This window comes from Lycium barbarum, chromosome 6 (genome assembly GCF_019175385.1).
Source record: "Lycium barbarum isolate Lr01 chromosome 6, ASM1917538v2, whole genome shotgun sequence".
Taxonomy (NCBI): Eukaryota; Viridiplantae; Streptophyta; class Magnoliopsida; order Solanales; family Solanaceae; genus Lycium; species Lycium barbarum.
Genome location: NC_083342.1, coordinates 113100597 through 113171341, shown reverse-complemented (window position 1 = coordinate 113171341; position 70745 = coordinate 113100597). Strand labels below are relative to the sequence as shown.

General features: G+C 34.6%; 6 protein-coding genes, 2 long non-coding RNA genes and 1 pseudogene across 17 annotated transcripts in view; 6 read left to right on the top strand and 3 right to left on the bottom strand.

Moving 5' to 3' along the window:
* LOC132645594 (remorin-like) overlaps positions 1-226 on the top strand; it is a 3185-nt gene extending 2959 nt beyond the window's left edge. For both annotated transcript variants that reach the window (XM_060362663.1, XM_060362662.1), the window contains one exon: positions 1-226. This exon is cut by the window's left edge and continues 140 nt beyond it. In XM_060362663.1, coding sequence (XP_060218646.1) covers positions 1-61 — 61 coding nt within the window. In that variant the 3' untranslated portion in view covers positions 62-226.
* A 2152-nt stretch (positions 227-2378) lies between these two features.
* LOC132645595 (remorin-like) lies at positions 2379-6618 on the top strand. Of its 2 annotated transcripts, XM_060362665.1 has the most exons (6): positions 2379-2592; positions 2635-2732; positions 5064-5111; positions 5365-5452; positions 5958-6039; positions 6253-6618. In XM_060362665.1, exons 2-6 carry the CDS (start codon positions 2675-2677, stop codon positions 6451-6453), a joined length of 477 nt encoding a protein of 158 aa, XP_060218648.1. In that variant the 5' UTR covers positions 2379-2592; positions 2635-2674; the 3' UTR covers positions 6454-6618. The 2 variants fall into 2 exon arrangements, with proteins under 2 accessions (XP_060218648.1, XP_060218647.1); XM_060362664.1 differs by having other exon boundaries at positions 2379-2732.
* Positions 2739-4830, top strand: LOC132645596 (uncharacterized). Its single transcript, XR_009584138.1, has 2 exons — positions 2739-4172; positions 4281-4830. It is a non-coding gene; the product is annotated as an uncharacterized LOC132645596 (long non-coding RNA).
* On the bottom strand, positions 6251-9806 carry LOC132645593 (transcription factor MYB17-like). Its single transcript, XM_060362661.1, has 3 exons — positions 9105-9806; positions 7874-8003; positions 6251-7731 (listed from the first exon to the last, which is right to left on the bottom strand). The coding sequence occupies exons 1-3, from the start codon at positions 9235-9237 to the stop codon at positions 7041-7043; spliced, it is 954 nt and encodes a 317-aa protein (XP_060218644.1). The 5' UTR covers positions 9238-9806; the 3' UTR covers positions 6251-7040.
* A 9031-nt stretch (positions 9807-18837) lies between these two features.
* On the top strand, positions 18838-21284 carry LOC132599994 (uncharacterized). Of its 2 annotated transcripts, none has more exons than XR_009567096.1 (4): positions 18838-18939; positions 19218-19392; positions 19762-19837; positions 20931-21284. It is a non-coding gene; the product is annotated as an uncharacterized LOC132599994 (long non-coding RNA). The 2 variants fall into 2 exon arrangements; XR_009567095.1 differs by having other exon boundaries at positions 18862-19011.
* A 1351-nt stretch (positions 21285-22635) lies between these two features.
* On the bottom strand, positions 22636-47447 carry LOC132644408 (DEAD-box ATP-dependent RNA helicase 8-like; annotated as a pseudogene).
* Positions 47448-48312: 865 nt separating this feature from the next.
* LOC132645591 (acetyl-coenzyme A carboxylase carboxyl transferase subunit alpha, chloroplastic-like) lies at positions 48313-53889 on the bottom strand. Of its 5 annotated transcripts, none has more exons than XM_060362656.1 (11): positions 53654-53889; positions 52459-52865; positions 52156-52230; positions 51744-51851; positions 51495-51655; positions 51043-51157; positions 50797-50951; positions 50444-50495; positions 50306-50374; positions 50034-50111; positions 48313-49676 (listed from the first exon to the last, which is right to left on the bottom strand). In XM_060362656.1, exons 2-11 carry the CDS (start codon positions 52813-52815, stop codon positions 48663-48665), a joined length of 2184 nt encoding a protein of 727 aa, XP_060218639.1. In that variant the 5' UTR covers positions 52816-52865; positions 53654-53889; the 3' UTR covers positions 48313-48662. The 5 variants fall into 5 exon arrangements, with proteins under 5 accessions (XP_060218639.1, XP_060218637.1, XP_060218636.1 ...); XM_060362654.1 differs by having other exon boundaries at positions 52459-52904; positions 53635-53888; XM_060362653.1 differs by having other exon boundaries at positions 52459-52904; positions 53654-53888.
* Positions 53890-54429: 540 nt separating this feature from the next.
* Positions 54430-61724, top strand: LOC132645592 (uncharacterized). 2 transcript variants are annotated; one of them, XM_060362659.1, is made up of 14 exons: positions 54431-54573; positions 55306-55365; positions 55455-55656; positions 56058-56132; positions 56251-56352; positions 56475-56503; positions 56723-56836; positions 57928-58042; positions 58374-58564; positions 58672-58785; positions 59388-59468; positions 59594-59826; positions 60612-60651; positions 60948-61724. In XM_060362659.1, exons 2-14 carry the CDS (start codon positions 55312-55314, stop codon positions 61521-61523), a joined length of 1926 nt encoding a protein of 641 aa, XP_060218642.1. In that variant the 5' UTR covers positions 54431-54573; positions 55306-55311; the 3' UTR covers positions 61524-61724. The 2 variants fall into 2 exon arrangements, with proteins under 2 accessions (XP_060218643.1, XP_060218642.1); XM_060362660.1 differs by lacking the exon at positions 56723-56836 and having other exon boundaries at positions 54430-54573.
* A 5090-nt stretch (positions 61725-66814) lies between these two features.
* On the top strand, positions 66815-69368 carry LOC132599993 (LIM domain-containing protein PLIM2b-like). 2 transcript variants are annotated; one of them, XM_060313133.1, is made up of 5 exons: positions 66815-67172; positions 67836-67935; positions 68037-68062; positions 68213-68302; positions 68843-69368. In XM_060313133.1, exons 1-5 carry the CDS (start codon positions 67038-67040, stop codon positions 69134-69136), a joined length of 645 nt encoding a protein of 214 aa, XP_060169116.1. In that variant the 5' UTR covers positions 66815-67037; the 3' UTR covers positions 69137-69368. The 2 variants fall into 2 exon arrangements, with proteins under 2 accessions (XP_060169116.1, XP_060169115.1); XM_060313132.1 differs by having other exon boundaries at positions 66817-67172; positions 68034-68062.
* The last annotated feature ends 1377 nt before the right edge of the window (positions 69369-70745 follow it).

Below are 70745 nucleotides of genomic sequence, written 5' to 3'. Positions count from 1 at the left end.
TGCCAAGTATCGTGCCACGGGGCAAGCTCCTAAGAAGTTGATTGGTTGTCTTGGATGTTAAAGCTATGAAATGTTTCATTCTCCTTGTGAATTTTCGTTCTTGTTGCTCTTTGTTGGATGTTTCAAACGTGTTAAGTTTTCCTAGTTTGTGTAAGAACAGCACTCATGAAGGTTTGATTGTTACGATAATTATAATTCCACTGCAGAAAGTTTCTACTAGTACTTACACACTGCCTCTGAGATTGTGCATAAAAAGCTTGAAGCTCCAATGAGTTGAAATGTTGTCAAGAATCCCTTGGTGTTCCCAATTTTCTGGCACTAATAAACTTCAGAAGTTTCTACTAGTTTTTGTTTGCTTGCTATTCAGGTTGAAACCAAAAAAATAAACTGTAATATGCAAGCACGATCAACTTACCCTCTGTTTGGATGGTTGTTTTCCGTAGTTCATTAATGTACAATATAGTATGGTACAATATGGTATTGTATTGTACTGCATTAATGAACATAATGTTTAGATAGACTGTATTGTTTATTATGGTCTAATACCATTTGTATTATTTGGTTTGACTGTATGGTACTGTATAATAAATTGTAAATTTACTAAAATGCTCTTAACTCTTAAGTAGAAATTAGTTTATATATATAACTCAGGTAAAGAATAAAATAGAAACTTTAAAAAATAAGTAAGCATTGGGTGAGAGTCGTGGAGGGGTGGGTGGTGTGAGGTGGGTGGTTGTGGGATAAGGGTGGGGGTGAGTGGTTATGGGGGTGGGGGTGAGGGTGGGTGGTGGTGAGGGGTAGTGGGTGGGGGTGAGTTGTTGTGGGGTGGGGTTGGGCGGTGGTGGGGGTGGGTAGCAGAGGAGTGGGGTAGTTGGGGTGGGGGTGCGTAGTAGGGCGAGGGTGGGGTGGGATATAATGGAGAAATAAGATACGTAACTACCGAAAAATCACCAAATTCGTGGTTATAAAAATTGGAACTTTTTATGGTTATATAGCCATGGAATGAACCACAGATTTACAACACCATACCACATAATTTTAAGAACAATGGAAACAAATATGATTTTATAGAAAACTATACATTAATGAATCACGAAAACCACCATCCAAACAGGGGTTATAGAAACGAAAAATAGACCTGAACTCCTGGACATTTCAGCAAAAAATATCACACATGATAGCACTATTGCTAATAATAAGATAAAACCATTGATGGACTGGTCAAGGAGAAGACCAGAAAAAGATAGATATAACTTAGCTATGAAATAGTGCTAAAAACGAAGAAGCAAATGCGAAATGATTTGTTCTGGAAAAAACATTGGGATTGTTGTGTGAGTGATTCACGTATTTGATGTTTATATAACATCTAAGAGAAAAGTATTTTCATAAGCTCTCAATAAGTTCTTCATTTACATTGTGTGCACGTATATCTAGAATTAAGGTCCAAAGAATGGAAAAAAAAACATTTATAGGATAACCGCAATTAATAAGTTAGTACTTGAAAAGCCCAAGGTTGAGAGAGCAAGAGCCAAACATAAACTACAAGAATTGCAAAAGTTAGTTGTTTAATACTCCTTCCGTTCACTTTTACTTGTTCACTTTTGACTGTGCACACTCCTTAAGAAATAATAAATGAAGTGTATAATTTATCAATGTACCCACATTAATTGGTGCATATTTTTATTGGATTTGAAATGATTTGAAGTGAGTATTTAATCCTATGGGTAAAACAAGAAAAAAGAAATTATTTTGTCTTGATATGCTAAAAGTGACAAGTAAAAATGAAAATCTAATTTTAGGATATTAGACAAATAAAAGTAAACTGAGGGAGTAAATGAAGTCGTGCATAGTAACTCTATAACATTAACTCTAGAAGGTATGTGGATTTACATGCATATGATCCAATAAAATGTATTGAATGAATAGTTTTGTTGCTAAAGGATTCAAAGGTTACTTAACTTTTGAAGGATATATGAATATGCTCACCCTAATTAAATTGGGCAATTAGATTCATTGAATTGGTGTGAACATTAAAGTACTACTGATCCACTTCCAATTCATGTAATTCAATTTAAGGTTTTTTAACTTAAGGGGCAAAATAATACTATTAGATTAATAAGTTTTTAATTATATTTTAATTTAGTGTAGAAGTAAAATGATAATCTAACTTTACAAGTAGCAGCTTCTCACTTTTAGTATAATATAATAATTGAAGATAATTTAAGCAGGAAACACAAGCGCTTGTTACGGTTAAAACTTACCAAAGAAAATTGATACTTGACGTGAGTTTTTGCCACTCTCCTATGAAAAGCTACTACTAGTAATACACTTTCGGTGTCATGTAAATAAATAGTGCTTCAAATAAATTGTAGTACTCGTCTGCCGACGCTCTCACATGCCGACACCGTGACACGTACACAACACTGTCTTCACTACTTCTTCTTCATTGTTCCTTTCTTTCTTTTAAGCCTATCCAAAAAAGTTGTACTAGTAGTATATATACAGCAACAGCGAGAATCTCCAGATATTGAACAACTAGTTTCCATTTGCTTTTTCTTGATTCCTTCTTCTTTCCTTCTATATATAAATATTCCTATAATTAACAATGGCAGAAGCCACTGCAGTAGCAACTCAACCTCAAGCAGAACCAGTTGTTGCTTCGAATACTCCTACCATGTCTGCCCCTGCCAAAGCTGATGATTCTAAACCTCTTGCTACTGTTCCTCCACCAAGTAAATTAATCTTTTTGTTCCTCTCTTTTATTTTTGTGTGGATTAGGGGTGTGCATGGATGGCTTGGTTCGAATTTTTTAAACATCAAACCAAATTAATTGCTTTGGGTTTTTAAATTTATATACCAAATCAATAAAATTCAAATTTTTCAATCTCGAATTTTCTTGGGTTATTCATTTTTTTCAGATTTTTTTTCGGAATAGTCTTGATACGAAATATATAACTTTTACTTCAAATATTTCTTTAGTCTTAGTAAGGTACAACTATATAATTAATGTGTTTCTTAAGAAAATAATATAAAATATGAGAAAAGTGATGGCGTTGTATTAAAATATTTAACAAAAGTTAATAAAATCGATTAAAATAAATATTGCTAATTAACAAGTCATAAAGAAAATGATCATAATTTAAAAATATTAAGTCATGCTAAAATAAATACGACAAATAAGTATTAATTACATGACAGAGAAAAAAAATTTAAGTTATGTATTTTCACTCTCTAAATTAATTATGCAAAATTAAAAAATAGATATTCAATATTATTGTCATTCCTAATGTTAAATTGAATTTCTTTTGTTAGTATTAGTATTGAGTTGGTTTTAGTTTGGACTTTATTTGAGTTACTGACATTCATAGGATATAAAACTTATTAACGTTCAAAATTCTAAGTTCAAGCTTGAATAATATGATAATAGATAAAAAATTACGAAAAAATTACGAAATATTTATAAATTACATTACAAATAAATATTTTTATGTATAAAATATTTTAAAAATTGAATACATATAATGTCGGGTTTGTTTGGTTCGGTTTAACCCTTTTAAGTTAAAACCAAACCAAATCAATCATAGTCGAATTTTTTTTTCAAACACCAAATCACTAGTCGGTTTTTTTTCTCGGTTTGACTCGGTTTGGTGCGGTTTGTCGGTTTACTTTGTACACCCCCTAGTGTGAATATGTTCATTGTTCAGCAATATTAGTGTTCTTTCTTATAAAAATTCAGAGGATGAGGTTTTCAAGTTACTTTTCCTTCATAAAGATATGAGTAGTCATTATTCAAACTTATTACTGTTTGTGCCTGTAAATGATGGAGTAAGTAAATAAAATTTTGACTTTTTCAGTACTATCTCTATAGATGTCTTTAAGATTATCATCTTTGGTCTAAACCACTATGTTCTCTGTATTTGGCTATTCAAGTCATTCCTTGATTGCTAAAACTTTGTCTAAACCACTATGTGTATTCTCCCAGTGTTTTTATTTAGCTTGGAGAGGTTTGATAATAAGCACAAGTTTGAAGTTTCTGTTGGATATCTCATGAAGACCACAAAGCATCCATAGATAAACTTTTTACTTCCCGTTATTCCTAATCCTAACAACCGTCGTCCCGTATTTACACCAAACTACATAGTTAATTAATTATGGTTAAGTAATATATTGAGGTCTCGGAAACAGCCATCCTACCTTGGTAGGAGTAAGGTCTGCGTACACTCTACCCTCCCCAGACCCCACGTTGTGGGATTTCACTGGGTTGTTGTTAATATATTGAGGTAAAAATACATTAATAAACCATGACTGAATGATAGAGCTGTAGGTAAATTAAAGACTAAATATGTTATGATTTATTTTTATTAGTATTATTCCTATCTTGCTGGACTCGACTAATTTTGATGCCTTGATATTGCCAACAACTTTTGAATTATTGGAGACCTGGTATACTTTTTTTTTTAAGATCATTAATATCATCAATAGGTCCAACATGTCTCCTTTACTTTTGACAAAAATAAATAAATACATACATCTAGATGATTAGATGCCCGACTTAATTAGTGGATGTCCACTCTGGTTTACCTTTAATAATCAACAGAATTAGTGGCTGGTCACTCTGGTTTACCTTCATCAAGAGAATTAGTGTATGTCCACTCTGGGAATCATTGGTAGATAACGATTGTAGTGAAGTTGGGTAGTGGATACCTACTGTAGAGTCACTCGGTACCGGCACTCTAGGAAGTACCAGGTGAAATAGTCGAGGTCCATGTAAACAGACTCGGACAATTCCTCCATTTAAAAAAAAAAAAATGTTGCGTAATAGTATGACAAGAGTATTGTAATGCTGAAATAGTTGAGGCATTTTAAACAGAGTGTTCTCGTGGCCAATGTAGCACAAACAGATTATTGGTGTTACCTGGTTGATCACGTACTTGAGGTTCTGTATTTTTGTAACTAGCTTCTGATTGAAAGATTCAACAGCAAGCACACTTTTGAGCTGCTTGTATCTTGAGGGAAATGATCTGTGTCTTATGATATATTTTGTCATTTACTTATTTTGGCAGAGCCTGATTCTTCAACAAAGAAAAGTTCAAAGGGATCCCTCGACAGAGGTATGCACCAATACCATTTCTTGAAACTTTTCTAAGTGTAGAGAATGTGCTTATGTTGCATATTGCAATATTATCATTGAAGAGTTTATATTCTCAGTGAAACAACTTATCCATTTCATGCATTAGATGGCTTATGCAACTTCTATTTGGAGCTTTTCCTGTTATATGACAAACTACAGCAAAAGAATGAGCCTATCAGAGTTGGTCACATCTCAGTAGTTAACAAGTTCTCTATTTCATATGTTTTCGCCAGATGTTGCTGTTGCACACCTTGAAACGGAGAAAAGAAATTCTCATATCAAGGCATGGGAAGGAAGTGAAAAAAACAAGGTGGAAAACAAGTAAGATTTCTAGCTTTCTGTGTTATTCAAGAAAATTGTACAGACAAATACTTTGTTCCCTATATGGAGAACTCATCGCTCTTAATTTTGTTTCTTTTCCTAAAAAAGTTCTAATTTTCTGGAAAATGTAGATAAAATATTGTCATATTTCAAGTACTGTACAAATACTTTGTTCCCTATATGGAGAACTCATCACTCTTAATTGAGTTTCTTTTCCTAAAAAAGTTCTAATTTTCTGGAAAATGTAGATAAAATATTGTCACATTTCAAGTTGCAAAACATTCTTTTGCAGATGCTTAATGCGTCTTTCATCTCCTCGTGTTCTTTTCCACCTTCTTTGGGTCAAAGTGTCAACATTTCTATCAATATTCATTTACTAGTGGAAAGAACCTAGGAAAGTTCCGAATTTTGTGCCGGACATTAATATACCATTCATCTGCATTCAAAAAGTTATTTGCCAATTCAATTACCTAAGTCATCTTCACCTTGCCGAATGATTGAATAGGGCCCAAAAGAAGCTCTCTGCAGTTGGAACATGGGAGAACACCAAGAAAGCAAATCTTGAATCTAAACTGAAGAAACTTGAGGTAACCAGGCTCGAAATCTAGTATACATGCTTCTTCAATAATTTTGAACATGGCAATACTTGAAACATGATGTATTGTGGAAAATATTTCATTTTGAACTGCTTTTCAATATTGTTTCATAAAATACCCCGCATCAAAGGGGTAACTTTAGTCTTTAGAAACTGGTTTTTGTCACATTAATTTTTCATGATGATAACTTGTGCAATTTTGCAGGAGCAACTAGAGCAAAAGAAAGCAGAATATGGAGAGAAGATTAAAAATAGAGCGGCCGCAGTTCACAAAGAGGCAGACGAAAAGACAGCTATGGTTGAAGCCAGAAAAGGAGAAGAACTTCTTAAAGCAGAGGAGATGGCTGCCAAGTATCGTGCCACGGAACATGCTCCTAAGAAGTTGATTGGTTGTCTTGGATGTTAAAGCTATGAAATGTTTCATTCTCCTTGTGAATTTTCGTTCTTGTTGCTCTTTGTTGGATGTTTCAAACGTGTTAAGTTTTCCTAGTTTGTGTAAGAACAGCACTCATGAAGGTTTGATTGTTACGATAATTATAATTCCACTGCAGAAAGTTTCTACTAGTACTTACACACTGCCTCTGAGATTGTGCATAAAAAGCTTGAAGCTCCAATGAGTTGAAATGTTGTCAAGAATCCCTTGGTGTTCCCAATTTTCTGGCACTAATAAACTTCAGAAGTTTCTACTAGTTCTTGTTTGCTTGCTATTCAGGTTGAAACAAAAAAAATAAACTGTAATATGCAAGCACGATCAACTTATAGAAACGAAAAATAGACCTGAACTCCTGGACATTTCAGCAAAAATTATCACGCATGATAGCACTATTGCTATGACAAAATATATAGAGATGAAATACAGTCTTTTCCCCTGATGGAGCTGAGATAGCCCTATTGCTATGACATGACATTAATATATGATAGAGTTCTATGTGTTCTTCACACAGCTGGAACCGCTAAAACAACCAGCATCAAAAAATTTCAGAGCCACTGATATCAGAGAAAGCACCCTGCATATTCTGTTTTAGGGCAGATCAATGAGCTTTCACTTAAAAAAGGATGCAAGCTATAGGAATCACTGTGTCCTAGAAAGCTCATGTCATTGTTAGTAGGGAAATCCAAAAGAAGTTGCAGTGCTGATTCAGACGAATCCTCCATGGCGTCGAAGCTAGAGGTGGCTGATCCTTGCAAGAAATCTTCAGTATATGGTTGGCCATTCATCCACTCCATATATTCATTTTGGTTGCTCTCTATAACACTGAGCTCAACCTCAGTCGTAATGCTTGAGGCTGATCCGTACTTTGTACACGAAGATGCTTGAGAGGCTGGACTTTGACAAGCAGTTTTTTCTCCTTTCTTGAATTTCCTGAATGCCTCTCCTATCTCTGAGTTCCAAATGCGCAAAAAATAGTCAGTGTCAGATCTTCCAACTGATGATGGAACCAGGAATTGGGACTCTCTGGAAAGACGAGCCTCAGCTTCGAGCCTAGCACTTTCCCATTGTGCCAAGTGGCGGGCTGAAGGTGATGTAGCTGGTCTTATCAGCAGTCCATTAGTGGAAGAGTAGTGTTCATGAGTCTGAGGATCAATGCCCATGGAAACCAGGCGCTTTTTCAGGTGAGTATTCCACAGATTCTTTATCTCATTGTCTGTCCTTCCAGGTAGTTGTGATGCAATTGCAGCCCATCTAGATGAAACTTAATAATGATTATTCATAGTTATTGAAGTATAAATGATCCTTACAGGGTTTTTCAATTAGGTAAAGGAGCACTAAGAAATATTGGAAATTGAGCAGGTAACTACAGAAGGCAAAATAACATCATGCTAACCTGTTTCCAAGAATGCCATGCAACTGTATGACAAGCTTCTGTTCTTCGGGGCTAAAAGGACCTCGTTTGATGTCTGGCCTTAGATAATTCGTCCATCTAAGACGACAACTTTTCCCACAGCGAAGAAGACCTGTCAATGAAAATTCAAAAATTGGATCTTCATAATTAAGTATGGTAAAAGAATTCTTTACTTTCAATGCCTGTGAGTTCAGTAAGAGAATTATAAGTTTACTACGAAAAGAGGAAAACAGTTAACACGAATCTGACAAAACAAATAGATAATCTATGAGATTATGATACCATACAGACCAATGCTGCCATTGTATTCTAAAGAGCTCTTGTGTTAGCCAGACAACTGTAACTAGGCTGGAAACAGGAACCAGCACACGTCGAGGCTAGTTCACTCAGATAACATTTGGCACCAACATAGACCTTTGACTCATTTTCACACCAAGAGGATATGTGTTGAGCCCAACATTGTTAGTGTCTTTCGGTAAATCACCAAGAGCCCAGTGCCGACATTGAGAAGAGAGACAAAAGAAAAACAGAAATTCTTAACTTTATAGGCACAATTCATGAACTTGAGACATCCAAATGATAACTGTGACAAAGAATAGCAAAGAGGCCCTAAACAAGGGACAATTCCCAATAGTTTTACATCTTCACCGACGTTCCAAGTTGACATGGATGAAGTAAAGAGAAAAAAAGAGTATCTCCAGAAAGAAAATTTTAACTATTTTGCTGATTAGATGTAAAAGTAGAGCAGCACTAAAGTTAAAAGTACCAGTGAAAGGGGTATTTTATGTCATATTGCGAAACAGAAAAATAAGCTCGAGTAAAAGGATTTTTTTTTTTTTTTTGAAAAAAGAACCACCTTTCCATACTAGTATCACATGAAAGTTGGAAGAACATTAATGCTCATGAAAGGGTAAAACTAGTTACTGCTGTAGTATCCCCTGTATCCATTTCCCTTCTTTTTTATCACATCATATAAATGAAATTTATATGACTGGTACTGAAACTACAAAATTCAGTCAAGATATAGAACTAGATGACTGGTAAATGAGTATTACTGTGATTAAACTGCATGAAATATAACATATGGGTGAAAAATTGAAACTAATCCCCTGTTACTCATGAAGTAAGGGGCAAATGGCTAAAAGAACATGGAACATGAGTCTTCAAAAGTGAGTTAAAAAATAGAAAATGGAAGAGTTAAGAGTGGTGAAACCTGCAAGTTTTGGAAGAGAACGCCAGCTACCATGACCATTCTTCTTGATAAATTCAACAAGTTTTTCATCTTCTTCAGTAGTCCATGGTCCTTTCTTCAAACCATTCTTATCACAACATGGTGTTCTCCCCATTCCTCCCTCTCATACACATGCAACTCAGACACACACACACACAACTTGTCCCTCCTTAATGATCAACAAAACGTCAAGTCTTTTAAGTTTAAGCAAAGAAAGATGAGTCTTCCTAGGAGAGTAAATAGTAAACAGAAGAACATTGACCTATCAAATGGTGTAGCACAGTACAGACTTGTAGAGTGTAAGTATCAGTGAGTCCATAGCCGGCTACACATTAAATGCCATGAGATATGATGTGCTTACACAAATACTACTGTTTGTGACTAGCATTTGAAATAAATGTATCCAAAAAGAATAGGAGGAAAAATTGGATGATTGACGTAATAGAACAAGAAAGTTGCATTAAATGCATGCCTCTTCCTACCCCTTTTCAAATTCTTGATGTATTGGCTATTCAATTTGGTCATATACTAGTACGATTAGGCAGAGTAAATTTCCAGGTCAAAGTTAGGAGAGAACAGAGTGAAAGAGAGGATCCCATCTTATAATAACGCAATGTAAGCAATAGCTACAGTTTTGGTTAAAAAATTCAAGCCCTGCGCCATGTGAACTAATCTGATACGGGGCACAGAAGCTAGAGACAGAGCCAAAAAATTTAATTTATGAGTTTTAAATAGATTATTTATATATAAATAAATTTTTCAGTGTAAATACAACGTTTGAGCCTAGACTACTGAGTATGCCGTACTCATAGACGCAATCCTGGCTCCGCTTCTGGGTTCACTAACCGAGAGTTTCGAGAAGCTATGATTGATCCTAAGAATTGGCTTTAGACAAATTTCGTGATCATAAAATTTTTTAAAAAAATAATGGAGTATGCATTGAATTCAGTTCAAATCTGCATAGGAACTGAGAAATCAAAGTCAAGCAATTGTCTGAATAGATAAATTTTATTTTATTAACGTAATAATTTTATTAAAAAAGGAAATTGATGCAAAAGAAGCACCTGCATAGAAGAATACCATAGAGCAGGAAACTTCCAAAAATTTATGATTTTCTACGAACGATATCAATCATCTATACATAAAGAATTTTATGGATGCACCAAAAAGAATAACCGAGAAGAGGTTATTCCTCAACTGTATAAAGTTCATCTTAATGTTAGGTGTGGAATTGGCCAAACAAGTCAATTTTTTTGTTCACATAGTCGTGATGTAAGCGCTTACCTCATAATAGTCGTGATGTAAGCGCTTACCTCATCATAGGAAATTCATTCCTATAAATAGGTAGCTTATGGTTCATTTGTAAGATATCATTAAGATCATTTGCTATACATATCCTAAGAGAGAAAAAATCTAAGAGAAATACTCTTAGTGAAAGGCCTAAGTAAGAGAAGGTCTTTGAGAGAATTTTCTGTGGTAAAAATTCTTGAGTGTAATTGGGATTGGGGTTGTGAGGTTGAGTGTTGTAAACACTTGTAATATTTCTTCTTTAATAAGATCTGCAGCAGCAACGTGGACGTAGCTCTCACATTGAGGGTGAACCACTATAAATCTGTGTGTGCTATTTATTCTTCGCTTACATCACGGCGTAAGTAGGTTCTGTCTAAGGAGGTTGGTATTTAAGTGGTCCAGCTGTGACTCTCCAATCTTTCCTGGGAACCTGCTTACGGAGATCTTCTCTCCCGTAGTCAAGATGGTGACTATCAGAACTGTTCTTGGGCTGGTAGCAAAGGAAAATCTACATCTGCAACAGATGGACGTGAAAACTGCATTTCTTCACGGTGATCTAGACGAGGAAATCTACATGCGACAGCCGGAGGGATTCAAAATCAAAGGAAAGGAGAATCTGGTGTGCAAACTTCAAAAGAGTCTGTACGGACTAAAACAGGCTCCAAGACAGTGGTATTTAAAGTTTGACAGCTTTATGAAGAAAGCTGATTTTTCAAGGTGCGAGGCAGATCATTGCTGTTACTTCAAAAAATTTGAAGACTCGTACATGATACTGCTACTCTATGTCGACGACATGCTAATCGTAGGAGCAAACCTACAGGAGATTGATCGGTTGAAAAAAGGGTTATCGGAAGAGTTTGCAATGAAGGATTTGGGAGCTGCAAAGCAAATCCTTGGGATGAGAATCGACCGAAGCAAGGAGGGCATCAAACTCTCACAAGAAGAATATGTGAGGAAAGTTATCAAAAGGTTTAACATGCATGATGCCAAGCCAGTCAGCACTCCCTTGGCTGGACACTTTCGGTTGTCAAAGGATCAGTCGCCGACAACCGAGGATGAGAAGAAGCAGATGGACAAGATACCTTATGCATCTGCAATCGGTAGTCTTATGTATGCAATGATATGTACAAGGCCAGACATTGCACATGCAGTGGGAGTTGTCAGCCGATTTATGAGCAATCCGGGAAAGCAACACTGGGAGGCTGTGAAGTGGATATTCAGATATCTGAAAGGCAGCTCGAGTTCAGCTCTGTATTTCCGAAAATCAAAAACAGGATTGCAAGGGTATGTTGATGCTGACAACGGTGGTGATATTGATAGCAGAAAGAGCACATCCGAGTATGTTTACACCTTCGGAGGTACTGCAATCTCTTGGGTTTCCAAGTTGCAAAAGATAGTAGCTCTCTCTAGTTGTGAGGCTGAGTACGTTGCTGTGACGGAGGCCACAAAGGAAATGATGTGGCTACAATCTTTTCTGCGGGAATTGGATCAGGACCACGAGGGAAGTGTGCTATATTGTGATAGCCAAAGCGCCATTCATTTGGCAAAGAACCCGGTTTACCATGCTCGAACGAAGCACATACAACTCCGGTACCATTTCATTAGATCAGCTTTGGAAGATGGAGCGCTGGTGCTTGAGAAGATCGCAGGGAGTCAGAATCCAGCAGACATGCTGACAAAGGCAGTGACGATAGACAAACTGAAGCTATGCTCAACTTCAGTTGGCCTGCACGAAGTATGAAAGTAGGAAAGAGCTGCTGCATCGATCAAAGTGTGAAGACAAATTAAAATTAGTCTCCAAGTGGGAGATTTGTTAGGTGTGGAATTGGCCAAACAAGTCAATTCTTTTGTTCACATAGTCGTGATGTAAGCGCTTACCTCATAATAGTCGTGATGTAAGCGCTTACCTCATCATAGGAAATTCATTCCTATAAATAGGTAGCTTATGGTTCATTTGTAAGATATTATTAAGATCATTTGCTATACATATCCCAAGAGAGAAAAAATCTAAGAGAAATACTCTTAGTGAAAGGCCTAAGTAAGAGAAGGTCTTTGAGAGAATTTTCTGTGGTAAAAATTCTTGAGTGTAATTGGGATTGGGGTTGTGAGGTTGAGTGTTGTAAACACTTGTAATATTTCTTCTTTAATAAGATCTGCAGCAGCAACGTGGACGTAGCTCTCACATTGAGGGTGAACCACTATAAATCTGTGTGTGCTATTTATTCTTCGCTTACATCACGGCGTAAGTAGGTTCTGTCTAAGGAGGTTGGTATTTAAGTGGTCCAGCTGTGACCCTCCAATCTTTCCTGGAAACCTGCTTACAAAGGTCGGATTTGGGATTTAAATCCTAACACTTAACACTATCAAAAACTTTCCAATTTCTCTCTCGAAACGACCAAAATAAAAGTTAAGAGGGGTTATATTCCACGTCCCGGATCTTCTCTTTCACCTTCCACCATTCCAACTGAATGTTAACTCTTTCATGGTGCCTGACATAACTCAAGATATTCCAAACCAACATAAATTTTCTACCATAACCTCGAGGCTACCGACAGTTAAAAAGAAGGTGATCACCATCTTAACCCTAGCCCTTACATGTAAAATACCAACTAATGTACGTAACGTTTCTCTTCCTCAAATTCTCAACCGTCAATATTATCCCTCTTGTTGCTTATCAAGTGAAAAATATATTTCTTGATACCTTAGGAGTCTAAATTAGGCTGTGTGGAAATGCGACCTCCTCTTCTACCGTAGGTTCTCATAAAAGGACTTAACAAAAATACTCCATCGTTTCCACCCCACCTCCAAACATCATGGTTATACTACGGTGTTACTTGTTTATGACGCAATTCAACTAGATCTTGAAATTCTATCACATTTAATGTTGTTTATGAATATATTTTAACCTCGCTCGGTATTTCCACCAAATCAAGTGATTGAATCTTAGCCATTAAAATTAAAAAATTTATAATATTATTTAAGAATGAATGAGCAATAAATGTGTACGAAAGATACGTGTCAAGCGTTCATTAATTTGGTTGGTATCTTCAATATACACTAAAAATTAGTGAATATCTGCACCAAATAGGTACCTGTAAACAAATTGATGTAACATAACGAGAGAGACACTATGTGCGACGAACACATGCTTAGACAACATAATAAGCAAAACAACGTAAAATAGCGAAACCCCATGAACAGTGCAAGTGAGCATAGAATTGGGTTGAAATCAGCTTGGGAATTGAGAAATCAAAGACAACCCATTGGACATTTGGACCACAACTAAGCCTTACGTGTTGTATAGGTTGAAAGAGACATCAATTGAATTTTGATCAACTAAGCCATGATTCCAAACAATTTGACTACACAATTAAAATTTGTTTTTCTCATATACTGTTAATAAGTATATTTTTCAAGGCAGATTCAGCTGTTCAAAATCACTAAGTTTACTAAATCTCATACTTATTACTACGCAAGCAACTTCTTAAACTATTATTATAACCTATCAATTGAGTCTTGTACACATCTAGAAATTTCTATTCTCAAATGCACAAGAAAAGGCAGACTATGTTCTATACGTTAATATAACAGCCTTTAAATCTGTCGATCGCCCTTCTCTCATTAGTCTTTTCTTTTTTACTCCCTCCATCTCAAATTATTTATCGTTTTTTTTTTTGTTTTACATGCCCTTTAAGAAATATTAATTATAATGAATATTTGATTAACTTCAGCTTATTTATATGTCTAAGTTATAATCTCTCTCCATTAAATATTTATTCTATATATGTGTCATCTCCATTAATGATAAAATCCGCTAAAGGTAAGATGAAAAAAAATAATTAATTGTGTCATGAACTTCTAAAATGACAAATAATTTGACACAATTATTTTTAGGAACCCACGACAGATAATCTGAGATGGAGAGAGTATATTTTAATCAGATACTCTCTAATTTAACTAAAAATACTTCCGACAAATATGCAATAGCATTTAATTTCATATAGAAAAATGATGTGTGTGTGTGGGGGGTATATATACGGAGATTAAATGCGTAGACAACAAAAGAAGGGTACATGTATATAAATATCACCATGACACCATATAAAACAACAGTGAGATTCAGAGAAAATGAAATGAAGAAGAGGAGTTAATGAAACCTCACACTCGCAGCAATTCATAAATACAAGTAGACTAAAAAAACCCAACACATACATTTACACATGGAAACAAAGGGAAAGCATAATTAATAGAGAAGACGCAAAGAGGGCATTGGTAGGGAGGGTGTGTTACTGTACGGGGAACAGATAGAGAAGAAGCAATAAAGGATGCATCTCTTTCTTGTGATAGGTCAGAATGGGTCCTCCGTTTTCTGGACCTATGCCTACCCCTGCCCTGCTATGCGCTAACGCAACAATAAGCGCAGTCCGATACATAAAGTATTCCATGTTAGCAGGGTTTAGGGAAAGGTCGCTCCTAAGGGATGTGATGTGGACGGTTACCCTAATGCAAGCATTAGTGGATACTCCACAGCTCGAACATGCAACCTCAGTGGCGGAGTTAGAATTTGCGATGAGAAATTCAAAATATGAAGAAGTAAACATACGAAGAAGTCCCAAGGAGGTTCAACTTCTACTATTTATACATAAAAATAATTTTAACTATATATAAACGGTATAATTTTCTGCCGAAGAGGATTCGGATGAACCCCTTAGCCGTATGTGGTTTCGTCCCTATGTAACCTATTTGGAACTGACTTTTTCCTTTCCAAAGTGGAATTCCTTGCCTTCCCCTTTGATCTGTGTCAAACTCCACTTTTGTTGTTGCGGGGTGGAATGATTCATTCAACCTCAGTATGATCTATTGTGCATCCGCTCATGGTCGGGGTCACTAAACTGAAAGCTAACTCTCTTCTCCCTCTTTAGCTTGAGCCCACCTGGACAGACTCTGGCATGACACCCGTCATCCGTCACCATACATAGGTAATAACATCACACTAAAACAATTTTACCGTTGCTCAAAGACTTTCCTACCTATACCTTATTCATATTATTGTATTATCGGAAAATACATATATACTATATGTACCCCTGAAACTTGAGATCAAAATCCTATGAGTTTATCATGCACGCATCCATTATGGACAACTTTTTACACCGTCAGCCTTTTGAGATTAAATCTCTGTAATACTTATATACTCGTCCAACAACTTTTTACACACTCAACCTTCAGGATAAACTTCGGAAATGAATACATAATATATATGCTTATTAAATAAATTTTAGTTTGTCAGTTAACTACTTATTAAAATATATTTTCTCTTTAATATAAATTTTTAAGCTTAAATTATTTTGATGTAGCGTAAATGTTTAATTACTCAAAAGTCTTCTAGCAAATTAATAATCAACTCCACATGCGTTAGTGTTCTAGCACCACGATGGCTCTCTTGTTATCAATAACTTGTAAGTTCTCGTTCAAAATTTCTTTTCCTATGCATTGTTTTCTTGAGATGTCAGCAAGTTTAGTAGGAATCTGGACAATATTCGATGAAGTTCAGAGGAAAAAAAAATGTTTGAAGTCAAAACTGAGAAAAAATATATGGTGGGACTATTCCAACCTAGCATATTGAACAATTGAGGGAAGGTGACCGCACAGATCAATTGTTTGCCTCATACCTTTCTTCCAAGACAGGTCAAAAAGGTGTTGCCGTCAGTGGCAGAGCTAAGGAAAGTTATCTAAATAGGATAAAAATAAATTTTTAGTTATATAAGTTAAACTTATCAAATGTTGTTAATCCAGTCAAACCTCTCTATAATAACAACATTTATTCGAAAATTTAATGGTTGCTATAATAGGTGTTGTTATGTATATATACTGACATTTAATGTTTCATTCAACTGTTATAAATAAAAGTACGCAAACAATTATTTTTAGTGCTTTTTATGTTTCATATAAATGAAAACAATGTACTTTTTAATTTTAAAATCTCAATTGATTTTCATATCTCATTAATTAAAAATTGAAAAGACTAATAAATCATAACTAGTTATACCATACTGATAAAGAAATATTTCAAGTTTGATGTAAGAATTCTACAGTTATAAGTTGTTTCGTAAATTTCAATCTCTTAGTGATAATATAACGCTTAAATTAGGAAGAATATTGTCTAAACTTTCAACAAAAAAGAATTCAATAACTTCCCTCAAAAGCTATCTAAGAAGATAACAATTGACTGTTCTATCTCAACCTAAATAACAATTGGCTCTTAGCAATAACTTTTTTATTTTGTACATATTATAATTTTTACAAAATATTATTACATAATATTTGAGCATCGCTATTATAGAGAGGTAATTTTACAAAGAGTGTATCGCTATAATAAATTATAAGTAAAATGTTATTATAGAGAAGTAAAATATAATATGAAAAATCGATTCCGGAGAAAATTACTTGACGCAGTGCACATATAATTTTTTCTTATGCCATCTGTACAGTCGCCGTCGGTTATCCCCAGCTGCCGCCGGTGGACGACAGGTGAGGGTGGGGGGACCATGGCCCTCTGAGGAAGAGAAGGTCTTATCATAGTCAGTGAAATGAATGCGGTCAAATCCTGATTTTTTACTTTGATTTTCAGTTACTCTACGCCGTCCTATTGTTATTTTATATATTTGACTCGACACCATCATTAATAAATGCCTTCAATATTTTTTTAGTGTTTACTAACTGTCTTACTTGAAGAGTAAATATTTTAACAGCTTTTAAAGAACTTTAACCTGTTATTTATCATGGGCAACACTTTTTATATTAAAGTAACTTTATAAAGTTAATTAAGTAGATAATATCAACATCAACATTTTAAATTTGAAAGGTCCTTATTCTCATACTTTAAACACTAACTTTTTCTTTTGAGAGATGAAGTTTCAATTTAAGAGATTAGTGAGTCACATTGAATTAGGGCTGCATATCGGTCGGTTCGGTTCGGGTTTCAAAATTATCGGTTTAACTTATTGGTTATCGGTTTGTAGACATGTTAAACCGTTAAAGAACCGTTAAAATATCGGTTAATGGGTTATCGGTTAATCGGTTGTTGTATGTTATCGGTTCGGTTATCGGTTTAACCGTTAAGATTTCACACAACAAAAAAATGGCTTGACCACTTTGTACAAGAAAAATCATGCACAGAGAACTACTTCTTGTACCAAGATCTAAGAATAATCTTAAATTGCATTTACTACTACAAGAAATTTAATGATTTGTTAATGCTCTATCATACTCAAAACATTGCTGCATCGTGTGGGCACTAGGCAGCAGCGACAAAGGCAAAACCATCAATGGAGCTTGCATAATTAAATTTGCATAATGACCCAAACTGTTAGGTGATGTGTCAATTATATCTTTGTAAATTGAAGTGCATATTTCATTCAGATTAGGGGCTTGCTTCCTCTTGTTAGAGTACTCTAATGGTTCCTGTTGTAATTGAATGGGTAAGACGTAAGAGAGGCTTAAAGAGAGGCAGAGAGGCTATTTTATGAAATGAAATGAAGTAACCCTAATTGTAGTGTAAGTGACTTAATATATATGAAAGGGTAGAAGTGTAATTAATTAAATTGTTATCGGGTTATCGGGTAACCCGTTAACAAAAATGGTCAACCCGCGACCCGACCCAATAAGCCAATAACCCAAAAACACCACCCGGTACCCGAACCGGTAATCTATTAACCCGAACCATTAACCCAATAACCCAATAATCGGTTCGGGTTATTGGTTTAACCGTTAACATGCACAGCCCTACATTGAATGCGTTTGGTGTGACATACAGCCCGTTTGGCTTAGCTTATAAGTTGTTGAAAAAAGCTTATAAGCTATTTTTAGTTTTTTTGAGTGTTTGATTAGTCAGCTTATAAGTCATTTTGTGCTTAAAATAACTCGGAAAAAATAAGTTGGCTCGTTTGGCTTAGCTTAAAAAAGTAGCTTATAAGCTGAAAACAGCTTATAAGTCAAAATAAAATAAAATTGGCCACAAGCTGAAAATAGCTTGTAAGTCAAAAAAAAAAAAAAAAAAAAGTTGGGCACCCCAACTTATTTTTCTTTTTGACTTATAAGCTGAACAACTTATAAGCTGCTTTTTTTAAATCCATCCAAACAGGCTCATAAGCCTGTTTTCATGAAAAATATTTTCTTGAGAGAAGTTTTCAATATTTGGTTGGTGAAAAAGATAATCTGTAACATTAAAATGAGTAATAACAATATTAGCAAATAGAAGAGTATTTTGATGACGTTTTTGAGTACTGAAAATCATATATATATATATAAAAGCAAGCAAAGGGCCCGCTGACGTGGCATACTCACAAATTTCTCTTTTTTTGGGCAATTTCTCATTAATTTAATTAATAATAAGTTGGAATAGACAACCAAAAAAAAAAACAAAAAAACAGTTTTGTATTTCAATGCCGACTCCAAAAGTCGCTTCCCAAACGCCAAAACCCTTGATAACTACCTCAAAAGGATGACCTGAAATTTCTCTTTATTGGTGTGAACTTACTTTCTTCCATATCTCCGATTCCGATAGTACACAATTGTTATGATTAGTTTGTAATTTTGGGTATAAGTAGCCTTCCTCTGTACAATTTTCTTTTCCTGTCTTCTGTGCATTGTTGTTAAGTTTTCCAAGGGATGAGTATTATATTGCTTTACGCTTTTCAACTGGATACTCAAGTTTTATTATAATATACTTATTGATGCTTCTTCTTCTTCTTCTTAATTAGTTGCTAATGTATGGTACATTTGTTTGATGTATAAAAACTTCAGAGATGGGGTCAACAGGGGCAAGGAACTGCGAGTCGGCAAGCCAGCGGTTTACAGAATTGTGTGTGATGAACAACAATTGTGCTTCTCTTTGCAACACTGAGGGCTTCCCTGATGCCAAATGCAAAGGCCTACAATCGCCATTAATTTTGTCTTAGAAATTGTTAAATCTATCTAGGTAATGCACTGAGTAGTAGTAACTATATACATATATTGAGAATAACGTGCATTCGATTATATATATATATATATATATATATATATATATATAGAGCACTAAGGCTACTATTTTGAGTGCTACTATTATTGAATGTAGCTTTTTAATATTTACTCATTTAAAATTATATTTGATATGTATAGGCCAAAATGACTTTGTAACTAATTTTAGTAACAGAGTTAGGAATGTCGGTGAAGCTTATGCCTAGGAATGTCGGTAACGTTTATGCCCTCCGTTTTAATTTTCACAGCAATTCGTGTCGTTTGAATTTTGACTTTGCTAGAATGTATAATGGAGTATATTTCCTTTTGAACTTTTCTTCTATTGCAGGTCTTTAATGACGGCCGTAAGAGCTGCAAGAAACAAATACCTGCCAAAGATTTTAGCCAAAAAATAAACTTTGTTGGTAATGACTCCCTCTCTTCTTCCTTCTCCCACATATTTTTTCTGATTTTAAAAAGACATGCTACATAGAAGAATCCTCGCCCGTCCTTGTATTTTCACTTTTTTTTTGTTCGTTTTAAGCTTCAAATTTCCTATTTTGTCAACCCGAATTTACACCATGTTATTGATTTTGCCTACTCAACTCCGTCGCTTCTTTCTCTCAAAACATAGAAGTAGGAATCAAAAGAATTGTTTTCTTGAAAAATAGATACCTATGATTTCAAAGGCTTTAACATTAGTTTTCATGTAAGAGCTCTTATAATTCTGTCTTGACAGTACAATATAGGCGAATTTGATAGACATCTCAGAATTAATCATTAGGTGCTTAACTGCTCTTTCCATTTCTTACAATTTATAATTAAATTGATTTGAGTGGAAAGAAAAGAGATGAAAACAAACTCTTCACATGTAATTGAGAGGAGACAGGGAATAAGAGACGTTTTTGATGTCTTGGTCACTAAGCTCTTAATCTTTGGTACAACTTGATTCATCCTTCTATTTTTTGATTTTGTTTTATAGGTTTCGGGCATATGATCGGCCATTTATAGTCTCTCTGCCTGAGTGACTCTTTGAATTTCTTTTGGTTTCTTTGGTTTGTGGGATTTCTGTGGATATCTTTATGTATTTTCTTTTTTCTGTCACTTATGCTTGCTGTACATATAAGAAAGAAAAGAGATCAGGTAAAATTAAGTGTCTGAAATCTCTTTGACATTGCTGACTTTGATTTCAGAGACTCAAAGATTTAAGAAAAAATAAACATAACTCTGATATGGTATGTTCAATGTTTTCTAATTGGTTACTAAGAAAGTTTTGGATCTTGATGAGATCATTAGCTACGTATCATCCCTTCGATGCCAACTTTGATAAATTAGTTAGATGGCGTTTGTTTTAAAATTTGCAAAAACTGACTTTGCAAATTTAGTAGTTGAGTTTTTTCTAGAAATGATTGTTTGATATGTTATTGCTAATAAAAAATTAATCAATTTATGTTTCAAATTATGGGGTTAGACATTTACCAAAATGGTTGAATTTTGTATATGGATGCTTTCATGCAGTTCCTCACAAGGAAGTTAGCTAATCTGAATCCAAGAAGCATTTCAACATGGATGTTTGATCCCTCCAAGGAAGCAAGTTAGTCAAACATATAGGACTATTGACGAGTTTTTGGCTTCGTGAATATAATTGTTCATGAATTCTCTGACAGCCTGAGATGAGGATCGTTGTATCATACTAATAAAAGTAGTTGCAGGGTTTGGATTTCAAAGTTATGAAGGTGGCATAGAGGAAATTTAATTCCTCTAAATACGTTGAAAATATCTAAAGTCACGTTGTACTAAAGAATTTACTATAAACATTATTCCTATATCAATTTGAAACAATAGTTCAATATGGCATAATGACTTATTGCCTCCTTTGCAGTACCTTTATGAGATTTCTACTCATATTTTTCTTCTTTAAAATCCACTCATTTTAATGTGGTGTTTTTGCATCCCCATCCATTTTCGTATGGTGATTTAAAGTATCACCTATCACTTCTTTAAATTATTTTCTTAGTCATTGCTTATACAATCCTTGATTGGTGATGAGACTATCAACAAGACATGTTTAATTATTGTCACTTTATGCATGCATTACTACATTGCGGGATATCTTCGTCTCCTTTTTGTTACATTTTACCTTCTTTAAACTGTTTCAAATGGACAGTAATATGTAAAATGTATTCTTTTTTCCTTAATACTTTATTGTGATATAACTAAGAGCTTATTGTTGTTAACTAAGTAGAACTACTATGATGATATCGCTTGCTGATATTATAGATGCCTTTTCGATTGACACGAGATCTTGAGACTGATAAAAGAAAATGGAGTTTTTTTTTTTTTTTTTTTGATTTGTGTTGTGTTTGTTTATAAATTATTCTACTTTTCATCTTCATGTTATTCGAATAGAAGGAAATTTTAGAAAAATCCAGTTCTATTATCTAATGAAACAAATATACCAAAACACTTGAAACACGTGTTTACTAACGAGGTATCTAAGAGATTTATGTATTCAAGTTACGCTCATACACTGACATATATTCTTTAATTTATCCCTTTTAAAATATGCTAATAAAAAGCGCAGTTCATTTAAAATAATTGATAATACACAACACACACAATGTAAAAATTGATAATAGTATCAATTTATTATAAAATTATTACTGTCGTTCTATCCCGAATATATTTACAATAATATCAACTATTATAAAATTACCAATATCCTTTATACCGCGCGAAGCGCGGGCTATTTCACTAGTGAATAATAATATCTAGTTGTTAGTTACTCGACACAAGTAATATTTAAGTTAGAGAAGTCAATAGGTCTCCCAAAAAGACTCCATTCCCATTCTGACCACAAATTAGTCCTTTGGAAGACAATTCTCTAATAACGAAGCAATAAAAAACAACTTTCTCCTACAAAACTTCCTCAAGCCTGAAGACTTCTGTCATATCAAACACAACCACATAATAACCGACCTTATGTTACGGAGAATAAGATGCATGAAGAGTTCTATGAGTAACACTTTGTGTAGTATAAGATGCTACTAAGTTAATACGTAATGTAGGAGCATCATACAGCACAAAAAATGTTATTATCATAGCGGATCATTTTAATAAGAGTAGCATCATAAGATGCTCTTTAATGTTTGAGCTTTGAAGGCTATGGACTGTTAACAACTGGTTATCGCGATAAGGAGAATGATGGAACTTGTAGCCAAAATTAGTGCTGTGAAAAGGCGAACTTTTACAATAAAAAATTCTCTTTTTTAAGGTATCAGATAAACAGCACAGTATCGACAGGTTTCCCTCGACAAGAAATGAAGAGAAAGCGCTACAATAGGATCAGACTCTTCAAAATCAGCCAAATCGAATACTGCACCCATGAAGAAAGTAACATTGTCGATCGTTCTAAACCCCAACACAACAGCAGAAAAAACTATAAAAGGAAAAGGAAGTGCAGAGCCCTTCAAAAACGGGTTATACAAACTTCAGTAAACACCACGGGCAGTTGGATATTTATTGGATATCTGATCCTCATCTCACCATCAGTTCAGCCAAACCCCTTTCGATCATTTTAAGATGTTTCGAACTTTCAATTATATCCTTAGGCACCACTTCTCCATGACAATGCCCACATACTGAACCCATGTGCACGACGAACACAGACAGAAACAAAGGACAGAAACAAAGGCCAAATACTCTTGACAGTTTCCAACAGACATACAGAGCAAAGGAAACAACTACAAATGCCAATCGACATAATCCAGATGCTCAACGAAGATAGGCAGTTACTGAGGACCGATTGAGTGTCAATATGTACCATTTGATTCTTTACCCATTAGAAGCCCAACATCTAATATGCACTTTGTTGTTTCGCAACCGTGAATCTGCGAAGTCCTTTTAAACTCAGGAGACGTACGCCTTCAGAAAGTGAAAGCTGGCATCTCTGCAAGAAAGCATGTGCTCAAAAAAATTATTCCTTCTCTCCTATCACTCCTTTGTTTTGAAGGTAAAAGTGAAGTGCAATCAGCAAAACAAGCTTGACAAATTACCTCAAAACAAGAAGTTAAGAACTAAACATGATGCTGTCTTTTCCCATTTCAGGAACTTTTGATAAAGAGCATATTCACGTAATCATTCTCAGCCAAGGGCAAAATACAGAGTAGGAGGACAACTTTTTGCATGGAGTAAGCAGATAAGCAACCTTTTATTAAGCAGAAATATTTGTTTGACATATGAAGCTACTCTAAGAATCCTTCCAGATAAACATAGCTGATAGCACAACCAACACATGACTGACAGGAAAGTGAGCTTTCATATTCTCCCTTTTATTTACTACATAAAAGAAGCATCATTCAACTATTCAAAGTTTCAAACCAACAGTAACTATAAATGGGACCACAAAGCTAAAAAATAAAAAATAAAAAATAAAAATAAAAATAAAATTGTACTCCATTCTAATTTGACTTGAGCGGAGCATATGCTAGTGTAAACGTGTTAACCGGTTTGAACCGGACCGGACCGGTAACCAGTTAACAAACCGGAATCGGCCACCGGTTTACCGGTTAAAAACCCGAAACCAGAACCGGTCCGGTTCAAACACGTCCAGAACCTCTTTTTTTTTTGTATAGTATATATATATATATATATATATATTATAGTATTTATTAGTATATTGTAGGTATATTTACATATGTTATATAAGTTTATAAGTAAAGTGTATATATTTACTGACTAATAGGCTAACAGCAAATCAGCAATACAGCATATACGTGTATATATATATATATATATTTTTTTTAAGTATACTATATATACTTATAACTTATATATTATAACTTAAGTTATTTATAGCTTAATTTTTTTCTAATTTTATAAATTCGTATATATATGTAATAAGTTATATGCTTAAGTTATACTACATATACCTAAAATATAGTAAGAATACACTTATATATATCAATATACTTGGGTTATATAATTTACATATATATATATATATATATGTTTAAATTATAAAATCTTATATAAAGATTCTCTAAGGTAATCATCTATGTTAAGGGCTTTAATCTTTTCCTTAACCTTACAATTTTTATAAAAATGACCTACTCTGCCACACTTATAACAGGCTTTTGGGTTTTTGGATTTAATAAAATCCTTCCTTTCTTTTAAAGTCTTTTTGCGCCTAGCTTTTTTCTGCAAGCGCTTTTCCTTCCATTGTTGGAAGTTTTTATGCTTATTCTTTTGCCTATGAGGCTTCTTAGAAGATTGTGGAATGTCCAATCCAAACTGTCCACAAAATTCTCCTAATTGTTGTCTTTCATTAAGACCATGGCGCTTGATTTGCTGATTGAGCCTGATTTCATTACATAAGGCTAATCCTTCCTGCATACAAGTACCAATCAAATTTCCATAAGTATAAGAATCATAATTAATACTTCTATCCCCTTTCCTAAGAGCTTTTCTAACTCTTTCTGCAAAAAGAGGAGGGAGTCCATCTATAAATTTGGACTTCCAATGAGAGTTCATTACTCTCAGGTAATTCCATGACCCTGCAAAGAAAAACATCTTTATACCACCTAAATGAGGTTAGGGTCTTACATCTAAGGTTTTGAAGCATGGTACGAATAGATTCACTATTATCGGACCGTCTTCCTGAAAAATGTTCAACAATATTAATAATCAGTGTATAAATTGCATTAGCTACAGGTGCTTCATGACCAGGCTCTTGCTTAACATCGTTTAAAATTGAATGGCGCTGTGTAAAGGTTAAATAATTATCCCACCAACCTTTTAATTGGCCAGTGAAACCAGCTATAATCATATCTGCAATAACTCTTTCAGTGTTTTTATGAACCTTGCAGATAGTGTTGTACATTAGCATTCTATGAATAGTACAATAAATCTGACGTTTAGTATAACCGTCAATATTCCATTCATATATTTCCTTACCACTATAACTGTTGGAAATAACATGTTCGTGTTCCTCTAATAAAACATCTTGATGAGTTGGACGAGGATAGTAGGACATCCTCTGGGTAGGCTTAACAGCATAATATTCATTAATTTTATTAATATCTGATGCTATGCGAGCCTTAAAATAAATTGGACCATAAGCCAAACTTGTTTGGACTGTCCCTATGAGGGATTTTTTCCAGTTTCTATTTCTTCCATCTCTTAAAGCTTGCTGGTAAACCTCTTAAGGTTAAAGGTTTGAATGCAACCTGTACTAACTCAATATGCATAAATCTATGGGTTACCCTATAAGGGGCAAGATCACTGTCAGATAATAATCTAAATGTAGCATGATCACTATCTACAGTCATCGTTTCTTCAGTGATTTTTACCACTTGTTTGAGACCTAATTTCTCAAAAGTACCCATCTGGTATATTACTCTGGGTTCTATCCTAGGAATTGTCCACTTATTAAGCAGATCAAGTTCTTGAGGAGTATCATATTCCTCTTTTTAACAGTTCTTTTACGATTTATAAAATTCATGGTATGAAATCGTTGAATTACATCACCTATTACTACTGAAATACCATGGCTCTGATACCATAAACGCCGCAGGATCTCGCTGCTGCATGATGTCATCTAGGTAACAGCAGTTTTACTAGGTTACCGACCCTGGCGTTGTGATTGTTCCTACCAGAACAAGTCCAACAAACGCCATCCTCGGCTAAGCGGGCTAACAACATGAACACCGCCTGGGTCAGTCTCTTCCTAACCTTGAACATCATGTTTTGGCGTTGATCATGATGCATTATTACCATGATCTCAGTAGTCTAGTGTGACGTAATTCAACGGAGAAACATGAACTGAATTAAAATAAAATTATACCTTGAGGTTGTAGGTTGTGCTCAGCAGCGAAGATTTATATAAACAAACTTTTATTTATAAAAGAAAGTTTTTACAAGGGAGAGAGCTTGGGGTATCCAAGACTTGCCTCTCATCTGAGAAGAATGATCCTTATATAACGGATCATGTGCACTAAACAACAGAGCTAAAAAGTAAATGGCTGACAACATTATGGCCAGATAAAAAGAAAAACGGAAAGTAAAAATGGAAAACATAATTATTAAAACTGCTTTATAAAAGCAGATTCCTTCTTTATTAAAGTAGCTGCCTAGTGGCGGGTCCCACCAATCACTTCATCGGTGACTTGCCCTCGTCTTTTGTAGAGCTGGAAGATTCTTCCGTGTGGCCAAGAAATTGATCCGCAAATTTTTCAAAGTCATCTGTATTATCTGGACTCTAGGATTCCCCTGCTAAGACCTGTGTATCATAGTCTTCGCCTTCTTCATTATCATTGTCAGTGGTATGACCAACAGACGCCATTGATGTATCAGACATAGCTTCCATATTAAGATGCTGCATTAAATTATATTTAAATTCCTCCATGCAAGTAGCTATAAGCTGTTCTGGGGGAATTACTCCTTTCTTCATCTGAATTTTTCGAGCAATATGCTCAAAAGGACTAGGAACTTCCTTTTGTCTGGAATTAATAGAGTCCTTATAATGTGCAATGGTCGTTTTGATTTGATTTATTAAATCCTGTCCTGGAATGGTTCCATCTTTAGATTTTTGAATCAATTTTTTTCAGAATTTTGTATAAAAATTCTGTTCAAGCAAGGCATATTTTGCGGGGTATAACCCACTTCAACTGACCATTTCATGATCCATGGAATAGAAAATTCAATGAAGAAATACATATTAGAAATTTCTTCAGAGAAAGTAATATTATTTTCCAAATCTATTATTTTTGGAGAAACATCAACCCATTCAGTATATAAACTCTTGAAGGGTTCTGGTAAAGTTTTCACGGTTGGACCATAATGGATCCACCATTGATAAAACCAATTTGGAATGCCCTGTTTATAAACATCGGCGCAGATTTTTATAAACCAAGAATGTTTCTTATTATCATTTTCATATAGAAGAGCTTTATTTAAGCTTTCAACATAGTCCCAATAATTGAATTTAACTGGGTCTTTCTATTCTGGGTGGATATAATCCCTGTCCTTTAACGGACTTATTCCCTATTCATTTGGAGAAAAGATCTTTGAAAAGTTATAAACTTTTTTGGTATTAGCTGGATAAAAATGCTGAAATTCAGCTGACCCTGTATATGAAAGGATCATTTCATAATTCATCCGATATTTATAAATCGGAGTAGCGTATGACGCTTTATCAAAATACCTTTGCATTATTTGCCAAGGTTCATCTTTCCATTGGAGATCATGATTCTCAAGGAGAATTATTAACTCTCGATGAGCATTTTCTTCATATGAATCAGTGTCCCCATTATCATCAATTGCTAGAGCATTGGAATATGATGGAGGCATATTATCTCCTTTTTTCTGTGCTTCTATGAAAGCAAGATATTCAGCATAAGTGATTTGTTTCTGGGTATTACCAGAAGTTTCTGCAATATTGTCGGCTATTAGTCTTTTGTTACCCATTTGGGCAAGAACAGTGCCCCTGCCCGTTCCTTTTGTCCTCTTCCTCTATTAGAGAGAGGTGTCAATGAGGGTCTCATCCTGCAAATGAGAAAATGATAGTTATGAACTTAAATATTCTCTAGTGAGAAAATCAGGGAGACTGTTATCCGATCCCTTTTTATAATAAATTTCAAAATCAAATGGTGCTAAAAGGGCTTGCCATCTGGCAAACATTTGTTTAGAAACATCATGTTTGCAATCTTTATTAAACATAAATTTAGCCGTTTGGCAGTCAAGTTTTATCAAAAATTTTTGATTGTATAAATCACTTTGAAATTTAAGAACACATTTAACTATAGCAAGAATTTCTTTTGCTACAGTAGCATAGTTCTTTTGACTATTATTCCATTTGCCAGAATGGAACTGGACTAAATATTCTTGTTTATCATTTGGAGAAAGTTGTTTAAGTATTCCTCCATAGCCAATATCAGAGGCATAAGTTTCTATAATTTTTTGCCAGCTAGGATTTGAATGCAACCTGTACTAACCCAATATGCATAAATCTATGGGTTACCTTATAAGGGGCAAGATCACTGTCAGATAATAATCTAAATGTAGCATGATCACTATCTACAATCATCGTTTCTTCAGTGGTTTTTACCACTTGTTTGAGACCTAATTTCTCAAAAATACCAATCCCAGCTGGCAAAAAATTATAGAAACTGATGCCTCTGATATTGGCTATGGAAGAATACTTAAACAGCTTTCTCCAAATGATAAACAAGAATATTTAGTCCAGTTCCATTCTGGCAAATGGAATAATAGTCAAAAGAACTATGCTACTGTAGCAAAAGAAATTCTTGCTATAGTTAAATGTGTTCTTAAATTTCAAGGTGATTTATACAATCAAATTTTTTTGATAAAAACTGACTGCCAAGCAGCTAAATTTATGTTTAATAAAGATTGCAAACATGATGTTTCTAAACAAATGTTTGCCAGATGCAAAGCCCTTTTAGCACCATTTGATTTTGAAATTTATTATAAAAAGGGATCGGATAATAGTCTCCCTGATTTTCTCACTAGAGAATATTTAAGTTCATAACTGTCATTTTCTCATTTACAGGATGAGACCCACATTGACACCTCCCTCTAATAGAGGAAGGGGAAGAGGACAAAAAGGAACCGGCAGGGGCACTGTTCTTGCCCAAATGGGTAACAAAAGGCTAATAACCGACAATATTGCAGAAACTTCTGGTAATACCCAGAAACAAATCACTTATGCTGAATATCTTGCTTTCATAGAAGCACAAAAAAAAGGAGATAATATGCCTCCATCATATTCCAATGCTCTAGCAATTGATGATAATGGGGACACTGATTCATATGAAGAAAATGCTCATCGAGAGTTAATAATTCTCCTTGAGAATCATGATCTCCAATGGAAAGATGAACCTTGGCAAATAATGCAAAGGTATTGTGATAAAGCGTCATACGCTACTCCGACTTATAAATATCGGATGAATTATGAAATGATCCTTTCATATACAGGGTCAGCTGAATTTCAACATTTTTATCTAGCTAATACCAAAAAAGTTTATAACTTTTCAAAGATCATTATAAAAAAGATCTTTTCTCCAAATGAATCGGGAATAAATCCGTTAAAGGACAGGGATTATATCCACCCAGAACAGAAAGTCCCAGTTAAATTCAATTATTGGGACTATGTTGAAAGCTTAAATAAAGCTCTACTATATGAAAATGATAATAAGAAACATTCTTGGTTTATAAAAATCTGCGCCAATGTTTATAAACAGGGCATTCCAAATTGATTTTATCAATGGTGGATCCATTATGGTCCAACCGTGAAAACTTTACCTGAACCCTTCAAGAGTTTATATACTGAATGGGTTGATGTTTCTCCAAAAATAATAGATTTGGAAAATAATATTACTTTCTCTGAAGAAATTTCTAATATGTATTTCTTCATTGAATTTTCTATTCCATGGATCATGAAATGGTCAGTTGAAGTGGGTTATACCCCGCAAAATATGCCTTGCTTGAACAGAATTTTTATACAAAATTCTGAAAAAAATTGATTCAAAAATCTAAAGATGGAACCATTCCAGGACAGGATTTAATAAATCAAATCAAAACGACCATTGCACATTATAAGGACTCTATTAATTCCAGACAAAAGGAAGTTCCTAGTCCTTTTGAGCATATTGCTCGAAAAATTCAGATGAAGAAAGGAGTAATTCCCCCAGAACAGCTTATAGCTACTTGCATGGAGGAATTTAAATATAATTTAATGCAGCATCTTAATATGAAAGCTATGTCTGATACATCAATGGCGTCTGTTGGTCATACCACTGACAATGATAATGAAGAAGGCAAAGACTATGATACACAGGTCTTAGCAGGGGAATCCTAGAGTCCAGATAATACAGATGACTTTGAAAAATTTGCGGCTCAATTTCTTGGCCACACGGAAGAATCTTCCAGCTTTACAAAAGACGAGGGCAAGTCACCGATGAAGTGATTGGTGGGACCCGCCACTAGGCAGCTACTTTAATAAAGAAGGAATCTGCTTTTATAAAGCAGCTTTAATAATTAGGATTGTAATAATTATGTTTTCCACTTTGGTCACTTTTACTTTTTACTTTCCGTTTTCTTTTTATCTGGCCATAATATTGTCGGCCATTTACTTTTTAGCTCTGTTGTTTAGTGCACATGATCCGTTATATAAGGATCATTCTTCTCAGATGAGAGGCAAGTCTTGGATCCCCCGAGCACAAGCTCTCTCCCACTCTCCCTTGTAAAAACTTTCTTTTATAAATAAAAGTTTGTTTATATAAATATTCGCTGCTGAGCACAACCTACAACCTTAAGGTATAATTTTATTTTTCTTTTATTTTAATTCAGTTCATGTTTAGCCTTATAGGCTAAATATTCCGTTAAATTACGTCACACTAGACTACTGAGATCATAGTAATAATGCATCATGATCAACGCCAAAACATGATGTTCAAGGTTAGGAAGAGACTGACCCAGGCGGACTGTTCATAACTAGGCGGTGGTCCTGTTGTTAGCCCGCTTAACCAAGGATGGCGTTTGTTGGACTTGTTCTGGTAGGAACAACCCCAACGCCAGGGTCGGTAACCTAGTAAAACTGCTGTTACCTAGATGACATCATGCAGCGGCGAGATCCTGCGGCGTTTATAACTTACATATATAAATGTTTAAGTTATAACTATATATAGTATACATATATGTTTAAGTTATATGTATGCTATATATTATAAGTATATAACTTTCTAGTTTTAAATATATGTATATTCCTAACTTAATATAAGTAAAAATATGAACACAAGTAAATAGAAGAAAGCTCAATGAGCCATATATTTTATTCATTCTTGGATAATTGTTTTTAACTTGCAAATAATACATGAGTTGCAAAGAAATAGTAGAATAATAAAATCACCAATTCTCAATCATTTGGTTAATTTCCCCCATATCATATTCGGCCATGGAGATATCTTTAAAGTCTTCCATTTGGTCCGGTCCACTTGCTATCAAATTTTCGATCTCTTCCTCCGCTTTGGTTGCGTCGCTCCGATTTAATCCAATCGCGAATGCACACTAGTACTTGTAAGCTAAAGCCGGATAATGAGTGTCTATGGTCTCTAATTTGTTGTCTTCCTTCGCTAAATGCACTCTCCGAAGCTACGGTTGATACTTGAACCGTAAGGATACCATTCTTGAGAGTATCAGATGACTTGTATTTCTTCCACCATGCTAAGACGTCCAACTCATCTAGTTCCTTGATATCCACATTTGTCTGCATCAAATAAAAGTGATATTCATCAAAGTTTGCACTACAAGGAGGAGTTGGATGTGAATGTAAAACTTTTAAACCCGACAAGCCCTTTTTGCTACTTTGAGAAGTAGTAGGGCGTGGAGCATGTTCTTCCAAATTAGAATAATGAGTAAAAAATTTTCTAAACTCGTCATCAATAGCGAGTTCGGCTTTAGCTAAAGATCGTTGAACTCCCTCTTCAATTTCTAAAAATGTATAAATTTGACCAACCAATGCTTTAGTATAAGACACTTTTAAACAAGGATTTAAAAGAGAACTCAATATAAATAAAGTTGGGATGGGGAAAAAATACTTCTAAAATTTTGTTGTCATATCAAAAATAGCCGCTTGATAACCGGGTTTATATTTATACTCTTGTGAAACTCTAGCTATTTCCGCTAAGTAGGCTAAAATTCCGGTTACCGTGGGATATAATTGTTTAGAAAAAGCAAGAGTTGCATTATAAAAAATTTCTAAGAGTTCAACACATTCCTTAACATCTTCCCAACGCGTAAAATTTAACCAATCATCATTATTAATATTATATTTGTTGTGAACTTGTTGTATGAGAATCCTATACTCATATGCTTGTTGTAGCATAATGTAAGTGTAGTTCCATCTAGTCTCAATTTCTACTTGAATTTTTCTAGGTCTAAGGTTATTTTCCACACAACAATTCTTAAAATCTCTAAGTCTTCCCCTATTAGCATTACAAAAAAGAAACGCAACCGCCTCTCTAACTTTTTGAATAGAATCGTCAAAACGCACAAGACCATCTTTAACAATTAAGTTTAAAATGTGACAACTACATTTTACATGAAAAATATTTTTTAGCGGTGGGTTTAATTCTCTTTTTAAAAGACCAATCGCCTTTGTATTATTAGAAGCAATACAAAGTGTTTTTCTATAAATGTTAAAAAATCTCATAATAGTAGACATTGAATCCGCTAAAAATTTTCTATCGTGACGACCTTTTCCTTCGTCATATAAAAAAGATATAATTCTTTTTTGCATAACCCAATTGTCATCAATCCAATGACATGTAATAGCAAAAGAATCTAACTTGTTAAGACTAAGACCCAAATCAGCGGTAAGAGAAACATTACAATTTAAAGAATTAAATACATGGCGCAAATAAAATCTATATTTTTTTATACAAATCTATAACATCCGCTCTACATGTACTTCTAGGAATACCCTCAAATAACAACGTTGAATGTAAGTAACAAACCCCAAACCCGAAGGAAAGAAAAATGGTAAACAATCATAAGCTACCATTTTAGCTATTTCTACACGCTCTTTTTTCTTGTCATACTTAAAATTTTTACCGATTCGTGGGTCTATCGTCATTTGAATACCCCCACATTTGCTCTCCCCAAACATCCATATGTTCTTTCTCATATGAGCATTTAGTGTACCCGTTCCACCATCCTTACTAGTTTCTTGCCTAAAAGCAAATACTTGTCCACATAGGGTACATTTAACTGTTTGGCTTTCTCTATCCTTAGTCATAAATTTTCAAATTTTAGCGGTTGGCTTACGAGTTCTAGGCGGTTTGTCTTGTGTATGATTGTGCAGGACATGTATCTCCTATGGGATTTTCGGGGGCTTGTGTTTTTTTCATCATCATCAATTTCATTAAAAGTGTCGGTATAATGTTGTTGCATTGCCTCATGACCTAAAAGTGGATTATTTCCACCAACATTAATACCTAAATTAGGTGTTTCTTCCACCAACATTAATACCTAAATTAGGTGTTTCTTCCACAAATGTTTCCTCATTAAGCCCACCCCTAACAATACCACTACTACCGGCACCACGTCTAAAACTCTTCGCCATTATTAAATAGAATTAAATCACACTCAAATAAATCACAAGAAAATAAATTGCAACAAATTAAATTGCGAAAAATAAAGATAAGAGTTGGAACGAAGGTACCAAATTGCCGGACTAATTTCCAACAAAGTGAAGGCTGCTAGAATTGCAAATCCACCAAAGCTACTTCGGATTGTTGCAAAATCACCAACAATATTATAATTGCAAAATTAATAATTGAAACTATAATAAGACTTTATAATATTATTTGAGAGAAATTTAAAGTGGCTAATTGTTGCAAAGTAACTATAATTGAGAGAAAGAGAAGAGTGAATTGGTGTGGATTAAAATGAAAATGGAGAGGGGTTTATATAGGGGTGGGGATGGGTTAAAGTGTTAAAAAAAAAGTTTGGGGGGGCAAAAAATGGGTTTGGGACCGTTTGGCAACGGCCATTTTTGCAAATGGACCGTTGCCCAATGGTCCATTGGGCTGCTCCAATGGCTCTATTTAAAAAAAAAAAAATCACCGATTTAGCCGGTCCGGTTTCGATTTTACCGGTTCCAAAAAAATTGAAACCGGACCGATATATAATAAACGGTTAACCAGTTCCGGTTCAAACCGGTAACCGAACCGGTAAAACCGGAACCGGAACAGGAACCGGTTAACCGTTTATTATATACCGGTCCGGTTTCAATTGTTTTGGAACCGGAACCGGACCGGTTAAACCAGAACCGGACCGGCTAAACCGGTAAATAGAGCCGTTGGAGCAGCCCAATGGACCGTTGGGCAACGGTCCATTTGCAAAAATGGTCGTTGCCAAACGGTCCCAAACCCATTTTTTGCCCCCCCAAACTTTTTTTTTAACACTTTAACCCATCCCCCACCCCTATATAAACCCCTCTCCATTTTTATTTTAATCCACACCAATTCACTCTTCTCTTTCTCTCAAATCTCAATCTCTCAATTATAGTTACTTTACAACAATTAGCCACTTTAAATTTTTCTCAAATAAATATTATAAAGTCTTATTATAGTTTCAATTATTAATTTTGCAATTATAATATTGTTGGTGATTTTGCAACAATCCGAAGTAGCTTTGGTGGATTTGCAATTCTAGCCGCCTTCACTTTGTTGGAAATTAGTCCGGCAATTTATACCTTCGTTCCAACTCTATCTTTATTTTTCGCAATTTAATTTGTTGCTTATTTGAGTGTGATTTAAATTAATTCTATTTAATAATGGCGAAGAGATTTAGACGTGGTGCCGGTAGTAGTGGTATTGTTAGGGGTGGCTTAATGAGGAAACATTTGTGGAAGAAACACCTAGTTTAGGTATTGATGTTGGTGGAAATAATTCACTTTTAGGTCATGAGGCAATACAACAACATTATACCGACACTTTTAATGAAATTGATGATGATGATAAAACACAAGCCCCCGAAAATCCCATAGGAGACACATGTCCTGCACAATCACATACACAAGACAAACCGCCTAGAACTCATAAGCCAACCGCTAAATTTTGAAAATTTATGACTAAGGATAGGGAAAGTCAAATAGCTAAATGTACCCTATGTGGACAAGTATTTGCTTTTAGGCAAGAAACTAGTAAGGATGGTGGAACGGGTACACTAAATGCTCATATGAGAAAGAAACATATGGATGTTTGGGGAGAGCAAACGGGTTCAAATGTGGCGGGTATTCAAATGACGATAGACCCACGAACCGGTAAAAATTTTAAGTATGACAAGAAAAAAGAGCGTGTAGAAATAGCTAAAATGGTAGCTTATGATTGTTTACCATTTTCCTTTCCTTCGGGTTTGGGGTTTGTTACTTACATTCAACGTTGTTATAATCCGTTATTTGAGGGTATTCCTAGAAGTACTTGTAGAGCGGATGTTATAGATTTGTATAAAAAATATAGATTTTATTTGCGCTATGTATTTAATTCTTTAAATTGTAATGTTTCTCTTACCGCTGATTTGGATCTTAGTCTTAACAAGTTAGATTTTTTTGCTATTATATGTCATTGGGTTGATGACAATTGGGTTATGCAAAACAAATTATATCTTTTTTATATGACGAAGGAAAAGGTCGTCACGATAGAAAATTTTTAACGGATTCAATGTCTACTATTATGAGAATTTTTAACATTTATAGAAAAACACTTTGTATTGCTTTAGATAATGCTTCTAATAATACAAAGGCGATTGGTCTTTTAAAAAGAGAATTAAACCCTCCGCTAAAAAATATTTTTCATGTAAGATGTAGTTGTCACATTTTAAACTTAATTGTTAAACCCTCAGGGTTGGCCTGGTGGTAATTGGCTTGAGCCTTGGGGTGCTCCCTTTCAAGGTCTCAAGTTCGAAACCCACTGGGTGCAAACAATTTCTGTGGGCCATCGGACTGGGGTAAAACCCTGAATTACCCGTGGTGCACTTGCGGGAAACTCCTTGCCGAGGGCCTGTGCACCCCCGGGATTAGTCGGGGCTCAAAGAGACCCGGACACCCGGTGCTTAATCAAAAAAAAAAACTTAATTGTTAAAGATGGTCTTGTGCGTTTTGACAATTCTATTCAAAAAGTTAGAGCGGCGGTTGCGTTTCTTTTTTGTAATGCTAATAGGGGAAGACTTAGAGATTTTAAAAATTGTTGTGTGGAAAAATAACCTTAGACCTAGAAAAATTCAAGTAGAAATTGAGACTAGATGGAACTACACTTACATTATGCTACAACAAGCATATGAGTATAGGATTCTCATACAAGTTCACAACAAATATAATATTAATAATGATGATTGGTTAAATTTTACGCGATGGGAAGATGTTAAGGAATGTGTTGAACTCTTAGAAATTTTTTATAATGCAACTCTTGCTTTTTCTAAACAATTCTATCCCACGGTAATCGAAATTTTAGCTTACTTAGCGGAAATAGCTAGAGTTTTACAAGAGTATAAATATAAATCCGGTTATCAAGCGGCTATTTTTGATATGACAACAAAATTTAAGAAGTATTTTTTCCCCATCCCAACTTTATTTATATTGGGTTCTCTTTTAAATCCTTGTTTAAAAGTGTCTTATACTAAAGCATTGGTTGGTCAAATTTATACATTTTTAGAAATTGAAGAGGGAGTTCAACGATCTTTAGCTGAAGCCGAACTCACTATTGATGACGAGTTTAGAAAAGTTTTTACTCATTATTGTAATTTGGAAGAACATGCTACACCCGTTGCTCCACGCCCTACTACTTCTCAAAGTAGCAAAAAGGGCTTGTTGGGTTTAAAAGTTTTACATTCACAACCAACTCCTTCTTGTAGTGCAAACTTTGATGAATATCACTTTTATTTGATGCAGCCAAATATGGATATTAAGGAACTAGATGAGTTGGACGTCTTAGCATGGTGGAAGAAATACAAGGCAAGTCATCCGATACTCTCAAGAATGGTATCCTTACAGTTCAAGTATCAACCATGGCTTCAGAGAGTGCATTTAGCCAAGGAAGACAACAAATTAGAGACTACAGACACTCATTATCCGGCTTTAGCTTACAAGTACTAGTGTGCATTCGCGATTGAATTAGATCGGAGCGACGCAACCAAAGCGGAGGAAGGCGAAGAGGAAGAGATCGAAGATTTGATAGCAAGTGGACCGGACCAAATGAAAGATTTTGAAGATATCTCCATGGCCGAATATGATATGGGGGAAATTAACCAAATGATTGAGAATTGGTGATTTTATTATTCTACTATTTCTTTGCAACTCATGTATTATTTGCAAGTTAAAAAAAAACTACAACTTGCAAATAAATGTTATCCAAGAATGAATAAAATATATGACTCATTGAGCTTTCTTCTATTTACTTGTGTTCATATTTTTACTTATATTAAGTTAGGAATATACCTAAAATATACTTATAATATACATCTACTTAAATTAAAAACTAGAAAGTTATATACTTGAAAAATAACTAAAATATACTAAGAATATACTTATAATATATAGTATACATATAACTTAAACATATATATATATATATATATATGTTTAAGTTATATGTATACTATATATAGTTATAAGTTAAATATATATATATATATATAACCTAAGTATTTTGATATATATAAGTATATTCTTACTATATTTTAGGTATATGTAGTATAACTTAAGCATATAACTTAATATATATATATATATGTGTGTGTGTGTGTGTGTGTGTAAGTTATATAACCTAAGTATATTGATATATATAGGTATATTCTCACTATATTTTAAGTTATATATAGTATAACTTAAGCATATAACGTAATATAAGCATATAACTTAATATATATATATATATATATATATATATATATATACACACGTATATACTGTATTGCTGACTTGCTGTTAGCCTATTAGTTAGTAAATATATAAACTCTACTTATAAACTTATATAACATATGTAAATATACCTACAATATACTAATAATTACTATAATATATATATACTATACAAAAAACAAAAAAAAAGAGGTTTTGGACGTGTTTGAACCGGACCGGTTTCGATTTCGGGTTTTTAACCGGTAAACCGGAACCGGTGGCCGGTTCCGATTTTTTCTGGTCCGGTCTGGTTCAAACCGGTTAACACGTTTAGTTTATGCTAGTGTACTACTATACAATCAAACTGTCCCAAAGAGCTCAAGACGTTCATGTTTCCATATTCATCAACGAACACATTAAAACACCTTTAATGAAGGTTAAATTACATTGAAACTAATTGATTCTATTTCGAAACCTTTTTGTTTTTCCTACCCTTCTAATACTTGTCATTTTTAACAGCACTCATTCTTTAATCATTCACTTGAAATAATTGCATAGAAAACTTAGCAGAAAAATAACACCATCGAAGTCCAAAACCTTCCAGACAGCACATAGTTCAAACTTCAAAATAAACCAGCACTTGGTCATACACAGAGCTTTATCTATTCTCCAACCAAAATTTCTCCCGAGCTAAAAAGCTTAAAGTGGTTAAGGTAAAGCAGACTAATTAAGGAAATGTTGTATATCTGGTGAACTAAACTGTGTTCCCTAGGCAAATGAGCCAGCCTATGCAAGTGAGCGAACAATATCATTCAGAAAAGCAAGAGAAGAGCTTTTAGTCACAAAATGCTAGAACCAACAGTGAAAACCTCCTAGTCCTCCCAACTTCCAATATGGAGTATGGCTACCTATCAAAAGAGAGAGCAGGGTAATTTTTTTTGTAAAAAGAAGCACAGGAATAAGAAAGTAATATTCCTAATATCGGCTGACCACCTTCAAATTATGTTACTCGGACTCTTCAAAAATGTCGACGTGTACGTGTCAATCCTCCAAAAGCAGTGCCTTTATGGAGGATCGGACACGGGTGCGGCAGCCATTTTGGAGACTCTGAGCAACTTAGCCTTCAATGCAAGTAAATTAAACTACCCGAGATTAATGGGCAACTAAAACAGAGAAAAGAGATAACTCGCTGGACTGCACAACAAGATTTTCTGAAAACTGCATCCAGCAACTTAACAACACAAATCATTTCTATTCTAAATACTTACCTACTGGCAGCACCATCAACCACAGCTAACTGCTCACTGGCAATATATAGCTCGATCTATCTGTGGAGGAATTTGCTTGATCTCTGTTCCTAGTTCTTGTTCAATTCTGTACCTGTCAGTCAGATAGATACAACAATATCATCAGAAACCGGCACACGGAAACTAAATGACCTTCTAGCATAATAGAAATGAAAATAATTAATGCATACAGATTGAAGCGATCTTCATAAGTAATCAGGTTAACAGCTAAACCAAGATGTCCAAATCTCCCTGATCGGCCAACCTGCAAAAACAATTATCAATGAGAAAATAACACCAACAGATAGATAAGTCAATAAGCAAGATCAAAGATCTGTAGTGCATACCCTGTGCAAATAAGTTTCTGAGTTCTTAGGGAAATCAAAATTGATAACAACATTGACTGCTTGAATATCTATTCCCCTAGTAAACAAATCTATCCCATCATGAATGAACACGATTACTAAATCAATCAATTAACAAAATAGACTATCATAGGAACACATGCTGATCCTTGTAAAGAACAAGAATCAATGAGATTAGCACCCATCATGAAAGATCAAGTCAAATTCCCCATCTAAGAATAATGTCGGGATCATTCATTACACAATAAAACAAATGGGTGGCATACCATGTAAGAGTGCTTAGCAACACCAAGAATATGGCAGCATGGACAGTGGAATAGATATCAGTGGAAGCCACAAATTCCACCAAGGAACCCAACTCCCAGCCCCCAACCAAAACTCAACCAAATGAGGTGGGAATTTCACCCTATGAACACTAACTAAAAAGATTCAACTACATAGAGCACCATATTTGGTCAGATAATAAGTACATGCAATCTGACCCAACAATGGTGCACTTGCAACCAAACGAGTTACACCACAATACACCCAGTGTCTATATTTCTCATGATATTTCGGTGTGAGAACAAATTATGAAGAGAATCGTATAATAAGCCACACCTTTTAAATAACTGCTATGTACTTAGAAGTGCTAGTAAATAACGATGAATCCTAAAGGTCATATTGAACATGTGGACACATCAAGAATTAACCATAACAGTACAAACAGATGCATTAATCATACCAGTACAAACAAGGTTCCTGCAGGCACCGTTACGGAAGTCATGAAACACCCTGTTCCTATGATCTTGAAGCATCTTGGCATGAATGTAGAAGCATGAATAGCCCAGCTCAGTAATCTTCTTGGCAAGAAGTTCCACACAATTTACAGAGTTGCAAAAAATAATTGATTGGTTAATTTGAAGCTTCACCCAGAAAGCAGATAGAAACAGGTTATCATGTGCATTGCGCTAATTTTAATACCTACATTCCATAGTATAACTAGGACTAACCTTTGAGAAGAGAGTATTAAGGCAGTGAATCTTCTGTCTTTCTTCAACAAAAGCATAATATTGCGTTATACCCTTGAGTGTAAGTTCATCCATGAGGTTGATAACATATGGCTTGTGCAAATATCTATCTTTAAAGTACTTGACAGTAACAGGGAACGTCGCAGAAAACATCAAGATCTGGCGATTTGCAGGTATGAAACTGATCAGCTGCTCAATGGAAGGTTAGAATTCTGGTGAAAGAAGCTTATCAGCCTGAAGGACAAAAGTAAATACAGTTGGCTTTACAATCACATATGGTGTCTTGCCAGGAAAGAAGAAAAAGAGGGTGGGAAGGACAAGCAGAAAACAATTTATCCAATTCAAATGAACTTATGTAAGGTCGCCACGGTAAATTTTGTTCTCAACATGTAAGAAACTTGCATCAAGACTTTGTAGGTTGTAAGTCAGAATCATAAGTAAACTTATCATCAAAAAAAAAAAAAAAAAAAAAAAAAGGAGGAGGAACACAAGTACACTAGCCCAAAATGTTGCTAGTTTCTCAACATCAAAAATAAAAAAGATCTTAATTGATTAAAGCTTCACCTTATTGCATATGGTGTACTCTATAGATAATAAGCTTATCAAAGAATTTAAGCATTTTCTTTTGAAATGGGTAAAGTTAGAATTTAAGCATTTTTGACATCGGTTTAGCATTAAAACGACTCTTCAGGAGACAATCGCACATTAATACTCTGATTTATTTACTCAAGAAAGGGTTACCTCATCCATGATAAGCATGGAGCAATCTTTCAAAATGCACACCCCCTTTTTTGCAAGGTCAAGAATTCTTCCAGGAGTTCCAACAAGTAAATGAACTGGCTGATACAGTCTCATTATGTCATCCTTTAAGCTAGTCCCCCCAGTGGTAACCATGACTTCAATTTTTAGGTGCTTTCCGAGTTCTTTACAAACTTGAGATGTTTGGAGGGCCAATTCTCGAGTTGGGACAAGAATAACAACTGCATATGGAGGCACCAAACAACAGTTAGAAACGAAACTAAAACAGAGAAAACTATAATTAAACAACTAGGGTAAACACTACACATTTTACTCTTTATTTGCAGGGATGCTAAATCTATGTTAGGATCAATTATAAGCTCTGTCATTAGCACATTGTATCAAAAATAGCTTGCTCGAAACCAAAATAAAAGCAAGATATTCACAGCACGTCACTTCACGTGTAGCACAGAAATGTAGCAACATAGACTATATATGACAGGAAAGTGACAGCAACACATGTTTCTAAGCTAAACTTTCTATGGCTGAGGTCAGCATTGACAATGCAATCTCATCATCACACTACTTAACTCTGACTGACATACTCGCTTTATTAATGGGGCCATCGAATGTGCAACTGAAAATCTGGAAATGGCTCTACAATTAATTAGAACTCTGAATGAGTCAGCAAAATGATGGAAAACCTGAAGTTAGCACACCAGCAAATAAGCCAGCCCAAGCTTAGAATCAACAGAAAATTGAACTCAACTCTATTAAATCAAGTCAACTTCATACTGTAAATAAATGTGTTTACAAGAGCTTTTTTTCTTTCTTTCTGAGAACAAGTATTTTACAAGCATGGGCTGGATTTAAGTTCAAAATATTGTGATATGGAAAAGAGAAACTCCTTTCAATATTGGAATTTAAATTCAGAATATTTATTTGCAAGAACCAAAATTTTCAGAACTTATTACTATATTACTGGATATTTTCTACAAGTAATTACTAATCTTCCACAATTGTAAATAGCAATGCAATTAACACCATAGAATTGATTCAAACAGAATTTTGTTTTAGGTGATTAAATGTAATATGCAGACAAGAAAACCATTACATTGCAATTCCCATAAAAATAAAAATGGGAATCTACTTGAGGCAGTGTTGTTAAAGGTCATTTGAGGCACGCTTAAGCCCTGAAGCTCAGTTAAAGCCAGGTAGTGGCTTCGCCTTCCTTAAGTAGCACATATTGTAGGCACTAAGGTGCAAAGGCGTTCACCTCACTTCCCGTTGGCTCTGTCTTTAAGAGAGAAATAGTAGACAATACATATAGTTTGTAAACTAAGATAAATTGTTAAAAAGCGTTATAAATGTATTTTTAGTACTTAGGATAAGAAATTAAAATTTTAGCATAAGAAACTAGCTCCAAATAATATAAAACTTCAACTTTTCATCTAAATCAGAAATTTAAGGTGGCTCCTGAACTTGATTGATATGATCTTTTCATCAGACTTTGCGTAATTATAATTGTTTCAATTCTTTTGTCCAAATAGTTATTGTTTGCGTTTGTAGTTATTTTTTGTTGCATTACATATATTTTATTTTCTCCTTCTAGCGTGTTGCTTACTCTCCTTTTTGGTTATCAAAAAACATTTGTATCTTATTTTTCTTCATGCGGTTTTCTTTGTTAAACCTGCGTTTTATTTCTGCTTTGCGCTGAAAGCCCCAACAGACTTTGGCGGTTTCTCGGAGCGTTTGACTACTCTTACTTGAGGGGCCTAAGTGATTTCAGGCCTAACTCAATTCCTTTAGTAAAGGAGCTGTACACCAGATTATGCCAAAGCTTTACTAGCTACTCAATCCATGCTCAACATGAATTGGTATACAAAGCTTAGTTCACTTGCAGCCCTACAGATACTAGAAAGGTCACAATATAACAACTATAAAATGCCTAGATAAGAACCTTGAATCACATTCTTGTCTTGATCAATTCTCTCTAAAGCAGGAATGCAGAAGGCAGCAGTCTTCCCAGTTCCATTTTTGGCCCTAGCTAAAATGTCACTTCCAGTGAGAGCAATTGGAATACTCTCCTCCTGGATTGGCGATGGTTTCTCAAAGCCCTTTTCATAAATTCCCATAAGCAGTTCGCACTTAAGAAAGTAGTCTTCAAACTCATTTCCCTTAGTTGCTGTCACATCCTGCAAGAAAAAGTGGCAGTGAAACAACCAATTTCTTATGTAAATCGCCGTGAAGATAATCAGTAATGCAGAATAACCAGAAATAACCTCATAAATACCGGTACGTAATCACAGAAGTTTTCCAGATCCAAAAAAGAAGAAAAAACAATCAGGGAGTAAACAAACCACATCAAGGAAGACATACTGATAACTCAACAATCAGTGAGCAAATTATGAGCCCGTTTGGATTGGCTTATAAGTTGCATATAAGTTGCTTATAAGCTGTTTTCAGCTTTTTTGAGTGTTTGGCTGGTCAGCTTAAAGTCATTTTGTGGTTAAAATAAGCTCAAAAAAATAATTTGGCCCATTTGACTTAGATTATCTAAAGCAGCTTATAAGCTGAAAACAGCTTATAAGCCAAAAAAAATAAGTTAGACTACCCCAACTTATTTTTTTTAGCTTATAAGCTGTTTGCAGCTTATAGGCATAAGCCCATCCAAACAGGCTCTATAATACCTTAGATATTACTAAGCGTATAGAAGATTATAAATATAGACTTAAAATGCTATGGTACACATCAAATGAATAGCCTCACGCTCTCTAGCACTTGTATGAATAATATAAAGGCTGTTAAATCATGTAGATGATTATAAATGTACACTTACAATGATATGCTACATATCATATGAATAACGTCACTTCTCTAGCACTTGTGTGAGTAATATGACATTTTTCAGCAGCTCTGCATAAGCAATATGTTTTTGTTTTTCCAGTTAATTGTCAGATCATCCCGTTCTCCTAATGGGTTAAAAATTAGACACAAGAGCACTTATGATTAGATCAATAATGAGGAAGGCCAAAGAGAGAAAAGTGACAAAGACATAAGCTGAATTGAGATAACTAAGGGAAAATCTCAGCAAGAGAAATATCAGCCCCTTTGTCCCGAAAAGACAGCCTACTTTCTTCTTTGGTCATCACAATGGTGATCACTTAAAAAGAATTTTTTTACATGCAAGCATTCTATGACAAAATTTCATGACTCAAGTCTCAAGCTAATAGTATATGAGATGCTAGTCGGGCCACCTCATATCTCACAGCATGATACTTATGATTCAAGTCTTCAGCAACAATTGATTAATGAAACTGCCTACGACAGATGTGAAACCAATGTGTTGGGAAGAAACAGAACAAACATGGTCGACGAACATGCTGTCATGAAGAGAATACAATGTATTAAACTACACGGGCAGAGATCAATTTCCAATTTACCTCTGTTCTATATCGAGTATCAGTTGGTGGTATCTTCAACCTAGCCTTCCAATCTTGTGAACTGAGCAAAGGGGAAAAGAGAAGAAACGAAATTGATTTATCATTACTTGCACTACAGTTTCAGATATGTTCAACAGAATAACTTAATGAAATAACAAACTCATGATACATGAAACTCAAAGAGGTCCTAATTCTATTAATAAAAATGATACACCAATAACTTTTGGGAGAACAAAATCCTCACTTGATATATAACTGTTTGCAGTTAGCAGGAGAAATAATCCGTCCTTTCCCTATTTAATGTAAAGGTACTAACATTCCCTCCTGTCCCTCAGCATTTTTCATATGGAAGCTAAAGTCTCCTCCAAAGTGCAGGTGTTTATTGGTCCCTGCCCCTTGAAATGTCCAATACTAATGACTTGTGTAAGATGAGGAAGCTAAGCAAGGTTCTGACTTCTGCCCCCTGAAGTTGAACACTTTTTTTTTTTTTTTTAGAATGGTAACAGTATTGAATACATTGTGTGCAGTCATCATAATGAGATACACAACTCTCTTTAAGCAGAGTCCTACAGAATCATTCTCCAGAAAAATCTGGTTCAATAAAATGCTACAACATGCTGTTAGCAGTTGAAGGTGTGATTTATCACGGTCCTAAATGTAGCAGTTAGCAGTTGAATGCTATAACTCTTAAACTCCGACAAGTTCTACATCCTATGCATGAGACAACAACAACAAAGACTCACCTAAATCCCAAACTAGTTAGCTGAGACTAAGTGAATCCTCTATCCATTCCGCTGATTGGGCTCATTTCATTACAATACTCAATAATTGAGTTTTAAAACAAATAAGGGTTCTCTGAAACTATAAACAGCAACAACAACAACATACCCAGTGTAATCCCACAAGTGGGATCTGGGGAGGGTAGAATGTACGCGGACCTTACCTCTACCTTTGCGGGGTTGGGAGGCTGTGTTCAATAGACCCTGGGCTCAAAAGAGATGTAACTGACGCAAGAAAATAGGAAAGAACAAGGGACAACAAAATAGTACTCCCTCCGTCCCAATTTATGTGATATAATTTGACCGAGCATGAAATTTAAGAAATAAAGGAGAACTTTTGAATCTTGTGGTCTAAAACAAGCCAAAGATATTTGAGTAGTTAAGTAAAGTTTAAAGTTAAATTGTTGCGAAATACGGAAATATATCATTCTTTTTGGGACGGACTAAAAAAGAAAGTGTATGACATAAATTGGGACAAACGGAGTAATGTACAGAATAAGTGCAGCAACAGATATCAATACACATAGGCGAAAGAGAAACTACACGATACCTAAATCATACTACTAAAAGTACGGCCCTCGACCTCCATGCCTACCTTCCCTATCTAAGGTCACGTCCTCAGTCAACTGAAGCTATGTCCAGTTCTCAGAAACTATAAATTCTCTAAATCTCACACTTATTCATAGCTTCTGTGCATATCATACTGAGACTAAAGGGAGCAAAGAAAGGCTACCTGTGGTCAAGGGGTTGGGACTGTACAGTCTTTTCAACGTCATCATCAGTAAATGGCAACTGGTTTCTTCTAAGCCACTGCTGCTGTGTTTGCTGTTGATAGGGCACTGGAGAAACTGGAGAAAAATTTATTAGAGGATAAGCGGGTCTAGAGCGTGGAGAAATTTTTATTAAATAGTATGTTTTAAGTAGTTTCTAGTGAAACGTGCTGATCTTTATGGCATTTGGCAATAGACAGCGCCGACGTTTTACTATAATTACAATAATAGCTCGCTTTTACTTGTCTACAATTTTTATTTTTACTTATCCACTTTAATTATGAAAAATAATTTATTTGTCTATTTTACCTATTAATTACTTATTTTAAATTATTTTTTAAATCTACTTCAATTAATATGAATATACATTTCATTTATTATTTGTCAAAAAGTGTATAACGTTACTATTCATTTTACTGTTGAGTTAATTATGGCAAAGAATAAAGAACACAGTTGTACTTCTCTGGAAGCAACATATAAAATGGAGAAAATGATAAAATGGTCCCTTAAGTTCAAAGTGTTTCGTCGAAAAATATTTGGGGACATTTTTTTCTACTTTTTTTTTCCAGTAACATTTTTTGGTCCTTTAGATTTATCAAAACTGAGCACTTATCGCCACCAAATATTTAATAAATTATGGTTGCTTAATTTAACGTGATTGTGAAAACATGTACTCCCTCTGACTTAATTTATGTGAAGGGGTTTGAAGTATCAGAGTCAAAACACTTGATTTCGATTATAAATTCGCAAATAGATTTCTCCAGTATTTTAAAGTAAAATTTACATACTTGAAAACTAAACGAAAGTATTACAAATCAATATACCTAATACTTTTAAAAAGTTTGAGAAAATTATAGTCAAAGAAAAGATAGTTTGACTCCCTAAATAGTAAGGCCCTGACATAAATTGGAATGAATGGAGTATGAATGTAAGATGTAATATGAACTCACATTTATAGGTCTAGTATTTGCAGTTTCTACTCTCTTTTTTATTTATTTTTGGTCTTTGATACAATTTTTTGTATTGCGATTTTGAGAATTAACGACTTGATGCTTTGATTAAATTTTTTCTTACAGTTTTCGAAAAATCTAACGGTTAGAGTTTGTTAAATGGTTGATGAATACCAAAAATGTTAAACTTTTGAGAGACTTAGCAAACTAGATCTGCATAGGAATTTATTAATTAGATCTCCTTAAACCTACCCAAACATAAAGAACAATTTTTGTCATTTTCTGAAAGGAGCTCTATATGGAATTCTCACAAAAATCTTATGGGACAAAGTAAGGAGTGACTATTTAACAAATTAAACTTTCCAAAACTCAGTTTAGTGCCCAAATAGTTTGGAATATATGTCCATATGGCCAGACTTAGAAAAGGTTAATGATTTTGTTGTTTGATGGCACCACCTATATATATTTGGATGTAAAATAGTTTTTGAACACTTTGCAACTGATGCTATTGAGTGTCAATAATGTGACACATTTGAAAAGCTAAAAATGCATGGTGCATTGTGTCGAAAGCAAATCTTGATTTTACTGAATTTGAGGAATCTATGTGTTCATGTAACTATACTTGTGATTTTGCAGCTGCTTTATATTCCAAGTCCACTAACTATTCCCCAAGATGGCATGGTACTTGTTATTGATGTAGGTATACATAAAGAATTTTAATAGGCAAGCATTGGTGTTGCAAGCTTTGGATAGCACTAGTAGGTTGCTTCATGCCCATGCACTTGTACAATTTGTTGGGTAAGGTCGCTACTATTGAAGCCATTGCAATTAGGAAAGCACCTGGACAGAAAGTTTATAGTGGGTAGACGAAAGTTAAGATATTCTTCGACGTTAATACATGAAGTATTTATACCAAAATAATGTAGTAGTCACGTCGTAAGATATTCTTTTAATGATGGTAGAACTTGAGAGCTTGTGTGCACCTCAACTATTTCATCAGATACTTGTTATCTCCCACCAACATATGTATTGGGTACTTTACATCATCAATATCTTTTAGTCATGAAGTAAAAAACATATGTGGAAATAACTTGATGACAATCTCATCAGATTGTTCTTTGTCTAAAATTCCAATCTCAAAGAAGAATAAAACGGAAAATAAATAGGAAGAAAATGGGCATACATATTATGCTGCTAACCAGCTTTACATCTGTAATCCATATTTACAAGTATAAAATCATACAAGTGCAAGTCCCCAATACTTACAATAATATCTCATGAGGGCCCAAAAAAAAAAACCTCTTCCAAACCAAAATCAAGTACTGCTGTCCAAGCTCAAGGAGTAATTATGTAATCCATATGTTACAAGTATAAAATCATACAAGTGCAAATCTCCAATACTTACAACAATATCTCATGAGGGCCCAAAAAAAAAACCTCTTCCAAACCAAAATCAAGTACTGCTGTCCAAGCACAAGGAGTACTTACTAAGAGCTAGTTTGACCATCTTCCATTTTCTGCACCAGCTGTACTTTCCACATCATCTTTGTTGAGTGATGCCAGTTTCTGTCTCAAACTTTCGACTTTTTCCTTCACTGGTGTGACACTGAGGGCAGCAGCAATCCCCTCCCTGATCTCGGTTTCCAGTTCTGTTACCTTTTCTGAGCTGGGGTCCTTCACAATCTCCACCTTCAGCTCTTCAATCTTCTCACTAAGACCTGATCTAGTCACTGCTCTTTGAATCTCCTCCTTCATCTCATCATTTACCTTAGCCACCTCCTCTCCCAATTCTGGAGGAGCAGCAACATTCATTCTTTTGCGCATGCCGACTATTTCTAGGTTGGCTGACCTCAGAACATCCTCCAGCTCTTTCTTAGCTTTTTCTACTTCCTCCGCTAGATTTGTATCCAAAGAATCCCCAATCTTTAGCTTTTCTGAAGCTGTCTTTAAACGGTCTATCTTGGCTTTTACAGCAGTTGGAATTTTCTGATTAACTTCAGTTTTTAGTTTATCACTCTTTTTCTTCAGCTCGATGAGCCTGCTAGCCATGTTCACCGTGTGAAGCTTTTGCTTTAAACCAAGATACGCCCCAGGTTGTGATAACTTTTGCTTAAATTCTTGCATAATCTTATCGGCTTTCTCCTGCAAGGACTTGTTAAGTGGTTGATCCGGTATAGGAGCTCTTTGCAAATCTAATTTGAGAGATTTAATCTTATCCTCCAAGCCCATAGCTATGAATGCTTTAGTTAACTCAGTGTCTAGATCTTCTTGGAGCTTCTCAAGGACTTGGCTAGTAATGGGATCAGATGGTCCCTGAGCTTCTAGAATCTTCTTCCTAAGATTTGCAAGCTCTGATTCCAAATCAGCAGGCCGTGTGTTAGCCTCAGATGGCTTCATGTTGCGCTTCCTTTCAGGTTCAACCTGAATGCCTTCTTGGAAACCTCCAATATAACGAAATTTAAGCATCCGTTGGTGAAGCAATTGTTCAGAATTCATCCTTCCAAGTTCCTGTATCAAGAGGCCATACCACCATAGTGAAAATTCAAATTCAAACATGTCAAATACAGAAATGTTGGAATTTAGTTATTTCAATCAACTACCCCTCAATCCTAACCAAATGGAATGGCCTAAAATGTTAAAATCCGTCATTGGATAGAGTTAGCAAGCACCCATTGGATCAATACATTTTAATCCTATCCCATCTCATCTCACAGGAGTAGAATTCTAACACCTACCCCTAGTCCATCTGTGCTACAATGTGGAAATGCGTTTGGTAATTAGCTGATATTTTAATTTAAGTCAATAGTTACTCTTTTTCTCTGAGCAAAAAAGTAGCCTTTTGTTTCCACAGACAGCAGGTATTACCGCCATGGCTTCGAGAATAGCGTGTTTAATCTGCTGAGATGCCCAGAAAGGATCAGCATGTGCACCACCGAGAGGTTCCTGCAAAAGATGACAAATAAAGCCAGCATTTATAGTAAGGATGCGATTCATATATATTAACTGGGAATTGTAAAAAATAAGCAAACTTTAATTGTTTGACAATACCAACCCTTCACCACTGATTCCAAACATTTTCCTGTCTAAAACCCAAATTAAGTAAAGGTGAAAAGTATATAGATGGGAAGAGTTCTTACAGGAATAATTGCATCCGCTATCCTGAGCCTGTAATGTTCCTGAGCTGTGATCCTCAGTTTCTCAGCTGCCTATTCAATCAGAATTTTAGTAATGATAACCATTTTTTTCACAAACTTCAACCACAATTTCTCATATACCTTTGGAGCTGCTTTTGAAGATTTCCATAATATTGCAGCACAAGCTTCAGGACTGATTTAGAGAAGCATAGACTTTGTAAAGATATACCAAAGACCGAGAGATATTCAAGGAAACAATGCAAGAAGTGTAAAAGCAACAATTACAAAATCAATGCCTCAACACATGTAAGCTGACACAGCATGTTTTAGTTTGCTCTTGATACAGTAAGTTGACAGTTCATATCTTGGTTATATTTCTGCAGGCACAAAATTATTTTTAAACTTGAACTTTTCTTATCTTCAAATTGTCACATGGGACATGGCATATTGGCACCTGAATAGGTTTATGGAAAATATAAATGAACTGAATTTACCTAGCAACATAAAATGCTGAGTTTTCCAACATTAACATCTTGTTTGCACATCCAATGGCAAGAGCACCGCCTGAACCACCTTCACCGGTTACAACTGTTATGATTGGAACTTTAAGCCCAAACATTGCCCTTAAATTGTGGGCTATTGCCTCACCCTACATGAAAATATTGGTGGTGATATAGATTCTACATGACCAAACGTAATCTAAAAACGCAATATTTGAAAGTCAAGGTTAAGACTCACACCTGACCTAGCTCTTCAGATCTTAAATCAGCAAAAGCCCCAGGAGTGTCTACAAATGTAACAATAGGGAAGCCATGATGATCAGCATATTTCATCATTCTCAAAGCCTTTCTATAGCTGCAAGGCGGAGATTTAGCAGTGACTAATCCATCTTTTTACAAAGCTAACTTTGAGGTATCAAATTAAAAGATATTTGCATTTAAACAACTGAATGATGCATAGACTCTCCAAAACCCTGAATAACCAGAGCAATTGTAAAATTAAACTGGAAACATGCTGAAAGGCTAATGAGCAAACAACTTCAGCCATGCTTGTTGATAGATTAATGAAAAAAGGACTTCAATTTAACCTGTTATTGAACACAGAACAGATTACTTGGAAGGCTTAATGATAGTAATTACAATCACATTACTTCAATGTAATACAGCTATTGAGGAGAATTCTTGAAGCGTACCCATGAGGGGTTGGCATTGCAAAGTTCCGCATGATGTTTTCTTTTGTATTTCTACCTTTCTGATGGCCAATGAAGAGGTAACTTCTACCTTCAATGCTCCCAATGCCAGTCACCATCGCTGGATCATCATACCCAGCCCGATCTCCATGGAGCTCTACCCACTTCATGCACAACATAGGAGTAAGATTTATCGAGTTATCAGGAAAGCTGCTAATAACAATAACAAAAAGCAAAAATCACAAGATATACCTTCTCTGTCATATTTAGTATATGATCTAGAACAGTTGGTCTATTAGGGTGTCGAGCAATTTGGAGTTGTTGGAAGGGTGTCAAATGAGTGTACAAATCCTTCAGGGCCTGAAAGTATGGCATATCACATGTGTATCAAATAGAACACAAAAGTGTTGGTCAAATAATTATATTTGCACAGGTATCACCATTATAAGCTAATGTCCTTTGCATGATGAACATACAATATGTTACTTTTTAACGAAAACCTCAGAAGCAAAAAGTAGCTAGTTTCACATAAATTAGTAACACAAGGAAAATGAATTTTAACAAACTGTTGCCCTCTTTAAGATCAGATTAGTTCAAAACTAACTTAAATTTTGATAACAGACATATACAACCAGCTATCTATTGTAAGAGTCAAGTGAATTACCTGCTGATACTTGGCTTCCAAAGCATTAATCTGATCAGTGAAATCCAATCCAGTGTCTTCAGCCATTCTACGTACCTGAATAAGAAATGAGTTGAATAAAGCATTAGTTCTCTGATTCTGGCAACTACTGTAAATAGCATGAGATTCTACATTTCCGGTGCCATAATCGTGAAGTAGCCAAATTTCACCACATACTTGGTTCATTTCAGCAATACATTAATGCCATGGCATAAGATAGGTGTGGATCATTGTCATTATGAAATGTAATTGCTTATAACCAAGCATCGATTGTAAGCAAGTCACCTCAATTAGCTGTTTCTCTAAATCAATCAATGGCTTTTCAAAGGCAAGTGTGACTGGTTTCGGTTTCTCATCAAGAGGCTTAAAGTAGGAAAGATACTTTAAGGGTGTCTTAGTGTTTGGATCAATATCGCCAGGCCACGGGTAATCATGCTTCTTCCACTTTTTTATTTCAGCACCAATGCGAAATTTCTTTATCGTCCTCACTTTAGGACCTCCCAAATCCTTCAAATTCAGGCCATACGACCTTTTGGTAAGAAACCCGCTCCCAAGAGACAAGTGCGGCACAAATTCAGAACTGAGGTCCTCTGAATTTCTCCCTTTTCCACAAATCCCAACTGCTAGAGATAAGGTGGCCATCTACTCTTTGAATGTGCCAAACTGCAAAATCGATCTTACAAGCCTGATATCTGCATTTCCCACGCGAACAAACAAAATTAAGAGTGAACCTGCAAAAAGGAGAAATTAACATCAATTACTTGTTCCACTATGCTTGATAGTAGGAGGCAGGGGCTGAACTAGCTTGAAGGAAGGGATTCAATTGAATCCTCTTGATGAAAAATTATACTATGCAAATAGGGCAAAAACTAGTTTCTTTTGGGTGATATATAAGCTGTTGAATTCCCACGAAAAATGAAAAGTTCTAGCGAAGTGGCAAAGAGGATTCAAAATTTGTTTTAGGTCATAGGGTTCAGATCTAATTTTAATCCTCTTGTATAAATTCCTGGCTCTACTGAGAAGATAATAAGTAGTCAAAAAGATTTTTTTTCATTCAGAATAAACATGTGAGTTCCATCAGTCACCCAATTTCCTGACATTTCAAGAATTAAGACTTGAAATTTGACTGAGACAAAAATTTCATCTTTATAATTAGACATCACAAATAAATAACAATGCTAAAGAGCCCACATGCATTAGCTAGCAACAAAAACCAATACAGAGCTCAATCACATCCATTTTCTAAAAGCATCAATTCTTGGTTAAAAAGAATTCTAAGCTAATCAAAGGAGAATTTTTTTACGTTTGGGTAGACAAATTAAGCATGCAGAAATGCATTACAGGACACAAAAAAGATTTGGACTTGTAGGACAACTGTAATCTTAGTAATATCCTCAACTAATCATCTTAAGTTTGACAAAATATATTCCTAGAAAAAGGAAAAAGAGATTGCTTTAATACCAGAGCAGAAAGCACATACCAAGTAGACCATAAATATGGAGCTGAAAATTATAGGGTTCTCCTTTCTTTATCAGTTAGTATATTTATGGCTTTGTTGTTCAAGAACATGAACCAACGACTGAGATTGAGTATATATGTATCAGCTATATACAAACAAAGTTTTATTTTTCTGTAGATGATAATGGAGTAATATAGTTATTTGGAAAAGCCATGGAGGTCCCCGCCAAAACATGTCATGTCCAATTGTCCAAAGCCTTTGAATAGTAAGTTTCGCCTTTTTGAGGGGACAAATGCTTGAGTTGAGCTGACTCTTACAGAATTCCTAGTGTTTATCCAAAGTGTTCCACGTCCTTTTTACCCACGCACGAAAAATGAAGATATGAATAAAAAGTAGGAATTTTTTGGAGCCCTCAATTTTCACTCGGTAATGCTAATCTCTTTTGTAACTTACAATATTATATTTACTATATTCATTTTAATTTTTGTAACCATTAATATGTGTAATAAACGCTTTTGTTTAATATCTAAATAAGTGTACTAGTGTAGTTATTTTCAGCTAGCTGCACTTTTTAAGGTCCATATATTTATGTACATATAAAGAGAAAATAGGTCATGTTTACTGAAAATAATAATGTCATAAATATTCAAATCATATAAACAAATAATGTCAATGAAATTTCACTTGAAACTCCATAACAATTTTTTTTTTTTTTATTTCTGTAATAAGGGCTGCAAAGGGGCTATTAGTACAGTTGTTAAACTGGCCCTACAGACTTTAGGATATGCATTTCCACGTCTGACTATTAAACCACGTAAGCAACAGCACCCATCAGCAACCAAATTCTCTTTTAACTCTCTAACAAGAAGCGAAAAGGATCACCAAATAACTCCTCTGTGGAAGACAGTTCTACCAACTCTGCATCTTCTTCAATCTCAACTGTAATTTCAAGATTCTCTTATCTTTTTTTCTATTGAATTCTTCATTTATGCACCACTGTGTTGCTAAGAAAGTGTTTTTTTTTTCTTTTTTTCTCTCTCTTTCTTTTCTGCTCTTTTTCGTCCTATTTCTAAGTTCTTTCTGATGAATTAATAAATTGTTTAGATGATAATTGATAAGGGTCATGTCCTAGTGGTTGTTTAAAATTGATCTAGATGATTTCCAGAAAAGAAGTGATTACAGTTACTCCCTCCATCCCAAAAAGATTGTCTATATTTAGAAATAATTTAACTGTATGAGATGATTTATAGCCATACAAATATTAAGGCTTATTTTGGACCACACATTTTAAAAGTCTTCCTTTGTTTCTTAAACTCCTTATCAAGTCAAATTAAATAATTTTTTGGGACAGAGGGAGTACTATTTTTACAACTTCTTGCTTTTAATATATGAAGTGAATAACAAAGCAAAAGAGATCAGCATTAATGTTAAGCAGAAAAAAATTATTGAAGGATTAAAAGGGTAGGTTGTCAGAGTTTGAGTTGATTCAAAGTTGCCTATTTCATGTGGTTGTATATAATGGGAATGCTGAATTTTTACATTAAGAATTTAAAGTAATTGGAGTTCAATTATCAGATTTGCACCTCTAAAGCACACTTTTTTCTCTATCTTTAGTGCTAAAATTTGTGTAAGACTCGTTTTATGTGTGTTGTTCATGGTGTTGTAATTAGCAGGTTTCAATGGAAGAACTAGGTGGTGACACACCTGATATTTATGATTGCGAAATCAGAGTGGTTAGTTGTTTACTACCACTACACATACAATGGTAATAAAAAGAGGGAAAAGGAAGTAACCACATGTCTAATAATTCATGAAATTGCAGAGGTTGAATCCTCAAAGGCAAAAGGAAAAGGTTTACATAGGTTGTGGTGCTGGGTTTGGAGGTGATCGGCCAATAGCAGCTTTAAAACTACTTCAAAGGGTGAAAAAGTTGGATTATTTAGTGCTGGAATGCCTAGCAGAACGCACCCTCGCTGAGCGCTATCAGGCCATGAAATCTGGTGGCAAGGGCTATGATCCCCGCAGTATGTTTTTCTTATTAAATACTTCACTGTCCCAATTTATTTGAAGGTGTTTGGAGTACGAGGGTCAAAACACTTAATTTTGACCATTAACTTGGGTATAGATTCTTCAAATATTTAAATTTATTTTACTTAAAACTGCATAAAAAGTACTACAAGTCAACATAGCTAGTGATTCAAAAAAAATTTAAGAAGTTTGAGAAAACTATAGTCAAAGGAAAAATCGTTTGACCCCCAAAGTAGTAACACCTTCACATAAATTGGGACTCAGGGAGTAGTTACTTTTGTTTCATTGCAAATAGGCATTTCAAGTTCCTTTATCCGGTCCATCTAGTTGTCAGTATGTCAGAAATATGATAGTTTGCTTGTTTTGGTGATAACTGATAACTACCAGTGTCTTACAGTCTCAGAGTGGATGCAACTGCTCTTACCTTTGGCTGTGGAGAATGGAGTTTGCATTATTACAAACATGGGTGCAAGTATGTGATATGCCTAGATTTCCCTCTATCTTTCTTGCTTCTTTTTGTTTTGTATAGAAATTGCTTTTCTCTTCTCCCAAAAAAATAAATAATTTCTCTTTGGCAATATGGGGAATAGATGATCCATTTGGCGCTCGGGATGAAGTTTTACGACTTGCAAGCGGACTGGGCATTTCTATAACTGTTGGTCTGGCTCATCAAGTTGCTGTTGTCAGATCAGGTACAGTTCGAAATGAAATAAGCTGATGTATTTACTGGCTTTGTAATGCCTTCCATTTTCTCATTCTTCCTCTCAGCTGAAAAACCATATCCTACTCATGAATTCTTTTGGGGTACATTCAGATTTGGAGGAGCACCTTAGACATGTTGATGTAAGATTTGATAACATACAGTATTTTCAATGGTACATGTCAGCATCATTTGTTCAATCAAGTACAAAAATTGTTCTGTGCAGATCTTGTTTCTTGTTTTTTGATGCTTCTAAGTGGGTTCATATGTTAAGAATCTTAATAGAGTGATTATTTCATCGTCGTTCTACAGATCCTAGGTTATATAAGTATTACGATTATAATGGCATCCTTTTTCTGCAGGATGTTAGTGTGTATCTGGGAGCAGCTCCTATTGTTGAATGTCTTCATAAATTCAGACCAAATGTCATTATTACTTCTCGAGTTGCTGATGCTTCCTTATTCTTAGCCCCAATGGTACGGCAGTAGATTCCTTTTTTTCATTTCTAATACCCCTGGCATTGCCATTTATCTTTTCACTTGTTAAAGTGCTTGGTCACCTGCTTGTACCAAATATAATCCTTTTACGGAATAATTTAGAGTCACTTCCTTTCTGAGAGTAACAACTGATGAAAAACCACTCACGTTTCCACATCTTAAGCAACCGGAAATTGCTATTATCTAAAGCTAGTGAGATTTTTTTGAGAAAGTTAAATTCATGTACAGCAAAGATAGCTTTCCTTTTTCATTATCTTTCGGCTCGTCAAAGTATATCTATCATTATGATGAAAGCATAAATGGAAACAGAAACTTAGACACCTGCAGTTTTGCACTGGTGTTACAAGGATGGGGCATTCTTCATCTCTATATGAAATTAGCTGCCCCCGGAGTTATAAGGTGGAAACTACCTTCTTACCTTATCCAAAAAAAAAAAGGTGGAAACTACCTTCTTGTTACCACTTACTGGTTGAAATGATTCAAACCCATCTTGTAACATGCAAGTGAATGAAGCAGAAGCCTTGTGAGGTCTTCAATTTACGTTCAAGGGGGCATGTTTCTGAGTCTTGAGCTTCTCTACATGCGTATTCCTGCTGCTGATCTTATACTGTAATAGACTGGAATAGGTTGGAACGGTTTTTTCTTTTGTGGAAGACAATCAGAGTTAAAAGACCAGGCAGAAAGGATGCCTTTTTCTGATATTTTAATCAATTAGTGAATCTTGACACTCCAACTAAAATTTGAGTTCATTTCACCTGTGTTTGTGTTGAGGCTGGAGATGAAAAATAACAAGCTTGCTGCAGCTAAATGTGGCGTGTGTGCAAAATTTTCAACTGAGTAGATTAAGAATTAGGTGAAAGACTCTCCTTCTAGAGGCTGCCATGGACTATTTTGAATCTGAAGGCAACTGGATTAACTTTGTAGTTACGTCACTATTTATGGGCTAGTTCCTAGAGTAGTCTCTCCAGTTCCAACTCCATTTTGGCAAAATTATGCTGATATAATAATAATATTGAAATTAGTTACAACTTTCCTTAGAGAAAATATCTGAAGGTCACTATTATGATCAGGTATATGAGCTCGGTTGGAATTGGGATGACTTGCAACTACTTGCCCAAGGTTCACTGGCTGGCCACCTGCTAGAATGTGGTTGTCAACTTACTGGAGGATACTACATGCATCCGGGTGAACCTCTCATCCGCAATATCATGCGATATTTTAGGGATGTGCACCTTTTTAGGAGGGAGTATGATGTGTATATATTGTGGTGGATTCTTGAGGTTGGAGGGCTTGCCTTCCACTTGCTCCTATAATCATGCACTTTGAAAACTTTATTTTTCTCTACGTATCTCGATGATTCTCAATAATACCCATTAAACCGTGTTCTTGAAAAAAACTCAATTCCGCTTTATTTAGTATTTAGCTTGCTTCCCTTATAGTTCTGAGTTTTTGACGCTGACACCGTTTCTATATGTTACTTCACCTGTAACTCGTTGACTGTACTTTCTCATTGTAGGAGATAAATACCGTAATATATCTCTGCAAGATCTCCTAGATTTGTCTCTTCCTTTTGCGGAAGTCAGCTTTGACGGGCAAGTATGCGTAGCAAAGGCAGAAAGCAGTGGTGGGGTTTTGAATCCCAGCACGTGTGCCGAGCAGCTTCTGTATGAAGTGGGGGATCCCAGTAGCTACATAACCCCAGATGTGGTAAATGTTTTGCAAGTTTTACTGACTAGTTAATTTGTTCAGGGAAAGAATGTGAAGAGCTTAAATCAGGGAAGATGTGTTAGGACCTTGTCTTTTCCTTGGCACAGGTTGTAGATTTTCAAGATGTTTCATTTCAGACAATATCAAGCAGTAAAGTCCTCTGTGCTGGGGCAAAGCCATCTGCATCAGCTCCTAATAAACTGTTGCTGCTGGCCTCTAAGGTAATATCTTTGTTCATGTAGAGAGAAAGTGGAGGGATTTCTACCTTTCTGTTATCATGTGGTCCCAAGAGCAACATTTGCTTAAATAACTTATTCTTTTTGTAAACTTAACACCCCGTTGCACTTGCCTTCTCCCACTCGTCAAAATTTTGTTTTGATTCTGGGTTGTCATAATCTTAAGAGACCAAAGATACAGTTGTATCCAGTTTTTTTAATGCCATCTGCTGCTTTGCCCTTAATCTGATGAACCAAAACAAGATAAAAGCTATTGAATCCCATGCATCATCAAAATCAAACAATGCCCTCACCAACACTTCCATTCATAATTATTGGATTTTGGTACCCTCCTAATGTAATGTTATTGTTACTTTGCTAACCATCTTTTAGACCATATGACCTTTTAATGGATGTAGTTCCCTAAGAGAGTAGCACCACTGTAATCTCATTTGGCTAGTTCACGAAATTTGTACTTTTAAGATCACTATCTGCTCTCAGTATCATTTTCCTTCAGCAAGTGTCCTCTGTAGGCAATGTTTTACTTTATTTAGCTGGATTGATGGATGTTTCTGTTTGTTCTAACTTGGTGACTGCCTCATTTACAGGACAAGGGGTGGAAAGGCTGGGGAGAGATATCCTATGGTGGATATCAGTGTGTTAATCGTGCTAAAGCTGCTGAGTTTTTGGTAAACAAGTCTTTGCTTCTCCGCCCTGGACTGCTATTAGGGTTTTCCTTAAATTTATTCTTGGCTCCTGGAATGCTAGATTAAGAGGTGCAGTCAATTTTAGTTTTCTAATTGCTTTTTTTCAGGTAAGATCATGGATGGAAGAAGTATACCCTGGCATAAACAAACATATAGTTTCCTATATCATTGGACTGGATAGCCTGAAAGCTGCCAGCATAGATGAAGATTTGCCAAGGGACAGTCATGATATTAGATTACGAATGGATGGTTTATTTGATAATAAGGAACAAGCAATCCACTTCACGAAAGAGTTCATAGCATTATATACAAATGGACCTGCTGGTGGTGGCGGTATCAGGTCTTAATCATCTCATTTATTGTGTCGTAAAACTTCAGAAAATTGTTGAAATTAAAACTGCTATGAGTAATTTTCCAGGTGACTCAATATAGTTTCTGTTATAGTCATTATTTAATAGTTAAGTAGTTGAAAGTATTTCTTAGTATTAGCTAGCTAGCAAATTAGGAACTGTCTTCCCAATATATACCTATTGTATAGATTGTTGTTACGTAGTGAATTTTCTTTTGTGAAGAATCCATCTCGTCTAGGTAAAGGGACTTCATGGTATCATATGCTGTAAAAGTAATGAGGAATTTGAACTTCACTGTTGTTTTCAATGTGGAAGTTGTAATATCAAGCCCATGTCATTTACTGGATAGTTTCTTCACTCAAGCACCTAATTTTGATTCTATGTTTCGATGCAGCCTCAATCTGGGTAAATTGAACCAGTACCTACATAATGTGTGTGGTTGAATGTTTGCCATGTTTACTGTCTTTGTTTTTCTCGGTCACAATGATCAAAGGCTTGAAATATCCCTTACTTATTACAGGATCACATGTTATTGCCTGATATGAATATGTGTCGCAGACTCTCAGTACATCCCCCTCTCAGTTTATCTCTTGCTAGACTTAATACCCCTTCTAGAGTATGTCATCACATATATTACCATGACACGTACCTTGTCTTCTTTTTAATATGGATAGGTGTCTCAATCTTCCTGCCTCAATTCATTTTATACTTCCATATGGTAAAAACATGTTTCTATGACATGTATTAATGCTCTACTTCTTTTGTTGTATGGCAGCACTGGACACAAAAAAGAGATCATTCTTGAGAAAGCATTGGTATATCTCTCCGTCTCTCTCTCTCGTTTATGTGTATGTGTGTGTGTGTTTCTATGCATGGCGCGGACATAATGTTCTCTCTTTACTGATACTCTGTGTTATGATTTGTGTACTTTGCTATTAGTTAATGTATAAGATTTTTCTCCCATAGCTGTTGGCCAAAACAATCAAAAGTTCTCTCTTAATGTGAGAACATTATGTTCCTACCTTGTGCTATTGAACTTTGAAGGGTTGCTTCATGCTATATTTCTAATTAATGTGTAGAATAAGTTAAAGAGTTCTCTATTATCTTTCAGGTAAAACGTAAAGATGTTCAGTGGCATATTACAGCAACAAGAAACAAAATAACGCAATCAGATGATCTGGCTAGCCCTAAAAACATAATACAGACCAGTTCTTTCCATGAGCCAGTTTTGCAATCACTTCCAGCGGAAACTATTTTGAATCACGAAGAAGGTGCACCTCAAATTCAGCTCTCCCCTGCTCCACATGACAGGAAGATTCCTCTCTATGATTTTGCACATAGCAGAGCTGGTGATAAAGGGGATGATATAAACTTTTCCATTATCCCATATTTTCCTCCAGATATTGAAAGGCTAAAGAAGATTGTAACTCAAGAATGGGTAAAGAAAGTTGTCTCAAGTCTTCTTAATCCCTCTCCATTTCCCACTTCTGATGATATTGAAAGAAGAGAGAAATGGATCAGTGAACATGTTGAGGTGGAGATTTATGAAGTCAGAGGGATCCATTCTTTGAATATTGTAGTTCGTAATATCCTAGATGGGGGTGTCAACTGCTCAAGAAGAATCGATAGGCATGGAAAAACTTTATCCGATCTCATATTGTGCCAGAAAATGTTATTGCCTCTGTAATTGAACATATGGCAAGACTCGAAAATTAGACGTTGGAGTATATTAGACTCTGAAGACTTGGTTAATAATTAAATTTGTTCTAGTGCCAATACATGTTCATAAACAAGTTGTCTGAACTCTTATTTTGAGATACGATTCCTGTTACTGAGTTTTTTACTCTTTGTGAAAGCAATGAAATAGTAATGCGCTCTTGTTGAAGTAGTTTTCATCTAGCAACAAATGTCAGGTACAGAATCAGAATTTGTTAGTGCACAGCATGCATGGTAGGTACAAGGTTACAAAGTAGTTCTACGGTTGATCTGCAATCCATCAAAAGCATATTCATACTCTTAAATAATTGTCGAAATCAGTGAGCATTACATCAAATCACGTTGCATAAGCAGCTATGCAAATTAACGTGGAGCTTTTCTGAGCTTCTAAGCTATTTCTGGCAGCTTGAACTAATATTACAGGTTGATCAGTTTTAAGCAGATGGGAGTTTTGCTTGTCCAGGTACATGACAAGAAAAGAAGTACTCTTGTTTTCTATGAAACCAAGGTACATATTTCTATTCAAGTTAGCATCCATCCTACTATTTCCACTCTTATGTACATGCCTTTCAGTTGTACTCAGAACACATAACTGTGAATGATATATGCTTAGTAAAGTAGGTGGAATTTCAACTATTGATAGCACTTTTTACATAGACAAAATGATATTAAGCTGAAATCATAGCTCTAGGAGCTTTGAATCCAGCAGGAAGACAAGTAATGAAGTAAACTGTGACCTTATGCTTGAGCCTTCGAAATAATAAAGCTCTTTCTCCTTTCCAATGGAAAACTGCTATAAATATTTTCTTCATGAAAGTCTGCTCTTCACTTCTTGGCATTACTGTTGCAGTCTCTTCTTTGTTTTCTCCATCTTCCACTGAATCTCCCCAGTGAAGTGGATAGCTCCTCAAGAACACTCTTCTATTATTGTAATCTTCGTTCCGGAAACTTCTTGATCCTGCTCCATTTTCCTTTGAAATTGTAGCATCCATGAGCCAAGATGTTATTGAATATTGTGCAGGCTCTGCTTCTTATAATAGTTAAGAGGACATTAAGAATGTGCTTATGTCTATGGGAAAGAGGGAAACGACAAAATAACACATAGAAAAATGAGGCTAGGGGGGAATAATATAATCACCAGGTTTGGTGTTTTTAGTTGTTCCTTGTCTTTTCAAGAGTTGTTATTTGTACTGGAGCATTAAAGCTGTATCTTTTCTTTATTTTGAAAAATATTAAATCTATTGTACACTCCACTATGGCCCATGTTCGAGGTTTTCTATGCTATTATTTCTAACTTTTTGTTCCTGTCATATATGCCACAAAATATAGAAAGGCATTTTATTTTTATTTTATAGTATAATTATATATTATTAGACGGAGATTAGCTAAAATGGAGCAACAACCAACATGACTGTGAGAGTTTGTATAGCTGACTCTAACTTGCTTGAAATTGAGATATAGTAGTCGTTGTTTTGTGTCCCTGCCCCTCCATAAACTTCAAAGCAAATACTTAGGTAATGAAACTATCAGTAGGAATATGCTTCTAGATTTTCACTTCATTTCCTACAAATTCCATGAAGGGGCATTTACCTTTTGTTGTTAAGTTTGAATGAGTTGTTTACTTTATACGCATGCACATAAACAGGTGTGCACACACAAAAACATGTGTAAAAGTGTGGAGTTTGCTAACTCCAACTGTACTTAGGAATTCATACAGCAGCTTTGTCCAAACAAATTTCTTTTTGACCAAAATTTCATTTTCTTTTGACCCACTTTTACTATTATTTTAATGGGAAGGAGAAGATTAACCCTATTACATCTCAAATTTTGGAACAAGAATTCATACTTGTCAACCACCGAAATAGAGTCGAGAAATTTCTATTTCTGGTCTGATATCAAATTCTTGAAGAATGAGAAAACCAAAAAACAATCAGGAAAAGGACATCAAATGCAATGGAAATAGTGTAAATGTCTGGTTGTCAAACGGTAAACAGTTACTGTACCGTCCTAAAGTGAATAACATATTTAAAATTTGGAAAGTCGGTGTTTTTGCAGTGAGTTCTAATATTAACTCGAAAACAAATACTCTAGTAATTATTTTTTCGTCATTTTAAATATGTACATATTTTATTTAAAAGTGTTCGCATTCAGACTGAAAAGAAGATTTTTGACTCTGATACTATTGATTGTGCCATTCTTTTATGGACAGGTGGAGTATTATGGATCGAACCCAGAAAAGTACAGTCACAAAAAAAATGTAATTAAATAAATTCTATGAAATGAAGCAGTTTGCCATGAACGGCAGTGGTTAATTCTTGTCAATGATGTATTCATCAGAACCGTTAAGGCACGTTGAAAACAACTACCTAAGCATTTTACCAAGACAAGACATATGTACCTATCAGTTTACTGATATAATTCCCCACTAATTAATTATTAATTACAATGATTAATCTGCTGTGTGCCTTATCTGTAATTTTAATAATTGAGAATGCTGTATCATTGGTTGTTATACCAATTCTTTCTACTTTTTCTTGTTGGTCTGCAGAGGTATTGGTAGTTGTACCAATTGTTTTTCCTTTGCTTCTCTATAGCATTTACTGAAGGGAAAATAAAAGAGAAATTTAGCTTAAGAAACTCTTTTTTTTTTCACTCGATGAATTCAAAGCGTTGCATTGCTAAGGTTAGAAATTTCTTAGGATTTAGATGTAAGGCTGCCACGACTACTTCACAATAAAGGTTGATTTAATTTGTTCTATTAAGCAATCTTTTCTTCTTTAATTTTGGTCGATATAAAGTATTCAAGATTACTCTTTCGATCTCAAACTCATTGCATAGATAATCTTTAGCAGCGAGAAGTGACTAAAAAAAGAAAAAAATTGTTAAACCATTTTCATGGTTTGTGAAACACGGAGGGGAATAATTAGAAAGGAATAAAAAGAGGGAATCAGGTTGTATTTTCTCTTGAACCCTCAAAATTCTCTTACACATATATTATCACTCCCCGGCTTGTATTTTATTTTCCTCTCACGTACTCTGATGACTTGGCCACAAACATAAACATTCCACACCAAGAAGAAGCAAGTAGAAAATTTCTTATAGATTAGGCCAACCATATAGGGGTCAGAGGCGGATCCAGAATTTAAAGGTTACAGGTGCCATACCGCTTTGAACATAGATGTGTTGATCAAACCAACCAAAAGTTTATCCTATTTTCAACCTTGAAAATAATAACTGTGGACTTCGGGTGGGTTATTCGTCTTTTCGGTTTATAAAGACAAATGGATCGGGAAAAAAAGATAATCATGACAACATGGCGCAAATGAAAAAACTTCGAACAATATTAGTATTTGCATAAATATATATACACATCATTCATTTATAATTACACTCGATGAGTTTTCATATTCTAAAAACACTCCATGATGGCATAATCATTTATTTGATAAATGTCTCACGTCGTATGTAACAAAGTAAATATAAAGAGGCCAATGAATTTCACATATGAAGTTTTATGTGGAAGTCTTGACCCACAACAACAAAAAATCTATAAAAAGTAAAAAAGAAAAAAAATTGAATGAGATTTCAGTATAGTTTCCATGTCGTCCTTTGTTGCAACATGCATTTTATGTAGTAAATTAAAATTTTCAACAGGATTTAGACTATTATAGTCTCAACTATTTTTTTTTCTATATACATCCAACTGATTTATATAATAGAACAAACAGTAAGTAAAATTTACTGCCAAGTTTTTAAAGTTTTGACGAAAAGAGAGAAGAAAATTTTGGAGAAAAAATTAGTTGAAAGAAGGAAATTATTACTCCCTCCGTCCTTATTTATGTTGTACCGTTTGACTAGACACAAAGTTAAAAAAAAATTGAAATTTTTAATTTAAAACAAACCTTAGACATTTATGTGACTATAAATCATTTCATTGATGGTAAAAAGAGAATTTTAAAATTGAGTTAGTTCTAATCAGAGAAAGGTGACATTATTTTTTAGATAGACTAAAAATGATAGTGCCTCACATAAATTGAGATGAAGAGAGTAATATTTTTTAATGCTTAAAATAAAAAGGAAGAAAAAGAAAGTCAGCAAAAATTAAAACGAGAAAATGTCAAAAAATTCAAGTTAAAAACTTCAACGAGATGGCATCAAATGGGTGTAATGGTAAATAAAATATAATAATGTGAAAAGGCTATTATGGCGCCCAGGCCTATAAGGCGTTTGACTTTTAATAATGAGGCAAATTTTGGGTTCGAGCCGGTCGGCGTGAACTTTTTTTTGCAAAAGAAAAGAAAAACACAGCGAAAAAGGTTAATAAAAAAGTGCCAAACGGGTTCGAACTCGCGTCCGCGACATCGTACCTTCAACCCTTCACCACTGACACCGTTGCATTCACTATAGTCTTGTTCATATAAAACTACTCTGGACCAGTGACGGAGCCAGGAATTATATGGGTGTCAAAAAATGTAGAAATGTCGTGACCTAGGTTTGAACCCATGATCTTAAAGACTTTTTACAACCCCTTAACCGCTACGCTAAGCCTTCAACTTGTGTTAAGGGGTGTCAACAGTAGTATACATACCTATAAAATCAAAATTTCACCTATATATACAATGTAATTTTCCGGCGAAGGAGTGTCCCTTGACACCCCTCGAGCCAAGGTGGCTCCGCCCATGCTCTGGACTTATTGAATTACAGAATCCGTCTGTGTTTACTCACCTTAATTGGTGCATGTGATTAAGTTTTATAAGCATTCTGTTTCATCCTTCTTTTCTTGTTCACATCGCAACAAGGCAAAATTTTAAAAGTTACGTATTTCTTATTATGTACATTTGAACAAATATTTTTAAGTCGATAAACTTTTTTAACTTTCTCCTTTGTTTAAGCCAAAAAAAAGAAAAAGAAAAAAGGTTTCTCCTATGCTAAAGTCTAATGAACATCAAGCAAAAAGCTAGCAGTAGCAATATATATATATATATATATATATTATAAGTATAAGATAAAATTTTAAAAAAGAAGATAATGACAATCTTGTGAATATCAATAAGTTTAACTAAACTACCTTGAAATAATACAATCTTGTGACGGGAAAGAGTCAAAGAAGAGCCTAATTTCACTGAAATCCAAGATAATGACATCCACCCTATTTGAGAGGCAAAGAAATTAATTTAGAGCTCCTATTATTTGGATCTCCCAATCACGTGTCATTGAATTATCGGTGTAATAGTAGATTTGTAGTAATTATTTTCCACATGAAAAAGTAAGCCAAATTTCTCTATTACAAGCTGAGACAGAGAGGGTTTGTTTAATCTCAATAACAAAGCAGGTTAGAATATAAGAGGGCAGAAGAGCTTTGTTGAATAAATTCTTTTTTCTCTGCCATATTTCTAACTCTGAATAGTTATTGAGATTGAAGATTTTCAGGCTTCTGTGTATATAATAATAATTACAAAAAAAGTACATAAAAAATATAACAATAATGGCATTCACAGGAACATTGGATAAATGCTCAGCTTGTGATAAAACTGTTTATTTTGTTGATTTGTTGTCTGCGGATGGTGTTACTTATCATAAATCCTGCTTCAAATGCAGCCACTGCAAAGGCACTCTTGTGGTATGTATACATTTTCTTTTCATATTTACATTTCTTTTTCTATCTTTTTGTTGGGCGTGCGGACAAAACCCCATATTATTAGCTGGAAAAAAGAAGAAGAAGTTACATATAAGGTGTATGGACACTCTTTTAATGATATGAAATTTTTTGGAAAAAATTATTTGTACGTACTTGAACCAAAACAAACAATATATCACACAATATTAGAAGTATCTTCAAGTTATTTTTAGCTCCACATTTTTCCCTTTTTCTTGTTCCTTGTCTTTTACTTTTTCGAAGCAATCAATAATTATGGCTTAATTCCAAATTGTTATAGTTCTTTGTATAAATTATCTACACACATTCAGAAAAACTATAGTACTTATACTAGTTTTATGCTAGCCGATAATCTATCGTAACCTTTCTTCTTTATCTAGGCTTTCAGGTTCTTTTTTTATGGGGGATTTTTAAGATATACATAGAAGGCACATAATCTTAAATGCGTGTTATGTTATATTGTGGCCTTAAGAGAGATCAAGTTGTTAAAGAAATCAAATTGCCAGCCAGTTAATTATTGGGAATTTATAAAACATTATAAGTATCTCCATGTGTTTCTTATTTCTGTTACTTACATTTATTTATGACATAGATTTGATAATTTGGAATGTGTTTTTTCATTTGCAGATGAGCAACTACTCTTCCATGGATGGAATCCTCTATTGCAAGACTCATTTCGAACAGCTTTTTAAGGAATCTGGAAATTTTAGCAAGAATTTTCAGAATCGTAAGCCATCTTTCGTAAATTAATTTAGTACATTTTTGCTAAGCCTCTTTTATCTTAATTTCTACTAATCATCTACATTGTTCTAATTAACATTTTAGCAGCTAAGTCTGAGAGGCAAAATTCACTGGTAAGCTCTGTTTGTATCCGACAACTTCACATTTTAAAAAAAATATATATGTTTTTCTTTTCTTTTTCTTCCTTAAAAGAATAAAACAGTTATAAATTTGTTTCTAACTTTTTGAGCTAACAATTAAATTTGCTTATGTATTTTGTGCAGACAAGGGCTCCAAGCAAACTCTCTGCTATGTTCTCTGGAACCCAAGATAAATGTGCTGCTTGCGACAAAACTGTTTACCCACTTGAAAAGGTATACAACCATCAAAATTTCTTAATAAGATGGTTTATGATATTAGAGAATGAATCAATTACTCAACTATCCTCAATTCAATCATATTAGACTATTCTTTTACGAACGGTCAACCTATCATAACCCTCTTATTAGGCTATATATGCTTTGCTAACATAGGCTGAGTTTATGGTATAATTAATGAAATGAATTTAAGTTATATTCGCTTGATAGTATAGAGAATTTTCACAATATCAATACAATTTAACTGATTATAGCATGTATATTGTGGAATTAGTCATTGATACTTGTGTTAAGATAGACTGCTTACATTATACCCTGCTGGAATGTGACCCTTGCTGAACTCCGCGTACTGAACAAGGAATTTTTGTGCATCAGGCAGTTGCCCTTTCTATAACATGTTATTACTCTAATTAGCTATTGTATTCGATTTTCTATGAAGAATTATATGTTATAGTTCTACATAACCGAATGTTGTTAAAAACTTATACACTATCAATGCACAAAACTTAAACTCTAACGAGCTCAAAATTAAAACAGGTGACAATGGAAGGGGAATCATTCCACAAGTCATGCTTCAAGTGTGCACATGGAGGGTGTCCACTTACCCACGCAACATATGCATCCCTTGATGGAAACCTCTATTGCAAGCACCATTTTGCTCAGCTCTTCATGGAGAAAGGCAACTATCAACATGTCCTCAAAGCTGCTAATAATAAGAAGAATAGTGCTGCAGTGACACCTGTAAATGATGACACTGAAGATAGTGCTGTTGAAAATGCAGCAGAAGAAGAGAATAATAAGGAGCCTGAAAATGCAGAGGAACCACAATAACAATCATAATATAAAAAGTGCCCTCTCTCCCCTAATTATACATTTAATTAAATTTTATCCCTTGGGTCAATTGATCCTTCTATCTATTTTGATCCCTAAAATGTTAATAAGTTTTCCCATATGTTTATACACATCCAAGGCAACCCTCATATGTAATTAAATTTTATTGTCTGGATTTAATATTCCTTTGTTAATATATACTATACACATTTTGTGCCATGTTGTTTCAAAGTATTCACATTATATTGGTTTTTAAGTTTTTGTGAAATTATATTTATTTGCAATCGATCCTTAGAATTATTCCATTATTTTCTTCGCTATTAATTTCCTCGCTTATGATTTGTCATCCTTCTTTATCAACATATTAAGGTGGAGAAAAAAGAAAAGACGACGTTCCAACAACTTTCGATGGGGATCTTAGTATAGCTCAGTTGGTTGGTTAACCGAACTTTTAATCACCTTGTAATCTCCTTCTCGTTCCCATTCTCCTACCCCTACCCCTATCTAATTAAAAAAATAAAATAATCAACTTTCGATCCTTAGTACTGATTTTGCTCCATTTTGTTTATTTCTTTCACCACTGATTTTTTTAATGTGACCAAAACTATGTACCTTTTAGTTGTATCAACTTAAAAAATAAATTTACTTAAAAGATGATTTTGAAAAGAATTAAATTTGATTTTTTTTCTAGTTAGCTAATTCAAAAACTCAGCTACTAGTTCTTAATATTAAAGTAATTCGCTTTTCGTGGATTTAAAATTCTTAATATTAGGTCATCTCAAATTTTAAATATTTATTCAATAAGAATTTATTGTCAAAAGGTTAATATTATACTTTAGGATGGCTGTATTTGTAAAGTGTTAGTATTAGTGACTTTTGCAAGCAATTTTCTCTCTTTTTATTTATTTATTTTTTATATTATTAAATAATTTTTTTAGTTATTTAATTAGTTCTAATTGTTGATCATAATTTTTAAATATTACACAAATAAACGATTAAAAAAACAGTTTAAGTTGGAAAGGTGTTCATATAATGGAAATGCAATATGGTACACATATATTACTTTATTTCAGTTTTAGTAAAATAAACTGCGTATTATGCAATTATTTACTATTGTCAAATTTTAAACTCTGGATATTTTCATAAATAATTTGTTGCCAATGTTCAACTTCCACGTATTAAGCGTACTACAAGCCGGAAACCTTTCCCTTTTTTGTTTGAGTCAGGAATATGAAGGTGTTTTTATAGTACTCCTAATAAATCCTAATTTACAAAGGTGCTTTTCCGTTTTCCATTTACACTAGGAAAGGATAATCACACAATTATGAGTCTAGGTTTGCAGAGCAGTACCATACAAGGATTCTTTCTTCAAAACCTAATATCTCTAAATTCCATCCCCAAACGTCAATTAATGGCAACCCCTTTCGTGCTTAATTAATGATGATCCTCTGGATAATGTTTCCAAGCTGAAAAGATCACAACGTTACATTAACATAATGCAGCAAGCTGAAAATTCCCTATATGAGTCTAAATTGGGTTGTGTTATTGATGATCCAGAGCAGTTGATAATAAACTGTCATGCCTTATCAATTGACATTGAGAATGAGAT

What these genes read in the sequence shown, in the direction of transcription:
- LOC132645595 (XM_060362664.1), top strand. Translation starts at nt 2,606, where the DNA reads ATGGCAGAAGCCACTGCAGTAGCAACTCAACCTCAAGCAGAACCAGTT. An exon ending in TGCTACTGTTCCTCCACCAA is followed by an intron (nt 2,733 to 5,063) that starts GTAAATTAATCT and finishes TTATTTTGGCAG; the next exon opens with AGCCTGATTCTTCAACAAAG. An exon ending in AAAAACAAGGTGGAAAACAA is followed by an intron (nt 5,453 to 5,957) that starts GTAAGATTTCTA and finishes ATGATTGAATAG; the next exon opens with GGCCCAAAAGAAGCTCTCTG.
- LOC132645591 (XM_060362656.1), bottom strand. Translation starts at nt 52,815, where the DNA reads ATGGCCACCTTATCTCTAGCAGTTGGGATTTGTGGAAAAGGGAGAAAT. An exon ending in TACTAAATATGACAGAGAAG is followed by an intron (nt 51,656 to 51,743) that starts GTATATCTTGTG and finishes TTGTGCATGAAG; the next exon opens with TGGGTAGAGCTCCATGGAGA. An exon ending in GCAATGCCAACCCCTCATGG is followed by an intron (nt 51,158 to 51,494) that starts GTACGCTTCAAG and finishes TCCGCCTTGCAG; the next exon opens with CTATAGAAAGGCTTTGAGAA.
- LOC132645592 (XM_060362659.1), top strand. Translation starts at nt 55,312, where the DNA reads ATGGAAGAACTAGGTGGTGACACACCTGATATTTATGATTGCGAAATC. An exon ending in ATGATTGCGAAATCAGAGTG is followed by an intron (nt 55,366 to 55,454) that starts GTTAGTTGTTTA and finishes ATGAAATTGCAG; the next exon opens with AGGTTGAATCCTCAAAGGCA. An exon ending in AGTTGCTGTTGTCAGATCAG is followed by an intron (nt 56,353 to 56,474) that starts GTACAGTTCGAA and finishes GGGTACATTCAG; the next exon opens with ATTTGGAGGAGCACCTTAGA.
- LOC132645593 (XM_060362661.1), bottom strand. Translation starts at nt 9,237, where the DNA reads ATGGGGAGAACACCATGTTGTGATAAGAATGGTTTGAAGAAAGGACCA. An exon ending in TTCTCTTCCAAAACTTGCAG is followed by an intron (nt 8,004 to 9,104) that starts GTTTCACCACTC and finishes TTTCATTGACAG; the next exon opens with GTCTTCTTCGCTGTGGGAAA. An exon ending in CATGGCATTCTTGGAAACAG is followed by an intron (nt 7,732 to 7,873) that starts GTTAGCATGATG and finishes AGTTTCATCTAG; the next exon opens with ATGGGCTGCAATTGCATCAC.
- LOC132599993 (XM_060313132.1), top strand. Translation starts at nt 67,038, where the DNA reads ATGGCATTCACAGGAACATTGGATAAATGCTCAGCTTGTGATAAAACT. An exon ending in TAGCAAGAATTTTCAGAATC is followed by an intron (nt 67,936 to 68,033) that starts GTAAGCCATCTT and finishes TTAACATTTTAG; the next exon opens with CAGCTAAGTCTGAGAGGCAA. An exon ending in CTGAGAGGCAAAATTCACTG is followed by an intron (nt 68,063 to 68,212) that starts GTAAGCTCTGTT and finishes TATTTTGTGCAG; the next exon opens with ACAAGGGCTCCAAGCAAACT.